Source organism: Mercenaria mercenaria, chromosome 10 (genome assembly GCF_021730395.1).
Source record: "Mercenaria mercenaria strain notata chromosome 10, MADL_Memer_1, whole genome shotgun sequence".
Classification (NCBI taxonomy): domain Eukaryota; kingdom Metazoa; phylum Mollusca; class Bivalvia; order Venerida; family Veneridae; genus Mercenaria; species Mercenaria mercenaria.
In genome coordinates this window covers 17,279,380-17,341,428 of record NC_069370.1, presented here as the reverse complement: position 1 = coordinate 17,341,428, position 62,049 = coordinate 17,279,380, and the positions used below count along the sequence as shown (strand labels likewise).

At 36.2% G+C, this 62,049-nt stretch overlaps 2 protein-coding genes across 2 annotated transcripts; both read left to right on the top strand.

Annotated features, from left to right (window-relative positions):
• Positions 1-4,691: 4,691 nt before the first annotated feature.
• LOC123559752 (NK-tumor recognition protein-like) lies at positions 4,692-41,675 on the top strand. Its single transcript, XM_053516785.1, has 21 exons — positions 4,692-4,782; positions 6,395-6,502; positions 6,903-6,947; positions 12,244-12,331; positions 14,039-14,068; positions 15,919-16,064; positions 16,762-16,936; positions 17,384-17,512; positions 18,915-19,005; positions 20,029-20,420; positions 24,716-24,769; positions 26,757-27,629; positions 29,053-29,223; positions 29,613-29,711; positions 32,579-32,691; positions 33,135-33,397; positions 36,520-36,603; positions 37,485-37,582; positions 39,167-39,282; positions 39,610-40,432; positions 41,568-41,675. Exons 1-21 carry the CDS (start codon positions 4,692-4,694, stop codon positions 41,626-41,628), a joined length of 4,050 nt encoding a protein of 1,349 aa, XP_053372760.1. The 3' UTR covers positions 41,629-41,675.
• Positions 41,676-47,383: 5,708 nt separating this feature from the next.
• LOC123560485 (uncharacterized) lies at positions 47,384-52,040 on the top strand. Its single transcript, XM_045352674.2, has 4 exons — positions 47,384-48,170; positions 48,702-48,913; positions 50,672-50,821; positions 51,663-52,040. The coding sequence occupies exons 1-4, from the start codon at positions 47,830-47,832 to the stop codon at positions 52,037-52,039; spliced, it is 1,080 nt and encodes a 359-aa protein (XP_045208609.1). The 5' UTR covers positions 47,384-47,829; the 3' UTR covers position 52,040.
• The last annotated feature ends 10,009 nt before the right edge of the window (positions 52,041-62,049 follow it).

The following is a 62,049-nucleotide window of genomic DNA, read 5'->3' as shown; positions in this document are numbered from 1 at the left end:
GATAAAAACTGTGAAAAACATTAAAGATTAAATAAAAACAATAAATGGAGGTCTACAAATGTAGGCTTTGTTGGTAGCTTGTTAAAGTTATTTAGTAATTATGCACCTGTCAATATTTTGCCCGCCCAGGGGGGGCGGCGGGCCGACCCGGGGGAATTTGACATTTCAAAAATTTTGTTGTCTAAATCCCCACCCTAGGGACAACCTTTTTTGTCTAAATCCCACCCTAGAGCCTGGTTGGTACATCAAATGTTTGTCAAATTCCCGCCTGTCGGGAATGGTCTTCTGTCTAAAGTCCCGTGTATGCCCGCCGCTCCCCCGGGCGGGCAGAATATTGACAGGTGCATTAGCTTGGGCGTGTTTGTCTTTTGTATCGGCAGCTATGATCACGAGATAGTGAATCTAAAATTAAGTTCGGATTTCAATTTTGATGTATCCAGATACAGACAATAACTAATCTTAAATGGACATAAATATACTAGTATGCTATTTATGAAAATTAAAAAATAATTATTTCTTTCAATGAAACTCATTCTGTCATAACTGAACGTTCTTCTTAAGAATAATTCCGCCATAATAAACTTTCTATTAATAGACCAGTTCTGATAGCGGGCACAATGTTTTTAATCGTGTATATCGGTAATTAAAAGGTTAATGTCAAGGTTTATTTAAATTAGAACATCTTACTTCATTTTTTTAATAATGATCATACATATAACTGGTGACAATAAGTTATAATTCAAAGAAAAGTTTTTATATATAACAAAAATAGCTGTATTTTATATTAACAAAATGACGGTGCACTAGACCTCAGTCTGCGCACCGGTGACGGTGCACTAGACCTCGGGTCTGCTGCACCGGTGACGGTTCACTAGCCACTGCCAAATTTTTATTATTATCATGTGTACTAAGAAACAATACAGGGTTGTTTGAAATGACCTTTACTAGCACAAATTTTTCCTATGTTCAAGGAATGTGCGTTATATTTTTCAGTGTGTGTTATGAAATCAATGGTCCATTTAATGGATCTTGACAGGAACAGCATAAACTTACAAAGACGATTGAAGGAAGAATAAAGATAGGAAAAGTGTTACCTCGTTGCTAATTCATATCATCCTTAATGATAAACATTCAAAGAATCTGCTACACAGCCAATCTCAACAAGTGAATGAAATATTGCCATGCAATGCAAAGTCCCCTACGGGAAAGGGCACCTAATTTTCTCTACTGCAGTATAACGAAATGAACTGATATCTGTCAATGATGTATGACAATATTGTACTATATATACAATATAAAAACAAAGCACTTGGATTAAAATTTGCAAATTAAAACTACAGTTGTTTTCATGCATATTTGGTGCTCATCTAATAATAGAGCAAGATGACAATGACACAATCATTCGCTTCTATTTATTCATCATTATTGATTTTTTCAAACTTCCGTTTTAATCGGGTAAAAGGCAGTAAATTTCTCGAGAGATTAAAATACACTTTGGTTGTATTCCAACAAATTTCGTTTGCAGATAGGTATTGATATCTTAAATAAATAACAGGTAAAATTAAACCAAACCTGCTTTTCACTGAGAAACCCATTCCCGGGGCGACTAAAAATCCCCGGGGAAAATTAGTCGTCCGGTTACCTGACACTAGACCTTCCATAAAAAAAAGTTGCCCTCATTCAGGGACAAATTTAAAATTTTTTCCACTAAAAACTTTTGCTAGTGCCATTTTTTCACTAGCAAAAGAGGGGGTTCCACAGCAATTATTTAAAAGCGTTTACGTGCTTTTAAATTAATTTTTTGTTATTTTTTGGTTTCATATAAAAGTTCACGGTCCGGACGGCGGGGACTTTTTTTTTTTTTGCTTGTATGATAAAAACCCAAAAAGTTGCAATAATTCTTTGGACTTTTGGTGGACTAAAGTTTTAATTTTTTCTCGGGGTCTTTCCCCCTTGTGCGCATTTTCGGTTTCTGGGGGCATTTTTGCACCAAGAAAAGTTTTTTTCCTCCCACCCCAAGTTCGATAACTAGCTAAATCGGTCCTGGCATTTTGGGAGTTACGGCCCTTGAATTAAAAAAAAAATCAGTTTTTTTACTCTTGTCCGCTCTCAAGTCGAACATTTCTCTCCGCTTCCCCCCAAACTTGAACAGAATGTTTTTGACCATAGACCCACCCAAAATTGATAACTACCAAATCCCCCAGGCACTTCTAAATATGCCCTTGTTTTACTGTTTGGGATCATCGTCAAGACCATCAAATTTGGACCCACTCGTCAAACCACCTAGAAAAACTAACTTTTTTCATAGGGGCTTTGTGGGAGAATCCCCTTTTTAAAAAAGCTCTTAGTTTTATTACTTTTTTGATTCCAAACAAACTTTTTTACTTGCAAATGGGAAAGTATAATTAAAGATATGAATTCTTTTTGGGTAATTTTGCTTTAAGCGGGGACATTTTAATAATTTGTTAAAAAAAATGAGGTGGTCAAAAAGATTCTACGACTGCAAATAGTCAGAGAAAAATTGCAGATATCCATTCTCTTTATAAATTTGATTTAAAAATCAAATTAAGTTTTAAAAAATTTTTTTTAAATGTTACAGCACAGGGAATTTACATATGTAACTGCAATTTCTCTTTTGTTAAGAGGTTTAAAAAGGGGTAAAATTTTTTAAATTTTCATTTCAGGCAATGGCAGTAACCCCAGCACAGCCCACGATTTTTTCTTTGAGGGAAATTGGGGGCCAAAAGGTAATTTACAGATTTTTGAGTCATACTTTTAAAAAAAAATTGTGTTTCAATTTTTTTTTTGCTTAGTTTTAGTTTTGGTGGGAGAGGGTTATTGGGGGTTGAACGAAACCTTTCACAAACAATACAATTATACAAATCAACAATACAGTACTTTCATAGCATCAAATTGAGCATTGGGGTTCCAAAAAAAAAAGGAAAAAACAAAGTTCTACCTTTAAAAAGTACTTGAAATTTTTTTTTTAAAAAGTTAAAGAACTGTTAAAAATGAACTTTGTTTAGTACTATTTTTTAACTAGCCCCCCCGCTAAAAAACCCTGCAGATTAAGTTTTACCCCAAAAAATAAAATAGTGCGTTGAAAAAAAAAAAAAAAAGGGAAAAATTAAACAATTTTTTTTTACAAAATTTTATATTTTTAAAAAAGGAAAAAAATTTTATTTTTTCAATGCAATAAAAACCATTTTTTACTTTTAACTGCTTCTTGCTCTGATGGGTATGTAAAAATGCTAAAAAAATCTGTGATAAAAAGGTTTTAACAATTGGTCAATTTTTTTAAACCCCTTTGTCCCTTTTTCGACAAAAAATAAAATAAAATTGTGCCTGTTAATGGTTTGTTTATCTCTTTTTGGCAGTAGTTTTGTGAATTTGACTGAAAAAAGAAACAAAAGCACATAGATTTTCTGCAGCATTTCCAAATTTTATCAGATTTCCAAAAAACAAAAAAGTTGTGGCATTTTTCTGAAGGTAGCGGTTAAATCGTAAAAACCGGGGGTCGCGAACCTGCTTTAAAAAACAAATATAAAACCAAAAATTCTGAAATAAAAACCCCTATTTTAAGATTTTAAAATCCAAAATTTTTTATTTTTTTACTATTTTAAAAAGAAAAAATTTTTTGAAAAACCTCTTTGAACCCCTAATAAATTTTTTTTTCATAAAAGAACTAGTTTTTAAAAATGAGTTGGGGTTCACTTTAAAAACCGATTTTTATAAAATTTTTTTTTTTTTTTTTCTTTTGACTGTTTTATTTTGCAAAGTGAAATAGGTCTATGATACGATATCCCCCTCACCAGACTAAATTAACCGATACAGGCTTGCAATTTAAATTTTTCACCCCCTTTGGGTTTGTTTTATCTCAATTTAAAAAAAGGGCTGTTTTTATATGATAAGATTTTAAAAATGGCATTATTGAAAAAATAAAGCCAAGTTCAGTATAGAAGTAACATTTTTTTCAAACCTAACCCCTTTTCCTGCTTTTTCTATAATTAACTTTTCTCTTCGATTTGATTTGGGCGTGCCCTTATCGTCAAAAGGGGGTGTTACCAAAATAATGCGACTGAAAGGCGAACATGCAGATCTTACAACTGCACGTGTGCAGCTGATCATGATCTAAACTGGTCGCAAAGGGAGAATCACAAACCAGCATGAAAGGGTAAAATCATTTTTTAGTCCTTTTTTTTGCCCCCCGCATTACGTGCGGGAGGCATATAGGATTTTCCTTTTTTTCGTTCGTCCGTCCTTCGAGGTTTAACCCAAAGGGGGCCATTTTGTCTAGCATCAATACCCAAACAAATGACTTGAACTAAGCAGAGTAACCTTGACCATTCCCCCTTTCAGACATCACCGACCTCATTTTACCTTGAACTTGCCCCTTGTTTTGGACTTAGGTTGCTTGGAAATCCAAAAGGGGACCCCAGGGGGGCACAAGATTTTTTGAACACATCCCCTTTGTTTTGTTTTTTTTTTTTCATAAACTTAAAATTAGAGTTTTTTTTTTTTCACGGGAATTTTATTTAAAATTGTTTCAACATCACACCAAAACCTGTGAGAATTCGACTTAGTACGGGTGAGTCTTTCAAGACAATTTCAGTAATTTGTTTGCCAACCATTACTCGTATGACAGTGCATATTTCAACGGGATTTCGGGGTGATGAGAGATTTTTCCCCATATGATTGAAAACAGATCGTATCTAAAAAAACCATTCTCTCCCCTCAATTCTCGGGAGAAATTGGCGGTTATAGGGGAAGAATCCAGCGCGGGTTAGGTTAAAGCCTGCAGTTATAAACTGTACTACTGTTAAAAAACGGCATAAACCAAACAAAGAAGTAAATTTTCAATATTATTTTCTTTCATTAAATTTTTTTTAATTTGATCTTTTTGGTTTTATTTTTAAGATAAATGATGGGGGCATTTTTCCCCTTAAATATAACCAATTTAAAAAAAGTGGACATTGACAGTTACTATCTCACTTGTGGCAAAAAATGGGAAATTTGTGGGCGGGAAAATGTAACAAATTTTACCGATAAGGGGTTTTCAAAAATGTCCTATTTCATTTTTAATTAATAACCAGTTAATTATGTTGTGGGTAAATACCCCTTTGGCCCGCCATATATTTTAAAATTTCGCAAAATTTAAAATCAGGTTTTTTATTTTTTAAAACATGATATTCGCAGATATTACATACAGTGTTTTATTTTATTAAGTACATTTAAAAAACAGCAATGTGGTTAATATCTCAGATTATTAGTTGATATAATTTGAGTCGTGCCATGAGAAAACCAACATAGTGGGTTTGCGACCAGCATGGATCCAGACCAGCCTGCACATCTGCGCAGTCTGGTCAGGATCCATGCTGTTCCCTAACAGTTTCTCTATTTCCAATAGGCTTTGAAAGCGAACAGCATGGATACTGACCAGACTGCGCGGATGCGCAGGCTGGTCTGGACCCATGCTGGTCGCAAACCCACTTTGTTGGTTTTCTCATGGCATGGCTCAATTTTGTTTTATCTCTTGATGAAAGCTTCAAGCTTATTGTAAGCACTCTTGAGTCCACTTCCTGGAAAAATGAGTACTAGACTAGTGTCATATGAGAAGTCATGGGCATGAGTCTCATGACCCTATTGGGACTTGAACGCACGACCCCTGGATTGAGTGGCCAACACATTATCTGTATAATCCACTAGGCTACCGCTCCCCTTATTCATAATAGAGTCAGTGCACAATATTTTTGGAAATGTAACGAGGCTGCTGATTGGATTACACATTTATTGAAACCAGATATGACTTGCTGTGTTTGACAGATGTATACTTTTTATAGTGCATATATCACATAGAATTTGTTTTGACAAATAGTTGCTCTTTCAGATTTGTTTTAAAAAATTAGTTAATTTTTGTGGAGAATCTCACTCTTTAATTTATGCACCTCCATGTGACCAGTTATTAATAAGCAGTATATTTATAGGTTATTAGCTTTGTATCAGGAAATATGCATGAGTTCTTCAGCGGAAATATTGCGCGGCTTTAGGAGAGCAATATTCTTCCGCTGAAGAACAAGTGCATATTTTCTGATGCAAAGATAATAACCTTTTTATTACATACGCATCTCCATATATAAGCATTATGTAAATATCATAAATATGTTCAATAGCCTGAATAGGATTGACAGTACTGAACTAAATAGAAAAAACAGTGCAACAACACACTGAATTACGTCACGCACCCGATATGAAATTCAGGTGTCAGTGTATGGAAAAATATTGACGTTTCCGGTACCAGTGTAACATAACTGGGAATAGAAACGAGTATGTTATAAAACTAGATATTTCACAGTTCACATGCAAAGATTATATCAATATGAAATATCTTTTGCAGGTGAAAAAGGTGTGAGTGAAAAGAGTGACCTGCCCCTCCACTACCGTGGTGCCCCCTTTCACCGTATAGTGAAGGACTTCATGATACAAGGTGGAGACTTCACCAAAGGTAATGGCGGCTTTATAGTTCCTTTATCGTCTTTTTGCAATTTATTATCCACTGTGTATATAAAGGTGTTATCATCTCCTAAGTGAAAGATAATCCAGTGTGTAAAACTTAATGTGCTGAACTAAATTTTTGATGAAGGTTCATAGAAAACCAGAACTAGTTGATCTATAAATACAGTAAAAACCTATCTGGTGTTCAGGCGTGTTGTACCTCTATTTTATTTATTTTTAGTTGAACTAAATTTTTTGAATAACATGTAATGTTCTGGATATTGACATCTCATGGTGTTTCAGAACAAACTCGTGCATGGAATTATACTGGTACAAGCATGAATCTTTTTTTAATGTCTTATGTAAATATGATAATTCAGGCTTCTGTTATGTAGTATCTATTTTTGCAGGTGATGGTACAGGGGGCGAGTCAATATATGGAGGGCAGTTCCCAGGTTTGTACTATCATAAAATTGATTGGGTGTCGTCTTGCATACAAAGTACATTTAGGGACAATGTGTATACCAGTGTCAGAGCTTCAGATAAGCTTTTGGTGCAAATGGGTATTTACCCATCACTTTTTGTGTGAATTGGATATTTGAAATTTGAATTGGATAAAAATAATATCATTACCCAGCCTTTTCAGAAGTAATTGGGTATTTGCTAAAACCTATTGGGTATTTTACCAATCTCGCACTAACAATTGAGTATTTTTTAGCTCACCTGTCACAAAGTGACAAGGTGAGCTTTTGTGATCGCGCGGTGTCCGTCGTCCGTCCGTCCGTGCGTCCGTCCGTCCGTAAACTTTTGCTTGTGACCACTCTAGAGGTCACATTTTTCATGGGATCTTTATGAAAGTTGGTCAGAATGTTCATCTTGATGATATCTAGGTCAAGTTCGAAACTGGGTCACGTGCCATCAAAAACTAGGTCAGTAGGTCTAAAAATAGAAAAACCTTGTGACCTCTCTAGAGGCCATATATTTCACAAGATCTTCATGAAAATTGGTCAGAATGTTCACCTTGATGATATCTAGGTCAAGTTCGAAACTGGGTCACGTGCCATCAAAAACTAGGTCAGTAGGTCTAAAAATAGAAAAACCTTGTGACCTCTCTAGAGGCCATATATTTCATAAGATCTTCATGAAAATTGGTCAGAACGTTCACCTTGATGATATCTAGGTCAAGTTCGAAACTGGGTCACATGCCATCAAAAACTAGGTCAGTAGGTCAAATAATAGAAAAACCATGTGACCTCTCTAAAGGCCATATTTTTCATGGGATCTGTATGAAAGTTGGTCTGAACGTTCATCTTGATGATATCTAGGTCAAGTTTGAAACTGGGTCACGTGCGGTCAAAAACTAGGTCAGTAGGTCTAAAAATAGAAAAACCTTGTGACCTCTCTAGAGGCCATATATTTCATGAGATCTTCATGAAAATTGGTCAGAATGTTCACCTTGATGATATCTAGGTCAAGTTCGAAACTGGGTCACATGCCTTCAAAAACTAGGTCAGTAGGTCAAATAATAGAAAAACCTTGTGACCTCTCTAGAGGCCATATTTTTCATGGGATCTGTATGAAAGTTGGTCTGAATGTTCATCTTTATGATATCTAGGTCAAGTTCGAAAGTGGGTCACGTGCCTTCAAAAACTAGGTCAGTAGGTCAAATAATAGAAAAACCTTGTGACCTCTCTAAAGGTCATATTTTTCATGGGATCTGTATGAAAATTGGTCTGAATGTTCATCTTGATGATATCTAGGTCAAGTTTGAAACAGGGTCATGTGCGGTCAAAAACTAGGTCAGTAGGTCTAAAAATAGAAAAACCTTGTGACCTCTCTAGAGGCCATACTTGTGAATGGATCTCCATAAAAATTGGTCAGAATGTTCACCTTGATGATATCTAGGTCAAGTTCGAAACTGGGTCACGTGCCATAAAAAACTAGGTCAGTAGGTCAAATAATAAAAAAACCTTGTGACCTCTCTTGAGGCCATAGTTTTCATGGGATCTGTATGAAAGTTGGTCTGAATGTTCGTCTTGATGATATCTAGGTCAAGTTCGAAACTGGGTCAACTGCGGTCAAAAACTAGGTCAGTAGGTCTAAAATTATTAAAATCTTTTGACCTCTCTAGAGGCCATATTTTTCAATGGATCTTCATGAAAATTGATCTAAATGTTCACTTGATGATATCTAGGTCAGTTTCGAAACTGGGTCACGTGCGGTCAAAAACTAGGCCAGTAGCTATAAAAATAGAAAAACCTTGTGACCTCTCTAGAGGCCATATTTTTCATGAGATCTTCATGAAAATTAGTGAGAATGTTCACCTTGATGATATCTAGGTAAAGTTCAAAACAGGGTGACGTACCTTCGAAAACTAGGTCAATAGGTCAAATAGTAGAAAAACCTTGTGACCTCTCTAGAGACCATATTTTTCAATGGATTTTCATGAAAATTGGTCAGAATTTTTATCTTGATAATATCTAGGTCAGGTTCAAAACTGGGTCACATGAGCTCAAAAACTAGGTCACTATGTCAAATAATAGAAAAAACGACGTCATACTCAAAACTGGGTCATGTGGGAAGAGGTGAGCGATTCAGGACCATCATGGTCCTCTTGTTGCTTACAGTATACATGGTATATATCATTGAACAGGATTGACTAAGTAGCTAAGTACTTTAATGGTGCCCTTCAGTGTTTAATACAAAAATGTATTTAAAATTGTAATGAATGTTCCATACTGTTGTTTTCTTTTTCACTTTAATGAAGTCGGAGATCAGTTCATCCCGAACGATGTGGTCACCACAATATGCATTCTCCCAAAAGATATCATCCAGTATTAGTGACACTACATTGTCACAAACAGATAACTGTCATTGTTGAACAACAAAATATCCCACTAATTCGTTTGTGCTGAAACAATGTTTATTCTTCAACTCTTTTACATTTTATCGGCGTAAAATTGTTTACAAAGTATCCAAATAACACCGAACAGGCGACTGAATGGTCCTGTGATTTTTCCGATAAATTGCAACCTGTTCTGCTGTAACGTATAACCAGTCAGTCAAATCTAGCGTTTAAAGTCTCGTACCTGTTGTAGTTATAAGGAAAATGCGATACGCAAGCAATTTTTTATGAATTAGGTATTAGGAATTTTACTTGCGTTTCATTACGCACACTGTATGAATTCAGTTGGGTTTTCTGCAATTTTAATTGCGTAAATACGCAGCTTATCTGGAGCTCTGAGTGTTATGATATAGTTCACTTGCTCTGCTGAAACTGTTCGCTAGAAACCATCCAAGGACCTAGTGAACTATTGCTCGAGTAAGCGTTTCAACTACTGCCATGTGTTAATTACAGAAGAACCTTTTTTTAAGCTCAATTGTGTTGCCTGCCTCAGAGGTAGAGAACATGACCATAAATGGAAAGAGTGCAAGTTTAATCTTTAGCCTGCTGGTGGCAAGTTGTTTTGCCTTTGTGACCAGTGCAGACCAAGATAAGCCTGCACATCCTGAGAACTTGTGCAAATGTGTTTGACCATAAGACCTCGGCCAAGTTCAATAACTAGCAAAATCGGTCCATGCATATTGGAGTTATCGGCCTTTTTACTCTTGTTCGCACTCTTAAGTCGAATATTTCTCATCCAATCTTCACCAAACTGGAACAAAATGTGTTTGACCATGAGATCTCGGCTAATTTCGATAACTAGCCAAATTGGTCCAGGCATTTTGGATTCATGGCCCTTGAATTACCCAAAATTCGGCCTTTTTACTCTTGTCCACACTCTTTTAAGTCGAATACTTCTCATCCGATCTTCACCAAACTTAAACAAAATGTGTTTGACCATGAGACCTCGGCTAAGTTCGATAACTAGCCAAATCTGCCCAGGAACTTTTGAATTATGGCCCTTGAATTACTGATTGGATCCACTTGTCCAGACCATCTAATTGGATCCACTCGTCTAAACCATCTAGAGAAAGTAGACATTTTTCATAGGGGCAGTTGTGGGGGACATGCCCTTTTCTCAAAAGCATCTCTAGTTTTCAATTGATTTTCATGAAATTTGGTCAGAATGATCTAGAATGAGTTCGAATATGGGTTATCTGGGGTCAAAAGGTAGGTCACTAGTTCCAATCATAGAAAAACCTTGTGTATGTGATAGAGACTGTATTTTTCAATTTATCTTATGAAATTTGGTCAGAATGATTGCCTTGATCAAATCTAGGTCAAGTTTGAATGTAAGTCATCTTCAGACTTGGCTAGGTCAGTTTGAAGAAAATACTTGTTTACACTTAAGATGCCACATTTTTTGGTCCATTCTTAATGAAAATTGGTCAGAATATTTGTTTCCATGAAATCACTAGGTCAAACATGTTTACACTGTTATGGTGTGTTTCTCAGGTGAGCGACCAAGGGCCATCTTGGCCCTCTTGTTAAAATTTTTCTAAACAGCACATGGCTTTCTGTAGGAGAAAATACAGCACTTTGAACCCCCTAAAGGGGAAAGTCCAGTATATGAAAGCCTAATTATTAAATATGCATATTATGGAATGTTTTCTTTAAATTCCAGGGGAAAACATTACCTTCTTCAAGGGAATATAGCTATTTTTAGCTAGGGGAAACTGTATTCAGATTTAAATATATCAAAGAAAATCACTGATATCTTTATGATTTGATAGAAAACAGTGCGCAGGCCTTCCGGTGTTCCTACTTTTTCCTACATTTTCCTACTTTTTCCTTCTTTTTTAAATGCCTCCTACTTTTTGATGAAAACCTACCTCTCCTACTTTTTTGCTTGACAAAAAAAAAGAAAAAAACAGCCCTTTCAGTAGTTGTATTTGCAGATGATGGATTCTTGATGTGTTGCTGGCAGTTTCTAGAGCCATTTCAAGATGAAATACTCTGTATAGATACACTCCAACAAGAACCTCAAAAAATTATTTGTATGGCTCTGAAATTACTAGAATTTCACAGTTTCTAAGGGCCTCCAGCCCCCTGGACCCCTTGTTAGGGATTTGCCGTGGATCCACCAGGGGCCCTTGCAGGCCCAGGCCCCCAGCAATATTTTCAGGTTTTTCAAAATTTTCTACATGCACCCATGCATGCAATGCATTTGCTCGTATCAACGTACCTAGTATAATCCTACCAAACCATATCTTAACCTTTGAAAACTCCATAAGCATATTTGTTTTACGCTTTGATGCTCTGCTAAGGGTGCTTGGTTGCATTTGATTGCTAAAATAGCACATTTTATTTGTGTTTGGGATACATTTTATGTTAATAGCCGCCTACTTTTCCTACTTCCAGCTAACTTACAGGTCAGTGGTTCTACACAGGTGCCTGCCCATGATGAAATAATGCTGGTAGTGGCTTCTAGGGTCTTTCTCTGCACTGCACAGCTGGAAATACACCATATGACCTAATAATGTGTCCTTGTGGCGATAAATCAAAATAACGTAATTGAAAAAAAAAGGTTTACTGGTACTTGTATAGCAGTATTCCTGGGTTGGTCTGTTGATTATAACTTTTAGCAAATATATTATTTAAATAAACCTATATTTTTACACGATCATCATAATAAAAAGTGCATGCTTTTGTTTTTCCAGCTATATTGCAAGCTTCAATATTTTGCATGTCAGTATTCAGTTGAACATTGATCACTTTATATGAAACATACGTTTTTCCAACTATACTGCAACCTCCAATTCAATATTTGTTATGGCAATAATAATATTGAACATGGATCATTTCAGATGAGAACTTTATAGAGAAACATGGTAGGGAGTTTTTGCTATCTATGGCAAACAGGGGTAAGGATACTAATGGATCACAGTTTTTCATGTAAGTAAAACCTACATTTCTGTTGTTACTTTATTTGGTGTGTGTTTCTTGCTAGTATTCCACAGTGCTGATGGATTTGGAAAGCAACAAGTAGATTGATTGCTGAATTTCAGACTCCTTACTAGATATGGTGAGGGCTAGTGGAAAAATGAAGCTTTCTTGGTTTTCGTGCCATGGTTTCCACACTTATTTAATTATATATCTGCCCGCCCGCTTAGCTCAGTAGGTAAGAGCGTTGGTCTATGGACCTCTGGGTCGCGAGTTCGATCCTCGGGCGGGGCGTATGTTCTCCGTGACTATTTGATAAACGACATTGTGTCTGAAATCATTAGTCCTCCACCTCTGATAATTCATGTGGGGAAGTTGGCAGTTACTTGCGGAGAACAGGTTTGTACTGGTACAGAATCCAGGAACACTGGTTAGGTTAACTGCCCGCCGTTACATGACTGAAATACTGTTGAAAAATGGCGTTAAACCCAAAACAAACAAACAAATAATTATATATCTGTTTGAAAAAGGTGACACATGTTATGGTGATGTCTGTCGATCAGTCTTTTGCCCTTGAGTTATTGCCCTTGCAGTAAGCTTTTGCTGTGGCGGCTTAGTTTATGAGTGTATTATAATTTATGCTACGTTGACATTGGTCTTGTGACCAATTGTTGTAGTACTAAATAGGTAAAGTGATTGTTTTGTTGGGGAATCTGTGTCCACATTTCTGGCTAACATAAATTGGTAAGTGATTGTTCTGTTACGGTGTCCATGTCCACAGGTCACAGGTCTAGTTTAATGTCAAAACTTATTGCTAGGATATAAGAGAAGTGTATCTTAGGATACACAGGTAAGTCTAATATTAACCTTTACCCTGCTGAATTTCAAGAATGGACTGGTCCATCTTTCAATTTGGGCAATACCACTAATTATTCAAAAGGGTGTTCACTGAAAATTTACTGACTGAATAGGGTACAGTGCAGACCATGATCAGCCTGCACGGATGTGCAGGCTGATCTTGGTCTGCACTGGTCGCAAAGGCTTAATCAATTGCCGCCAGCAGGCTAAAGGTTGAAATGAACATCTCAGTGTTTTTGTTCACTTTTCCCAATAAAACTGAAGGTAAGTGCTAGCATATTGTAAACCAAACCTTTTACAACTATTTCTGAAAGCTTTTATAAAACACAACACTGCATTTCAGATTACATCATTTTTAAAGTTTTTATTATGCATTATAGAACATTTTTCCTTCAATGTCGACATTTTTTTCTTCGTCACTAATTTTTTAAAAAAATGAAAGAACAGGTGTTTTCACATTGTTATTTTATACTTACATATAGAGAGGTGTAACAGCAGGATTTCGCCGACAGGTAACATTTTCAGGGCACAACCAGGATATATTTAAATCTTTCGTTGTTTCATATAATTTCTTTTTCTACAGTTACGAATGATGAACAAGTTACACTGTACCTTATTATATATATTTTATTATACCTTTTTAAAGATACTTAGTTTTATGATTATACTAAAATTTCAGCTTTGAGATAAAATTTTGATTATTATATAAATTGTGTTGAAGGTACTTCATTTTTCTTCGTTTGACATTAAAGAATTTTTCTCCTGACGTTGTATAATTTACCTGTTATGTTTATTATGGTAAAGCACTAAATGATGGCAGAATTCCTGTTTTGTATATTTCATATTGTTGCTGTACAATAGAACTACAAAGCCAGCTCCACATTTAGATGGGTAAGTATCATGTATAGCATGTGAAGTTGTGCATCTAGGGTTTGTTTGGGATTTCACTCAGTCAGGCCAGAGTTATAGTCCATGGCTAAGTAAAAAAAATATGCATGAAGAGCTGAAAGTTGTGTCATATGCATTTCAAACAGTATTTGGCCTAGAGTCAGAGCAATTTTTAGCTCACCTGAGCAATGCTCAAAATGCTCAGGTGAGTTTTTATGATCGCTCTATGTCCGGCGTCTGTCTGTCTGTCAACATTTAGCTTGTGTATGCGATAGAGGCTGTATTTTTCAAACGATCTTCATGAAATTTTGTCAGAATGATTACCTTGATAAAATCTAGGCCAAATTCGAAAATGGATTACCTGGGATCAAAAACTAGGTCAAATCAAAGAAAAACCTTGTGCATGCGATAGAAGCTGTATTTTTCAATTAATCTTCATGAATTTTGGTCAGAATGATTCCCTTGATGAAATCTAGGTCAAGTTTGAAAATGGGTCATCTTGGGTTAAAAACTAGGTCACTAGGTCATATCAAAGAAAAAGCTTGTGTATGCAATAGGGACTGCATTTTACACCGGATCTTCATGATTTGATCAGAATGTTTGTCTTTATGAAATCTAGGTCAAGTTTGAATGTGTGTCATCCTGTGTCAAAAACTAGGTCACCTGATCAAATTAAAGAAAAATTCTTGTGTACGCAATAGGGGCTGCGTTTTACACTGGATATTCATAAATTTTGGTCAGAATGATAGCCTTGATGAAATCTAGGTCGAGTTCGAATACGGGTCATCTGGGGTCAAAAACTAGGTCACTAGTTCAAATCAAAGAAAAACCTTGTGTATGTGATAGAGGCTGTATTTTTCAACTGATCTTCATGAAATTTTGTCAGAATGACAGCCTTGATGAAATCTAGGTCAGTTTTGAAAATGGGTCATCTGGGGTGAAAAACTAGGTCACTAGGTCAAAGCAAAGAAAATACTTGTTTACACTCAAGATTTTTGCTCCAATTTTAATGAAAATTGGTCAGAATATTTGTTTCCATGAAATCACTAGATCAAACATGTTTACACTGTTACAGTATGTTTCTCAGGTGAGCGACCTAGGGCCATCTTGGTCCTCTTGTTTGGAATTGCTGCTCATCATTTGAAGTTACACACCTGGTATTTTGTTTGGGATTTCACTTGGCCAGACTGTTATGGCCCGCAACTTGTCAAAAATGTGCATGAAAGGGCATAAAAGTTTTGTTATACATGTCATACTAAGTTGACTTACAGTCATGAAATGTTACATGATTGTTATATAGCATATGAATGTTTGCATCTAGTCTTCTGTTTGGGATTTCTCTTAGCCAGATCACGGCTAATGCATTTGTGACCAGCATGTATCTAGACCAGCCTGCGCATCCGTACAGTCTGGTCCGGATCCATGCTGTTCACTAAGGGTTTCTCTAATTGCAACAGGCTTTGAAAGCCAACAGCATGGATCCTGACTAAACTGCTCGGATGCGCAAGCTGGTCTCAAACATACTATGTTGGTTTTCTCATGGCGCGGCTCACTTGTGCAAGAGTCACAAAACTGCAAATGTATATTGGAATGTTACTCAGCATGTGAATTTGTGCACCGGGGGTTTTGTTTGCTGTCAGATTCCACTGAGAAGCTATCACTGAGGCATTTGTATTGTACAAACAGCTCTTCTTTACATTTCATTCACATTAAGTAACAAATTAAACGTGCTTATATGGTCATTGTACTGCATTTTAATTGCAATGCCTCATACAAATGAAATTTTGACAATACTACATGACAAAGGAAATGAAAGGACATTTTGCTGATTTTTAATTTTGTTCTTATTGCAGTAAACATGCAGTATTTGGTCAGGTGGTGAGTGGCCAGGAGTTGGTCAAACAGATCGAGAACCTGGACACAGACAAGAAAAATCGTCCCTTGCAACCTGTCACAATAGCTAACAGTGGGGAGCTAGTGCTGCAGCTAAAAGCAAAAGGTGAATGGTAGTATAGTAATTACAGAAATTAAATAAAACATTGTTGTCTCTTATACATTACAATGGACTGCAATGTAGAATTGCACCAGTGTGTCAGTATGTTCTGAAAATCTTGAGACAATCTCTTCTAGCATCATTAGATGGCACAGGATTAGACTGTTAAACTGTTTATGAAACAGGAGTTAGGTGTTTGTGAATGAGGCAGTTTTGAAGGGGTCATAATATAGTAGGCACCTAGAGTCTTCCCCCCCACCAGAAAAAGCTGGAAAACACAAAATGACCTATAATTATGTTGGGGGGACTTTAAACGCAGCAAAACGAAACAATGTATATTTTTAGTAATAGGCTCAAACCGTGCCATCAAGTCAGCCTACATTTGAGGGCTATAAACTAGTACAACCATGTTTTATCTACTATTCTTATATACGACATGTAAGAATCAAAATACCAATATTCATAGACAGATGCATATTTTAATTGATTTGAAGATTTTGCATCAGTTAAATTCCACACACAGTCATTTATGACTGTGATAAATTACTCAGCTGAATGTACATTATGTTTCTGTTATTTATGGTTTCTTAAGTCTTGTGTGTCAATATTTAATGTGCATTATCAGGTAGACTTTGTTTAAATGTTCAACAAGTGTACATATTTCTAGTTTCTTGTTATTGTCACAGTCTGATTATTTCAACAGGCAAAAAGAAGAAAAATGTTGAAGAGTCGGAAAAGGAATCAGATTCTGCTGAGTCAAGTTCAGAATCAGACTCTAGTGGTTCTGAACAAGAAAAGAAGAAAAAGAAAAAGAAGAAAAAAGAAAAGAAAAAGGCAAAGAAGAAGAAAAAGAAAAAGAAGAAGGCTAAACAGTCGAGGTTTGTATACACTGTAGCTTGGAACACATTTATGACACAAGAGTTCTTTATTTTGATTTATTATTCTGTTTAAAATTGTTTTTATTATTCACTCGCGAAAGTTAATTTGATGACTGGATGTTAAATTTTCTACACGATTTTCAGTTATTTTTTTCCCTCCTACAGCATTGACAAAATAGTTGTTTCCCCAAGATTTTAGGCTCAATTCAGGGATTGGCATTTTACACTAGTATTTACAGTATTTTGACATCTTTAATGCCAGTAAAAATTCTTATTCTGTAGATTGCCTAACAGTGTATTATTATATTACATTTCTATAAATAAAGTAGTTACGGCAGTATTGCACTCTATCCTTGTATCTTTTTTTTCCACATGCTAATCAATCAGTATCTTGTATTTTATTAAAAGCATTAATATTTAACTTTAGTTGCCATATTTTTATTACAGCTCTGAAGATGAGGGTGAGATAAAGAAAGAGGAGGAATCTAGTACAGTGTATGGAAATATTCGTCCTGAAGAAATACCTGATGTTCCTACGAACAAGTTCCTTTCTAGAGACAGGCAGGATATGGATGAGTGAGTACTTAATTTTATGTCTAGTACAGTTTATGGAAATATTCATGCTCAATATTTGATGTTCTAAGTTCTTTTTAATCCCCCGCCCTGAGTGGTGGGGGGGTTATAGGAATGGTCTTCATCCATCTGTCCTTCTGTCTGTCCATCCGTAACACTTTCGTGCCCGCTCCATATCTCCTTAACCACTTGAAGGATTTTCATGAAATGATCACCCCATCAAGACAATGTGCAGAACTCATTAGTCAACCATGTTGGCTCAAGGTCAAGGTCACAACTCAAGGTCAAAGGTTTTAGCCTTTCATTTCATGTCCGCTCTGTATCACCTAAACCCCTTGAAGGAATTTTATAAAACTTGGGTCAAATGATCTTCTCATCAAGACAATGTGCAGAACTCATGAGTCAGTCATGCCGGCTCAAGGTCAAGGTCACAATTAGGGTTAAAGGTTTGAGCCTTCCATTTTGTGTCCGCTCTGTATCTCGTAAACCCCTTGAAGGATTTTCATGAAACCTTGGTCAAATGGTCACCTCATCAAGACGATGTGCAGAACTCATGAGTCGGCCATGTTGGCTCAAGATCAAGGTCACAACTAAGGGTCAAAGGTTTGAGCCTTCCATTTTGTGTCCACTCTGTATCTCCTAATCCCCTGAAAGGATTCATATGAAACCTGGGTCAGATGATCACCTCATCAAGACGATGTGCAGAACTCATGAGTCAGCCATGCTGGCTCAAGGTCAAGGTCACAAAGGTTTGAGTATTCCATTTTGTGTCCACTCTGTATCTCCTAAACCCTTCAAAGGATTTTGGTCAAATGATCATCTCATCAAGAACTCATGATTCAGCTATGTCAACTCAAGGTCAAGGTCACAACTCAAGGTCAAGGTTTGAGCTCTGTATCTCCTAAATCCCTTGAAGGATTTTCATGAAACTTGGGTCAAATGATCACCTCGTCAGGATGATGTGTAGAATTCATGAGTCAGTCATGTCAGTTCAAGGTCAAGGTCACAGCTCAAGGTCAAAGATTTACCCTTTCACTATCCTTAAAATCCAGGGGATTTAGCTGTCTTTCAGACTGCCTTGTTAAGGACTTGCAGAATATAGATGATGGAGCATTAGTCTTTCTTCTCCCTGTATAGTAATTGGTAACATTCGATAATTTAGCATTATTGTCATGCAGTGGGAGCGAAAAGTCAAAACCAGTTCTTCATAGTTACTCAGTCTGTCAAGGAAAACATGACTAGTTGAAAAAGAAGTACAAAAGCTAAAGTCCCTAAGCTGCAATGATTATATCATGTATACTTCGTTGTGCAGAATGGAAGAGTTAGTTCAGTATGTAGATATTTACTTGTCTTAGCTTTATACTTTAAAATATATTTATGTAAGAAGGATGTTATTTCTTTTCAGACCAGGTAAGGAACCTTCAAGACAAGCTGCTTCCAGGTCAAGGATACGATACACATCGAGTGGAGGTAAAATAAAAGGAAGAGGCACTATTGTAAGTATAGAGATTCTATATTGCTACTCAAATTAAACATACACTCAAACCGATCTGTAATGACTACCCTTGAGAAATCACTTGAAGAAATTATCTGAATATGTTTAGCTGATCTTTAATCACAGGTTAAAATGCATGGAAAGTGCTTAAATAAAAAAAGAAAGTAGTGGCCTTGAGAGCAGGATGTTTACGAATGATGGTCTTTATCACATGTTTGCCTTTACTTTAAACTACTTATTTCACTGATTTACTAGGAGAATTTTATTGAAACTTTATCCAGGATTTAAAATCAGCACATGCACTTAATTAAGGATCGGGTAGATTGGATGGTCAAAGGGCTTCGTTTCATGGGGAAAAAATAGCTTGATGTTTTAGCAAAAGGTGGGAATTAAGATCATAACATAAAGTCAGTTTTCAGTGAAAATTGCATATTTTGAAATAATATTGAAAAGTCCTTGAATTTGATTATAATTCTTGAAAACTCCTTGAATATGACTAAAACTCTTAGAAAATCTGAAGAAGTACTTGAATTTAAAAAATGCTTAACTTTTTCTCAAAATTGAAAAACGTTCTACCAGCAGTTTGTTATATGGAAAGAAAAATGTTAAAAGAAAAGTATGAAGATAATTTGAAAGAAAATGGGTAATTTTAACTATTGATCAGGTATGCACCAATAGCAGTCATAAGTAGACAGGTTACTACTATAACACTATCTTGATAATATAGTCTTGATAATATAGTTAGTAAAAGTTGTTGGGACTTACATGTCAAGACACGTTTTAGAACAAAAATAGGCCTCGAAATTTTAAAAATAAAATGAACATGGGAAGTCCTTGAAAAGTACTTGTTTTGTTTGGGATATTCTATATGGACCATATGTTAATATTGTTCGTTTGATATGATGTACTGTCTGATATAGGTAAAATCAGTCAAACAACCAATATAATTTTGCTGTCTGTGAAATGACCATGTTAGAAGTCAGAGGTGTCAATAAATAGATAAATAATGTAACTTGTTATTCAGCGTTTTCACAGAAGTTGGAGCCGTGAAAGAAGTGCAACCCCACCTCATTGGCGTAAAGAACAACAGCGTATTAAACCAAAGGTTCAAGATGAGAGAGAGACTCAGGGTCGCTGGACTCGAGGAGAGCGTATGGAGCGTGACCAAACAGACCGTAGAGGGGAACGAATGGAGAGATCTCAGCAGGACCGTAGAGGGGAACGAATAGAGAGAGACCAAGTAGACCGTAGAGGGGAACGATTTGAGCGGGTCCAGCCCGAGCGTAGATTCAGGGAGGAGAGAAGAGACAGAGTGGAGATGAGAGAGAGGTTAGGGAAGAGGGAAAGAGAAGGGAGAGTTCAATCTGACCTTAAAGAGCGGTTCCAGAGAGGTCGACAGAGGAGTGACAGTGAGAGGTAAACAGTATTTGAAATAATTAAAGTTAAGGAAGCCTATGGGGTTTTTATTATTCTCCCCCCACTGGGGGAGACATATTGTTTTTGCTCTGTCAAGTTGTCCGTCCGTCACACTTCATTTCTAATCAATAACTGGAGAACCATTTGACCTAGTATCTTCAAACTTCAGAGGGAAGCGGGGCTTATGGAGTAGACCACACCTAATATTTTTGGGGTCACTCCATCAAAGGTCAAAGTCACAGGGGCCTGAACATGGAAGACCATTTCCAATCTATAACTTGAGAACCCACTAGACCCATGATGTTGAAACTTCATAGGATGATTGTACATGTAGAGTAGATGACCCTTATTGATTTTGGGGTCACTCTATTAAAGGTCATGGTCACAGGGGCCATCCATCCATCAAACTTTGTTTTCGATCAATATGGAGAACCATTTAACCTAGAACATTCAACTTCATAGGATTAAAGGGCTTTCAGAGTAGATGATCTCTATTAATTTTAGGATTATTTGATCAAAGGTCAAGGTCACAGGGGCTTGAACATGGAAAACCATTTCTGATCAATAACTTAAAACCATTTGACACAATCCCTTCAAACTTCATGGGATGTTAGGACTTGCAGAGTAGATGACCCTTCTTGTTTTTGGGTTCACTTGAGCTAAGGTCAAGGTCACGGCCTGAATATGGAAAAAATTTTATCAATAACTTGAGAACTACTTGACCCAGAATGTTGAAACTTCATAGGATGAGCCAACATGCAGAGTAGATGACCCCTATTGATTTTGGGGTCTCTCGACAAAAGGTCAAGGTCATGGGCCTGAACACAGAAAACCGTTTCCAATTCATAATTTGAGACCACTGGGCTCAGAATGTTGAAGCTTCGAGGGATGATTTGAGATGCCTAGTAGATGATCCCTATTTCAGCCATCCATCAGTGTCTCTTTGACTTTTGCTCCTGTCCCCTATTGACTTCTTGCCTATTACGACTATGCATTTGGGGAGACATGTCCTTTTCTACAAAAGCATCTTCTTGTTCCCAGTATCTTTAGTTACAGAAATTCTAAATCTTGAATAAATAGATTATGTGTACATGGTTTTATTTGGAAATGTATGAAAAATGATATGTTTTATTGCATTATAAAGCACTTTAATCAGCGTGTTGCAATTACTGTAAATGTTTTACTAATCAGCAAGTTTTGATTAAACTATTCCTTGGTCAGAAGACCACTGATGATACTCAAGAAAATAGCTGTTGTCATAGAAACCATGAAGTTTAATGCTGCTGAATACAACTGTGCTTAACTATGCAAAACTTGTACGTAGAAAGAGCAGGAATGAAGGTTCGCACATGCGTTTTTGTTCGAGTATTGGTTTGAACAGTATTTATTGATTACTTTTGTTACAGTTTTACAAATATACAAACATAGAGGATTGAGTAGGAAGTTATAAGCATTTTTAGCTCACCTGAGCACTTCCACCTGAGCACGAAGTGCTCAAGGTGAGCTTTTGTGATCGCCCTGTGTCCGTCGTCAACAGTTTGACTGTTAATACTCTAGAGGTCACAATTTTGGCCCAATCTTAATGAAACTTGGTCAGAATGTTACCCTTAATAAAATCTTAGACGTGTTCGATATTGGGTCATCTGAGATAAAAAACTAGGTCACCAGGTCAAATTAAAGGAAAGCTTGTTAACACTCTAGAGGTCACAGTTTTGGCCCAATCTTAATTAAACTTGGTCAGAATGTTGCCCTCAATAAAATCTTGGACGAGTTTGATATCAGGTCATCTGGGTTCAAAAACTAGGTCACCAGGTCAAACCAAAGTCAAAACTTGTTAACACTCTATAGGTCATAGTTTTGGCCCAATCTTAATGAGACTTGGTCAAAATGCCTCAATAAAATTTTGGACGAGTTTGATATTGGGTCATCAGGGGTCAAAAACTAGGTCACCAGGTCAAATCAAAGGAAACGTTTGTTAGCACTGTAGAGGCCACATTTATGACCATATCTTAATGAAACTTGGACAGAATATTAATCTTGATGATCTTTAGGTCTATAGGTCAGGTGAGGGATACAGGGCCTTCATGGCCCTCTTGTTTTATGTACTCTCTGCCAAGTATTGACCATGATTTGTTTTTTAGCTCACCTGTCACAAAGTGACAAGGTGAGCTTTTGTGATCGCGCGGTGTCCGTCGTCCGTGCGTGCGTGCGTGCGTGCGTCAGTCCGTAAACTTTTGCTTGTGACCACTCTAGAGGTCACATTTTTCACGGGATCTTTATGAAAGTTGGTCAGAATGTTCACCTTGATGATATCTAGGTCAAGTTCGAAACTGGGTCACGTGCCGATAAAAACTAGGTCAGTAGGTCTAAAAATAGAAAAACCTTGTGACCTCTCTAGAGGCCATATATTTCACAAGATCTTCATGAAAATTGGTCAGAATGTTCAACTTAATGATATCTAGGTCAAGTTCGAAACTGGGTCACGTGCCGTCAAAAACTAGGTCAGTAGGTCTAAAAATAGAAAAACCTTGTGACCTCTCTAGAGGCCATATATTTCACAAGATCTTCATGAAAATTGGTCAGAACGTTCACCTTGATGATATCTAAGTCAAGTTCGAAACTGGGTCACGTGCCTTCAAAAACTAGGTCAGTAGGTCAAATAATAGAAAAACCTTGTGACCTCTCTAAAGGCCATATTTTTTATGGGATCTGTATGAAAGTTGGTCTGAATGTTCATCTTGATGATATCTAGGTCAAGTTCGAAACTGGGTCACGTGCGGTCAAAAACTAGGTCAGTAGGTCTAAAAATAGAAAAACCTTGTGACCTCTCTAGAGGCCATATATTTCATGAGATCTTCATGAAAATTGGTCAGAATGTTCACCTTGATGATATCTAGGTCAAGTTCGAAAGTGGGTCACGTGCTTTCAAAAACTAGGTCAGTAGGTCAAATAATAGAAAAACCTTGTGACCTCTCTAGAGGCCATATTTTTCATGGGATCTGTATGAAAGTTGGTCTGAATGTTCATCTTGATTATATCTAGGTCATGTTCGAAACTGGGTCATGTGCCTTCAAAAACTAGGTCAGTAGGTCAAATAATAGAAAAACCTTGTGACCTCTCTAAAGGCTATATTTTTCATAGGATCTGTATGAAAGTTGGTCTGAATGTTCATCTTGATGATATCTAGGTCAGGTTCGAACCAGGGTCATGTGCGGTCAAAAAATAGGTCAGTAGGTCTAAAAATAGAAAAACCTTGTGACCTCTCTAGAGGCCATACTTGTGAATGGATCTCCATAAAAATTGGTCAGAATGTTCATCTTGATGATATCTAGGTCAAGTTCGAAAGTGGGTCACGTGCCATCAAAAAGTAGGTCAAATAATGAAAAAACGTTGTGACCTCTCTAGAGGCCATATTTTTCATGGGATCTGTATAAAAGTTGGTCTGAATGTTTATCTTGATGATATATAGGTCAAGTTTGAAACTGGGTCAACTGCGATCAAAAACTAGGTCAGTAGGTCTTGAAATAGAAAAACCTTGTGACCTCTCTAGAGGCCATACCCTTGAATGGATCTTCATGAAAATTGGTCAGAATGTTCACCTTGATGATATCTAGGTCAAGTTTGAAACTGGGTCACGTGCCTTAAAAAACTAGGTCAGTAGGTCAAATAATAAAAAAAACCTTGTGACCTCTCTAGAGGCCATACTTTTCATGGGATCTGTATGAAAGTTGGTCTGAATGTTCATCTTGATGATATCTAGGTCAGGTTTGAAACTGGGTCAACTGCGGTCAAAAACTAGGTCAGTAGGTCTAAAATTAGAAAAATCTTTTGACCTCTCTAGAGGCCATATTTTTCAATGGATCTTCATGAAAATTGATCTGAGGTCAAGTTCGAAACAGGGTCATGTGCGATCAAAAACTAGGTCAGTAGGTCTAAAAATAGAAAAACGTTGTGACCTCTCTAGAGGCCATATTTTTCATGTGATCTTCATGAAAATTAGTGAGAATGTTCACCTTGATGATATCTAGGTAAAGTTCAAAACAGGGTCACGTACCTTTGAAAACTAGGTCAATAGGTCAGATAATAGAAAAACCTTGTGACCTCTCAAGAGACCATATTTTTCAATGGATCTTCATGAAAATTGGTCAGAATTTTTATCTTGATATGGGTCACATGAGCTCAAAAACTAGGACACTATGTCAAATAATAGAAAAAACAATGTCATACTCAAAACTGGGTCATGTAGGAAGAGGTGAGCTATTCAGGACCATCATGGTCCTCTTGTATGATTACAGTGAAGATGAGGAAGACAGGAGAAAAGAAAAGAAGAGACAGAAGAAAGATAAAAAGTAAGATTTTACATTGAATTTTGTCACAGCTACCACAGTGCACAGCCCCCTCTGTGGCCAAGTAGTTAATGGCCACTGGCACCATACGGCAGTGGGTTCTAAACCTTGTTTGTGGTGTAGTATTCTTTCATGCAGATGAGCATCCAGCTGGCTTAACAGGGGTCTAGCTAGGTCCAAATTTTTGGGAGAAGTCACTTCTCCCTCAAGCTGTTTTAGGGAGAAGTGGGGAGACTTTAGGGAGAAGTGGGAAGACTTTCTACTGCAATGATGTTGAGTGATTCGAAAGGTGGCTGTAATTTTCTTGTTTCTTGATAAAAAACATTGATGTGACCGTTCATTTTCTTAGTTAGATCATTTCCCATACAGTGGTTATCGTTTTCTTACAAAATTCTGAAAAAAGTCGTTTTCAAAATTCAAGCCGATGCTATAAATGTAACACGCCGAATTTTGGTTATATCTTGTACATGTATGAAGTGTTTATTATTAACACCGAGCAAAGAAGTAGAAGTGTATTTATTTTTTATAGCTCTTTGCACCGAGTCATTCACCGAAGAATGTCAGTATCTCACTCGAAATATAAAACTGAAAGTAAAATGTGTACAGTAATCTAGAAATACATATTCAAATAAATTCATCGATTGGAGTCAATTTAACGTAGTTAATACATTACATGTCGTTCTTTTATCATAGATAACAAATAATTGTGAACCATATTCCAATTAATCGCATAGTTAATCAGCAGTTTCTTTAATAAAACATTGGTTTTTTTTGCACTCGAACATGTTGACAATTAACGCGAAGTGTCAAAGACGTAAACGCGGCGCTGATTGGCTTAACACAATAGACTCTGGTGTATCGGATAATTTGATTCGCTTTCACACTTCTCGGCATAATCTCGCAAGTACCTGAGGTAGGCGGAGCTTAAATTATGCTGCCGGCGTGTGTTTGTGTATTCGACACTCATTATGACACGGTGCAAATTGTCAACAGTCTGGGTAGCAATAAGTAGCGAGTGCGGAAATCAGTACTTAGCGAGTGCGGAAATCAAAGAAAATCGGGCGACTTGCATTTCGCTTTGAGGTTAGATTTGAGCGAAGTTTGAATTTCTAGAGCGCCTATTTCGCTCAAGTCGCCCAGTCGCGAGAGCCCTGCTTAAGGGTCATGGTTTTACCCAGTTGCCTGCCCTTGACTGAAACAATACCTTTAAAGAGGAGCGGGAGAGTTGCCATATAACCTGTAATTGTGTCTGTGTTTTGTCAAATCCAAGTTGAGGCATTCAGACTTGAACATCTTTTTGTAGTCTTTTCATTTATATTGTTGATTAATGATACTGAAGTAGATGGCTTGGGTCAAAGAGTATAAAAAATACAAATATGAATCGTATTTACATACATTAGGAATGTTTTCCGCATTTTATTCCTGGAGAATCAAAAAGCCTGCTGGCTTAGCTCAATAGGGAGAGTGCAGATCTACGGATCACGGGTCAAGGTAGGCGAATGTTCTCTGTGACCATTTGATAAAAGACATTGTGTCTCAAATCATTCGTCCTTCACCACTGATTCATGTGGAGAAGTTGGCAGTTACTTGCATAGAACAGGTTTGTACTGGTACAGAATTCAGGAACATTGGTTAGGTGAACTGCCCACCTTTTCATAACTGAAATACTGTTGAAAAACGGCATTAAACCGAAAACAAGAAAGAAACAGAAGAGATTCAAAAGTAGCTTTCATTCTGGTTGAAGGACAGTGCGTTTTACTTTGTACTTATAATTTTGTTAATTTGATATTTAAACCCTATAGAAGTAAGACAAATGAAACAAAAAAAAATCTTCCAAAGTGGTATATTGCATACCTCACAAATACAAATTATGCTGTCTTTGTAAGCTTTTAAACATCCTAAATGAGATTTGCTGGTGGTAGTTGTACAATTGAGAATGCTGTTAGATTACTTATATAGAAAAACTGCACAAGGATGTTTTCATTTCCAGGAGTAAGAGGTCTAGAAGAGGCAGTAGCGCTGAAAGTTCTGATGTGGACGTTTCACAAAGAAATGGCGTTGATGTTGGTCAGGCTAACAATCGTGAATCAGAAAAGATTGATCTGAGAGATAGGATCCGGAAACGACAGTCTGAGGAGGAAAGGTTGCCGAGCAGACGTCGCCAAGAAACAGATTCTTCTTCCGAGGAAGGTGAAATACATGATCAGCAGAGTGGTGCGAAACGAGATGTTGATGAGAACGATTCTGAATCGGAGACAGAGAAGTTACGTAGAGAAGCGCTAGCATCACGATCTAAAAGACAGATGCAGATGAGGAAAGAGTCTCCACCTCGTAAAACTCAGCAGGCTCGACGGTCTGAGTCATCTGAATCAGAATCTGAAGAGGAAGCTCCCAAAAGAAAGAAACATGCAAGATCTAGTTCATCTGAAAGTGAACCAAGACGTAAAATCACTGTATCAAGTAAACGTGATGAAATTAAAAAGGCAGATTCGAAAAAAGCACCTGTAGTGAAGCAGAGGCGCCGGCAGTCGCATTCGTCTTCGTCGTCACCTGAACTGCCTCAGCGGAGTAAAGGTAAAAGGTCAAAATCTCCAGGTAGACGTAGAAGATCATCTTCTGTTTCTCCAGTAAGGGCAAAACGAGCTTGGTCAAAGTCACCAGTGAGAAAACGTCATTCACCTTCACCTGTCAGGTCAAAGAAATCACCTTCAAGGTCACCTGTGAGGTTAAAGAGATCAAGGTCACCTGCTAGGAAACCAACCAGAAAATCAAGATCAAGCTCCAGGGAAGGAAGACGTAAAAGATCATCAAGTAGTTCTAGAAGTAGGTCAAGGTCCAGAGATATCAAACCTAGGAGAATAAGGTAACATTGCACTAACTTTTAACTATCTGAATTTGTATAATAGGGCTTGACATTAACAGTGTTTCGGGATCCCGAGGATCTCAAATTCCAGCAAGTAACACCCGTTATTCAAAGCTAGGTGTTCCTCCAGGATACCTATTTTCAATGACAGTGTAACAGCCACATTGAATACCGAATCGCATTCACAGATTTCTTAATTCTAACAGAATATTCAACCAAAAAATATGAAACCTATGTTGTTTTCATGTTGCAATAACTGCTAAATGTTAGGTTGTATTAGTTGCTTTTCTGTCTTCAATTTAAATTCAGCAGCCACCTATATCAGTTTATTAAAAATAAAGCATATAGACTGTTGCTGAATTAAATTTGAAGCAAGAATGGAGGATGAATATTTTAATATGAGTTTTGATTGTGTGCATTTTCATTCTTTCAAACTGGAGGAATCCCTTGTATTGTAATTCTACAGGTAGGGGACCCTCTGGGACACCACTGAAAAAAGTTAGTGTCAAGGCCTGTTAATAAGTTTGTTTTTATACACTGTATGTTTTATTTGAATGTCAGTCCATTGATCTTTGTAAAAAGATTGCAAAATCTTTTTGCAGTAGATGCAGCTGTCAGTATTTAATTTAATTCCTGTTGAATGATACTGTTTAAATATGTTCCTTACACACTTTAGTGTTATTTTCCACACAGTTTTGAGATGCATACATAGATTTAACTAACTTTTGGTTTGAAGGTGTATGTTGAGGATCTAAGATCAAGCTTAAAGTTGGTTCTGATCTGATGATTTTCCACCATGCCCTTTTAAATAGATTTTTTTTTGGCCCTGATTCATCTGTCTGTCCAGCCGACAAAGCATGTGTCACATCATATTCCCAAAAGTATTTTACCTATTCATGAAATTCTTAGGAATATTATTCCACATGAGAAGATGTGCATCAGGGTTTATTTCAGATTTCGGTCAGTACCAAGCTTATGTCGCTTAGATTAGTAAAGATTATAATGAAAGCTGCTAATGCAGCTTCTAGAAATCATACGTGCTGCGCCATGAGAAAACCAACATAGTGCATTTGCGACCAGCATGGATCCAAACCAGCCTGGGATCGGCGCAGTCTGGTCAGGATCCATGCTGTTCACTAACAGTTTCTCTAATTGCAATAGGGTTGGAAAGCGAACAGCATTGATCCTGACCAGACTGCGCAGATGCGCAGGCTGGTCTGGATCCATGTGGCCGCAAACACACTATGTTGGTTTTCTCATGGTGCAGCTCAATTATTATCTGATGGCTGTTCACTGTCTTACAATAGGCAGGCACTGATAAGTAACAGTGGGCACCTGTGTGCTACATGTATGAAATACAGATTTAAGTTTTAATTTATTTAGACTAATTCCGTAATTAATAGCTGACAGTTATATCTTACAGAGACCAACCATCTGCAAAGTATGGCTTTAAACGTAGATCTTCAAGTCATTCCTCACGGTCAAGATCAAGGGATCGGTACAGGTCAAGGTCAACTTCTCGGGATAGAAGGCGGCGTAATGAGCCACGTAGAGATAGAGGAATTGACAGGAAAAAGCTGGAAGAAGCTGCAAGGTAAAGGGTTATTTCAAATTGCATCATTATTCTCACATTTGCCTTGATTATGTATAATAGTTTCTACCGTAAAGATTATATAAGCTCATCTTTCAGTCTTTGCTGGAGAAAATGGCTGACGCAGTTAAGCCTCCGTAGGACAACACCAGTATGGAGTATTTTCTCTTCAGAGGTGTCTCCAGTAGAAGTTAGCACAGATCATACAAGTCTTTTGGATGAATGTTTTCAGTGGGAGTTACTGGCCTTTGAAAAGTTATATTTCACTATGTTTACAGTCATGCACCATTATTTCTTCACCATTGTCCATTCATCACACAATTTCAATGAAGTGGTAAAGGATACATATGCTTTTACTAACAGCGTCTCTACATTATTTTTTAATTGCACAGAATGGCTCGTATTAAGTCTGAAAGTCCTCCACCAACTCACTGGAAACCTGGACAGAAACCTTGGAAACCAAAAGGTCCAGAGGCTGACCAACAAAAACAGTAGGTTTATTGTTTTTAGCGTTATTACTGTATGTAAAATATCACTCTTAAAATAGTTGCCCCTTAGACAAGGTACATAAGTCCTGCACAGATACTTCATGAATAATGCTCCCTTTTAGAATTTCAGGTCAATGCTTTGATTCACTTTCACACTATCTTTGTTATTATGGAATGGATTTGATTCAGACTTAAAATGATTGTACTCGGGGCGTTGAATTCTTCATGTGAGGAAGCCATCCAGCTGGCTTACGGAAGGTCAGTGGTTCTACTCAGGTGCCCGTTCGTGATGAAATAATGCACGGAGGAGCACCTGGGGTCTTCCTCCACCATTAAAGCTGGAAAGTCGCCATATGACCTATCATGTGTCGGTGCGACGTTTAATCAAAAAAAATAAATAAATAAATAAAAAAAAAAAAAAAAAAAAAATGATTGTTCCTCATCATCACCCACATTGTATGATGTAAGGGCCATAACATCTGGCACCAATATTTCATGAAAAAATGTCTCTAAGAGTTTCTGTTAAGTTTTGGTGCACTTTCACTCTGCCTTTGTTTTATTTCTGACTGGATTTGATTTAAATTTAAAATAATTGTTTCACATCATTGCTCTGATCATATAACACAAGGTCTGTTACCCTGGCTAATTTTGATGCATTCTCCTTATATCTCTGTTATTACAGATGGGATTTGATTCAGACTTTAAATCATTGTTCCATGTCATCAACCACATCATATGACTCAAGTGCTATGACTCTTGAACTAATATTTCATGAATTATGTCCCCATTTTACTTAAAATTTAAGGTTGAAGTTTTGATGCAGTTTCACTCTATCTGTATTATTTCTGAATGGATTTGATTCAGATGTATAATTGTTGTTCCATATCGTCACCTACAATGAATAACAAAATGGCCATAACTCTTGCACAAATGCTTAATGAAATGCCCTCTTTACTTAGAATTATGTCTCCCGCCACACAGTGGTGTGGGAAACATATTGATTTACTCCGCTATGTATGTGTGTGTGTGTGTGTGTGTATGTGTCTGTCACAGATCTTGTCTGCACTCTAAGTTGAACATTTCTCATCCGATCTTCACCAAACTTGAACAAAATGTGTTTTCCAATAAGTCCTCGGCCAAGTTCAATAACTAGCAAAATTGGCCCAGGCACTTCAGAATAATGGTTCTTTAATAACCGAAAATTGCTTTGTACACACTTTTTCGCACTCCAGGTCAAACATTTCTCATCCGCTCTTACCAAACTTGTTCTGTTCACACTTGTCCACACTCTTAAGTCAAACATTTCTCATCCAATCTTAATAAATAACAAAATGGCCATAACTCTTTCACTAATGCTTAATGAAATGCCCTCTTGACGGTGGTTTGGGAGACATATTGATTTACTCCTGTATGTATGTTTGTGTGTGTGTGTCTGTCACAAATCTTGTCCTCGCTCAAAGTCGAACATTTCTTATCAGACCTTCACCAAACTTAAACAAAATGTGTTTTCCAATAAGTCCTCGGCCAAGTTCTGTAACCAGCCAAACTGGTCAGGCACTTCAGAATTATGGCCCTTGAATTACCGAAAATCACTCTGTACACAGAAGCCAGTGATACATGTATTGGTGCTGTGACTCGGATACATAACTATTCATGTGATAAGGCAGTTGTGGGAGACATGTGCTTTTCTCAAAAGAAGCTTGAGTTTAAAGTGCATTTGATAAACATGCTCTGAATCTTTGTTACTGCTTAATGTATTGGTTTCAAACTTGCAATAGTTCTTCATCCTCATCCACATCATATGATGCAAGGTTTATAACTTATGGTGTAAATATTTAATGAAATATGATCTCTATCTATAGAATTTCACTTTAGTAGTTTTTGCTTTTTCACCATATCTCTGATGACAAAGATATAATTCAGACTGAAAACAGTTGTTCAACATTATCACCCACATCATATGAAACCAGATCCATAATTCCGACACCAATTCCCCATTTTTGCTTTGAACTTTAGGTTACAGATGTTCGCACATCTGCTTTATTTCACTGAACTACTAAATGGATTTGATTCAGACTTTAGTTATGGCACATAATGCATTACTCTTCCAGAAATATTTGTTGAATTATGTCCTTTATATGGTAAGTAAAATTTATGTTAATGGTACACTCATTATGGTACACTTTCATTATGGTACACTTTCAGCCTATCTCTATTATTACTTAATATATTTTACTCAGACTTAAACTATTGTCCAATATAGTTATCTGCACTGGAGTTATTAAACACACCAGTGGTAGCTCCAGCTTCCTTAGAAGTGCCTCATTTCATATCCAGGATCGAAAAAGTTGCGCTCGCTGTCTCCTGTGACAGCTGTTGTTTCAATAATGGTCAGATTCTAAAAATTCATTCAGTGTTATGAAAAGCTTGACCATGACGTTCATATGAAATAAACTTACTATAAGGCGTTCCTTGCCCTAGAACGGAATATGTCAAGTACTGTGCATACTGCTACGTTAATTTAATAAAACCTTTAGATAGTAAACCCCCTGCCCCCAATTTTGGCCTTTTAAATGTTGCAGTGAATTTATTTTGCAGATTATTTATAATAATCATCATTTGAACACAAAAGAATACCGATATTATGTAGTGGGTCTTTGAAAAAAGTTTGGTAGTGTATTTCTTCAGTTTTTCAGTGCAAATCATGTATAATTAGCTTAAAGGAGACTCAAAAGAATACAGATATTCTGTAGCGGGTCTTTAAAAATAAAATCAGTAATGCTGTTGTATGCTCTTGTTATTGTAAAATTTTGCGATTAACAGCTTTAAGTTTTGTTTCTTTATCAATGAGATGTGTTTTCTTCTTACAGTGATAAGACAGTTATCCCCCCTGTTGCTCCCTATGTAGGTGGTAGTATTACTGGCCCATCAGGAGACATGGACGTCCATCAGATGTTAAGGTCACCTGTTTCTGAGGTCAAAGGTAACTTGCACTTTAAAGTATTACTTCTGTTGTATGCTTCTAGGTATGATGCACAACAGTGTTTAGAAAATTTACAATGGTATACTGCAACAACACAGAGGATAAATGTATTGAGTGTTAATTTTTTTTTTAAATGCCATTTATGGACTTTGAACACTGCAAATGTATCAGAACATCATGAAACCAACTCTTCTTTCAATTTCCATCCCACTAAAATGAAACCTCGTATACAATATTAACATGAAGTGGATATGCACATATTATTTGGACTTCCATAATCCATGTCCGATTAATTTCCCTGGAGTTCTGGCATTGTTGTGGACTTAGTTCATCTTTCTTTATATCATAAATGTACAGGCAGAACTTCAGATAAAAGGACATGATTGGGAACTGTGCCTGTTGAAGTTTTCACCATTGATCAAATTGTTTTCATCTGTTTATAGATCTAGTCGCGGGTTCTCCTCCAAAACAGGAAAATAAATCTGATGTACTTCCTGTGAAGATACAGTATCACCTTGATGACCCTAACGTCACGGCTCGACCAATCAAAGTCACTGAAAAAAGGAAACCAAAGAGGTCAAGGTCATTGAGCAGTGAGAGTTCAAAGTCAAGTTCAGTTTCTTCAAGGTCACGATCAAGGTCACTGGATAACAGTGATTCAGAAACTGAAGAACAAAGAAAAGAGAAAGAGAAGAAAAAAGTTGAGGTAGATATAAAATTGTGTATTATTTATATATACATGCAGAATGCAAAAGGCTCTATTTTGCCTGTTTACATTTCATAAGATTGAAATAAACAAGATGTGTCACTATGCAGGATGAGGTTTGTTTATAGTGTGCAGAAGTGATTAGTTCATACTTATATACTGTATAGTCATTAAATTTTATGGTTATAAAGTTTCATGGTTTAAGCAAACATGGCTATTTCATGTTGTTGTGAATTTGTGATGTCAAATAAAATGAATGGGAATTTTATATCTTCAATCTTCTGGATTGGTTTGACAGTGACATCTGCAAAAGTTAGTTCCCTACGAATATTAATGGTTTCACAGTAGCATGATTCTTAATGAAAGCGTGAATCTTATTTAACAACTAATCTGGAGATATCAGTACTGGTGTCATATTTATGTCTCCCACCACACAGTGGTGTGGGAGACATATTGATTTACTCCAGTCTGTGTGTGTGTGTGTGTGTGTCTGTCTGTCACAAAGCTTGTCCGCACTCTGAGTCGAACATTTCTCATCCGATTTTCACCAAACTTGAACAAAATGTGTTTGACCATAAGACCTCGGCCAAGTTCGATAACTAGCCAAATCGGTCCAGGCATTTTGGAGTTATGGCCCTTGAATTACCAAAAATCGGTCTTTTTACTCTTGTCCGCACTCTAATTCGAATATTCTCATCCAATCTTCACCAAACTTAAAGAAAATGTGTTTGACAATGAGACCTCGGCCAAGTTCGTTAACTAGCCAAATCGGTCCAGGCATTTTGGAGTTATGGCCCTTGAATAATCAAAAAATTGGCCTTTTTAGCTCGACTATTCATAGAATAGTAGAGCTATTGGACTCGCCCATGCGTCCGCGTCCGCGTCTGCGTCCGCGTCCCGATTTGGTTAAGTTTTTGTATGTAAGCTGGTATCTCAGCAACCACTTGTGGGAATGGATTGAAACTTCACACACTTATTCACTGTGATAAACGGACTTACATTGCACAGGTTCCATAACTCTATTTTGCTTTTTTACAAAATTATGCCCCTTTTTTGACTTAGAAATTTTTGGTTAAGGTTTTGTATGTAAGCTGGTATCTCAGTAACCACTTGTGGGAATGGATTGAAACTTCACACACTTATTTACTGTGATAAACTGACTTACATTGCACAGGTTCCATAACTCTATTTTGTTTTTTCACAAAATTATGCCCCTTTTTTCGACTTAGAATTTTTTGGTTAAGGTTTTGTATGTAAGCTGGTATCTCAGTACTCACTAATGGGAATGGATTGAAACTTCACACACTTGTTCACTGTCATGATCTGACATGCACAAAGCAGGTCCCATAACTTTATTTTGCTTTTTTACAAAATTATGCCCCTTTTTCAACATAGAAATTTTTGGTTAAGTTTTTGTATGTAAGCTGGTATCTCAGTATCCACTAATGGGAAAGGATTGAAACTTCACACACTTGTTCACTGTCATGATATGACATGCAGTGCAAAGGGTCAATAACTCATTTTACAAAATTATGCCCCTTTTTCAACTTAGGAGTTTTTGGGTTAAATTCTTATATGTAAGCTGGTATCTCAGTACCCACTAATGGGAATGGATTGAAACTTCATACACTTGTCCACTGTCATGAGCTGATAAGCACTATGCAGGTTCCATAACCCTATTTTACTTTTTTACTAAATTATGCCCCTTTTTCGACTTTCTTATTCATTCAAGCGACAAGGCTGTTAAATAGTCGAGCGTTGCTGTCCTCCGACAGCTCTTGTTTCTCATGTCTGCATTCTTAATCAAACATTTCTCATCCGATCTTCACCAAACTTGAACAAAATATGTTTGACCATGAGACTTCGGCCAAAATCGATAACTAGCCAAATCGGTCCAGGCATTTTAGAGTTACGGCCCTTGAATTACCGAAAAAATCCGTCTGTTTACTCTTGTCCGCTCTCTAAGTCGAACATTTCTCATCCGATCTTCACCAAACTTGAACAAAATGTGTTTGGCCATAAGACCTTACCCATGTTCAATAACTAGCCAAATCGCCCAGGCACTTTTGATTTATGGCCCTTGAATTACTGATTGGATCCACTCATCCAGACCATCTAATTGGATCCACTCGTCTAAAACATCTAGAGAAACTGTTTTTCAGAGGGGCAGTTGTGGGAGACATGCGCTTTTCTCAAAAGCATCTCTAGTTGGTGTTGATATGACACCAAGATATTTCTAGGTTGAGCAAACAACATTATTAAAATAGAATGTGAACTATGGCCATCAAACTTAATAGGATGATTGCATGTGGTCAGTAGAGAACTCTTATAGGGGCCTCCTTGGCCAAGTGGTTAAGGTCGTTAACTTCAAATCCTTTGCCCCTCAACAATGTTGGTTCAAGCCTAGTTCAGGGCATTGAATTCTTTAGAGGAGGAAGCCATCCAGCTAGCTTACGGAAGGTTGGAAGTTCTACCCGAGTCCCTGCTCTTCAAGAAATATTCATGCAAGGGCAAACCTATAATTTTGTTGGTTTAACCCTTAGCCTGCTGGCGGCAAGTGATTCTGCCTTTGCGACCAGTGCAGACCAAGATCAGCCTGCACATCCGTGCAGTCTGATCATGGTCTGCACTGTTCGCTATTCAGTCAGTAAATTTTTAGTAAACACCCCTTCAAATGATAAATGGGACTGCCCAAATTGGAAGATGGACCAGTCCATAATAGAAATTTAGCATGGTAAGGGTTAAGGTTAAAACTAAAGAAAAAAGAAAACCCCTATTATTTTAATGTCAGAAGAGAAAGTACGAGGACACCATACCTCAAAATTATTTCTGTTAAGTTGCTGGAGAATGCTTGAGCTTAAGACTGTCAGACCCTAATAGAATGATTGCATGTGGTCAGTAGAAGACCCATTTAGTAATAGGGATGAGCAGGTCAAAGGTCAAGTTCACAGTGACCTCAGTTATCAGTGCTCATGTTCTCATGAGGGTGTGTTAAATTTTCCTCATTCTTCCATATTGGGTATCACATATTGGCCTTTGGCTATACAACATACTTCACACCTATTTTAAAGCCATTGTGAAAAGAAGTTTATATTTTATGATCGAGAACACATATTTTTCAGGAGCGTATAAAGTGGCAACCACCTCCAGATCCTGATGATATTGACAAAGATGACCACAGTCCCGTTTCACCTACAAAAATAAGCGTATGTATACTCCCCAATTAATAGCCGTATTGTGTTTGTGTAAAGGAATTTATTTTTAGATGTTTATCTAAAGATAATATGTAAGAATCATATTCTAAAGAGGGGAACTTTTGGACAGTTATTGTTTAATATCCCCATTATCAAACAAACAGTTCTTTGATACAATACGAACATAGTATTTCTATCATTACATAACTGAAATACTGTTGAAAAAGGTGTTAAACCCAAAACAAACTGTATTGGACATTATATTTATAATATGAAAGATACAGCAGGTTAAAGTTTCTGCTCTTGCATGGCGTATTAAAAGTTGTTGGTTCTACCCATATTCTTGATCAAACCTGAACTGGGTTAAAACTAGGAAGTTGCTAAATGACCTTTATTTTGACGAACTGACTTAAACTTCAGCGAAACATATTAAATTAGTTTATTTAGAGAAGCTAACATAAGCACATATTTTATTGTGATAAACTACAATAACTGAATGATACGGGCTACACATAGGACCGTCATGGTTTCACCCCATAGATTAGTAAGGGAGACAGTGTGATAATAAGATGTGAGGTCAAGTAGGCGATGTTGTGATACTACGATTTGATAACTATTTTCAAAAGTGCAATATTGATACTGTGTCATTGCATGGTGTTTTTACATTGTATTATTGTGCCATCATTTGCGTTTGCATGTATTACAACACTTTCCCCATGACAAGGGAGAATGGGTGAAACAATGATGGGCCTGATTGAATTTTGTTGAATGCACTTATGATTATGATTCAAGCTGATTTTTTTCAAAACAAATGGTGTTAGAAAAAATTGACCTACAATTCTTAATGTACTATTGTTATAATTGATTACTGATTCCAAGTATATTTTTATAAGGTGGCTGTTGATATGGATGAAGCAAGCAGATCATCACTGAAAACACCACCGTTACCAAAGATTGCAGAAGTTGCTGAAGCTGCTTCAGAATTAGCAAGGTAAAATTAGGGTTGATTATTGTTCCTAACTAGCTAAACTCTTACCATGCTGGACACGATTGGTTCTGCCTCTGCGATCAGTGTAGGTCATGATCAGTCTGCACATCCGTGCAGTCTGACTATGCTCTGCACTGTTTGCTATTCAGTCTGGGTCAGTATCTTTTTGGTAAGCACCCCTTTTAACAGTTAATGGTACTGTCAAAATTTGAAAATGGACAAGTTCAGTATAGAAATTTAGCGTGGTATGGGTTAATTTAGCTTTTGCCTATATTATCATCAACAAGCTTATCTATTAACCTTAAGCCTACTGGCAGCATGTTATTCTGCCTGTGCGACCAGTGCAAACCAAGATGCGTCTGCACATCCGTGCAGGCTCATCTTGGTCTGAACAGTTAGCTAACCAATTAGTAAATTTTCAATGAATACCCCTTTAAATAATAAATGGTACTGCCCACATCGAAAGATAGACCAGTCCATTTTAGAAATTAGGCAGGTTAAGCTGACCCAATAAGTTTGTATTATGTGATGGATTGGAAACACAATCAGTCCTGCTTGCTTGTTTGAAGACTGTTCCTGAAAAATGTCTGGAAGGCACCATGAATTTTCTCCACATATTAAGTGTAGAAAGTTCACATATATATACTGTAAATTGTGCTGGTGTTACTAATATTATACAGATAGACCCTAAAATGTTCAGGGATAGAAATACGTTAAATAAAATCTAGAAATTGATTTCTTAGTCTTAGAAATTACAAAAAATGATTTTACAAATGTGAACTTTATGATAGTTGTTAATATAGATAACATAAGTTTTGATATTTAAAGTTGTGATTGCAAAGAATGACAACTCTTGCCTTAGACCAGTACATACTGTATGCAGAGATACCTATTTAGTTTACTTCCCTTGCAATTACACAATAGATTGGAAAATGAAAATGGTTTAAGACACAATATCATACCTCTTTGCACAAAAAAACATTTAGGATTTATTCATATGTGTTTGATATAACCTTCAAAACTCGCTTTGTATGATTTTGTCAGCTTACTTAAGGTAAAAAATTAATTTTTAATAAACTGATGATAAAATGAATTACCAGTATATATTTTACTGTGCAAATTATAAAGTTTTGCTTGTATCAAAATGTCTCAGTAGAAGCACTTTTGTAATACATAACAGGTAGGATTAGTAAAGGTGCAATGGCATGCCCACATAGCTCAGTAGGTAAGAGCATTGGTCTACGGATCGCGGGGTCGTGAGTTTGATCCTCAGGTGGGGCGTATGTTCTCCATGACTATTTGATAAACGACAGTGTGTCTGAAATCATTAGTCCTCCACCTCTGATTCATGTGGGGAAGTTGGCAGTTACTTGCAGAGAACAGATTTGTACTGGTATAGAATCCAGGAACACTGGTAAGGATAACTGCCCGCCTTTACATGACTGAAATACTGTTGAAAAACGGCGTTAAACCAAAACAAACAAAGGTGCAATGATATTGATCGGTATTTCCTATGCCAACAGTTTGTATGCAGGTTACATTTTACATTGATTAAATCAGCATTATTATGTTTATTTGCCTTTATAGGAAAAAACGAGGTAGGTGGGACAGTGCAGAGCCTCTAAAAAAGACAGATGCTAAACCTGAACCGCCTGTCGCTGAGGTGGACAGGTATAATCCAGACTCGCCAACAAGGCCGGATGGTAAGTACATGTTTTTTATTGATCATTTTTTAGGTAAACTGAAAAAAAATCTGTCTTTGGGGTTATTTCAACTTGTCAGATTAATTTCAAAAGTAAAATATACTAAAAAGAAATACATTACTTTTGGGTTTTACAAAAAAGCTGTAGATTTTGTATTTTGCTTCCATCATGCCACCAGTATAGGTTAAGGAAATTTCATAAACCATGAAGTTACACTGTTTATATGGCTTTAAGTAGATTAGATCTAAAGAAATTTAAGTGGAAGTACTTAAAAGCGGTTTGAAAGTCTTTGAATAAAAATATTTGAAATACGTTTACTTTTTCCAGAAGGGTCTACCAGACTGCCCCCAATGCCCTCGGAACCAGAGCCTGCCCCACCACCTCCCCCGCCACTTCCTAAAGAATCTCTGCCACCACCTCCACCCCACGATGAGGAACCTACAATAGGAGGAAAAGAAACACACTCTCAGCAGTCTAGAGATGTTCCAAAATCTGTGCCATCTGTGGGAGACAAAGCCATTTCATCAGTATTTGAGACCAGTGGGCCAACCAAAGGTCAAATTGGAGTTGTGAAGCCAATGTCAATGTCAATATTGCCGAAAGTAATTAATGCAGATATTCCAATGCCTGTTGATCAAAAGCCAGCGGAAGACGAAGCTTCAAAAGAAAAGCAAACAAAGGAAACTAAAAATGAATCTGGACCGTCGACTTCCAAAGAGTCGAAAGAGAAAGAAAGAAAAAGTTCTAAGGCCTCAAGGCAAAGGTCAAGGTCAAGGTCAAAATCTAGAGACGGAAGTACTTCAACACGAAAGAGGTCACCTGTACCAAGAAGAAGGAGAAGCTCTCCTTCACCAAAAAGAACAAGAAAGAGGTCACCTTCACCCTCGCCAAAGAAAAGCAGGCGTTCCAGGTCACCCAGAAGAAGGAGGTCAGTGTCCTCCAGGTCAACAAGAAGGAGTTCAAGGTCTCCTAAAAGGTCAAGAAAAAGGTCATCATCAGATTCTGTGTCTCCAAGGAGATACTCTCCTATTCCACCAAGAAGGCGATCCAGGTCACCAAGACGTAGGAGGTCAAGGACTCCAAGACGTAGGTCACGGACACCTCGTAGATCAAGGTCACCACGCAGAAGATACAGCAGATCTAGATCAAGGTTTGTTGCCTTTTAAGACTTCTTTGAACTGTTGGCTTTTTCTAGCTTTTGCTCAGTACTTCCTAGGGCTGAATTTTGTGGTATATTTATCCAATTATTATCCCCTATAAAGAAGCAGCATGTACTTATTCAAAATATTGGTCGGTCTGTCTGTCACCTCAGGGTTGTATTTGAATAGCTGAAAAATACATCAGGGTAGGAATGTCAAACTTTAAAGGAAGGTTGATCATAAAGGCAGATGAGCTGTATACATGTTGAGTTTGATTGCTCAAAGGTCAAGGACCTTGAGCTGAAAATTGGTTTGAGATGGATAACTGAAGAAACTCTTTGGCCAGAAGTAATTAAATCCTTTCATGGGATGATTGCCTGTGGCAATAAGTTGACCCCTATTGTTTTGGGATCAAAGGTCAAGGTCACAATTACCTTGAGACTGAAAACAGTTTTCACTCTATAACTGAAGAATCCTTTGGCCAACAGTCTTCAAACTTAATAGGATGATTGCTAATGGTCTGTTGGTCTCCGGTATTGATTTTGGGGGACAGTAAGTGAAAGGTCAAGATCACTGTGACTTGAGACTTAAAATGTTTTCGTCTCAGTAACTGAGGAATACTCGGGTCTACAGTTGTGGAACTCCATAGGATGAAAATTTGCTGTCTAGCAGTTTTATCCAGTGTTCAACAAACTTGATCACAATATTTAAGGCCAAAATGTCTTTGCTCAGCACAATTATCATCAAGATACTCACATTCACTTTTAAGTTATGGTTCTTGAATTACTTGTGAAAGTTGACAGTGCACAGTTGTTATACATTGTTCTCCAAACTTTGTCAAAATGTTTTTAGGCACATTACCATGTAATAACCAGACAGGTAGTTGTTGTCACTCAGAGTTATGGCCCATGAATTAGTGAAAACTCAGAAATTGACAACTAATAAGGTTTATAAGTAAAATATTTTAAGAGTCGAAAGTAATTTGCTGTCAGGCATACATTTTGACAGTTTAGCACACTTGTGATACCTATTGTTTAAATGATTCGCACATTTCACTATTTGCAATCTTGAAGAATTTTCACTGCTGGATTTAAACCAGATTTTTAGTGACCGTCAGAACTGAAAAAAAATTACCTTTACTTTCAGAAGTCGTGGAAGGCATGCAAAGAAAAGAAGTCGATCACCAGTAAAACGTAAAAGAAGGTAAATAATAAAACCATTAATATTGTGATGGTCTCGTATTCTTTTTTTCATGTCTTAAATTGAAAATTCAGATAAACTGTTGAATTAAAATTTCAGTTGCATTTTAGGTAAAATGTTTTATAGAATTTTTAAATAATTTTTTTTTGCTGGTAACCTTTATCTTCTGAGAAAGTTGTTAACAAATACATTTGTACAAGATAGAGAATGTAATATAGTTATTTCACAAGAAATGAGTTCTTTGCTTTTGTACCCATAACCATACTCAAGATATCATGTGTTGCACCCATAATTCATGTTCTCATGTTTTTTACCCTGTTCGTACTAAAGATCTCATTGTCTTCCCATAACTCCGTCGTCTCATGTGTTGATCCATAACCCCCTGAGATTCCATTTTGAACCTAGCACCTTAAATTTATAGGTTGTAGCTCGATAACTCCACCAAGATTTTTTGTGTTCCATCTTCTAATGGCAAGTTCCATGTTGTGCCCTAACATTAAAATCTCATGTTTACCGATATTACTAGAGATTCCAATTGACCCATAGTATGTGAAATTCATCGATGGTCATGAAAGGAAGTATAATGGAACCCCTTAATATTGATTTTGGGGTTCATCTAATGGTCAGCACAGGTGCTCGACATCTGAATAACCGTTTCCGTCAACGAACTAAGACCACTTGCACCTAGAAGTGGTCTAACCCTGCATAGGAATGAAATGGTCAGTAAAGAAGTAGATGACCCTTTTTGATGGGTTAGTTACATTCTTAATTGGTTGGTCTAAGTGGTTGAACAGGAAAAACATTTAACCTATCATTATCTAATGTGTGACCATCTTGACTGATTTGGTTAACGTTTCTTAAATTATTGCATTAAAATGTAATTTCCTACGTATTTTTGGTCAATCAATTTAAAGTCAATGTTAAGTAAGCAACTGAAAATTGAAAAATTATCTGTATAACTTAAAGAAGAACTTGACCGGTATGATTAGAAATTCGATACAATGTTTTATTTGTAGCTATTAGTTTTGATAAAATTATGTTTTGTGGTCACTTGTTTTTTTAGTTTAATTGGCCTCAAAGCCTAGACATAGGAAAACAGTTCCAGTTCAATAATGAGACTAGGCCCAGAAGTTAAACTCTACTTGATTGTTCATGAGAATTAAAGACTATTGTTTTCGTGTGGTCACTTCGTTTAAATCAATAACAGCATGAAACATTGATCACCATTCCAAATCATAACTTGGATACCAATTAGCCTTCATTTTTGAAAAAGATAGGATTGATTCATTATGCGCGAATTAGATGAACACTATGTATTTTGGGTCATCAATAGGTCAAGTCAAGAGGCCTTTCTTTAAATATTTTTTGAGACATTAAACTTAGAAACCACTTGTTGTTGGTAATATTAAAGGAAGTTGGGCGTAAGGAAAAGTACCCATATTTTGTATGAGTCACATTAATTACAGGTCAAGGTCCAGCCATGAAACAACAGTGGCTTTGCGAGAAACCAACAGCGCGATGTTGAAACTTATGCAAGATAGATGGAACCATTGCGACAATGATATACCCATTGCTGGCGACCACAGTTGTCTCTTTGGTATTTTTCCCCTGACCCCTATTAATTTTGAATGATTTCATTTTTGTATTTGGTATGTAGTAATGAAGTCTTATTTTACAAAACATTTTCTGTCTTTAATAGATTTCTCATGTTTAAGTAACCATATTCTTAAAAGATTAATCATTTGTATTTGACTATACAACTAGTAGCAAGATTTCATTTGTTTTACAATTAACACTACCGAGAATCCATGATGTTGTAACCAGTAAACTCACTTTAATAAATCATAATGTTGTTATCAAAGTATTAGTTCTGCTACAAATAAAACTGCAAATTTCTGTGTTGTTTATTTCTAACTAGATTCATGTTTGTGCCTAACTACTCAAGGATTTCAGTGTATGAACAAAATGAGTTACATCGAATTCCATTTTATCGCAAACTCATGTAAGAATGAGCATGTCCTATCAATATAATGAAATGCTTTTGTATAAATTTTAAATGCAAAAATGATCACATGCTTCTGGTAAACATAAATGATGACTTTAGAACTAAAACAGTTGCAATTGAATATTGTTGATTTTTTGACTACAGCAGTAATGTCATTGCAAGTAGTTTGTTGTGGTCACCAGAGCGATAAGTTTCAAAGGTACAGTGACTTGAGACTAAGGATGCAGGCGAAGAAAAGCTTAGTAAAGATGTGCAAACAGAAGTCTTATGTAAAATACTGTATACTTTCTGTGTGTGTTAGTTTTACAGATTCTTTATTAATACTGTTTTGAGTCTATGTTTAATGAAAGTTTAAAAAATTTATACTTATAGTTAGTCGTAATGTGTGACATTTTGTACTGATTTGGTCTGTTTGTTTTAAATTTTGCATTAAAATTGGTCATTTTCCTAAGCAAGTCATTTTTCATCATAATTTTGAAGTCAGTACATTTTATTATGTTACAGAAATAGAAATTGAGTGTGACAAATTATCTGTTATACCTTACAAAAGGAAGAATTTCAAGGTAATGATATAGAAATTTCGATACAAATGTTTTATTTTAGCTCATCTAGTTTTTATAAGAAATTATTGTTGTCTGTTTTAGTATCAAATTGTTTTTTGTTTTTTTTTTGTTAGGTTGGCTTTTCTCAAACGCTTTAAGAGCTATATTTTTGAAACAGTGCACAGTTTATCTTTATTAGATGAGTAGGTAGGCCAAAAGTTACAACTCTTACTTTCGTTTTATGAGAATTAAAGCTAAAAATTGAAATTTCGTGTTAGGTCATTTTTCTTTATTATTATAACAGCGATGAAACTTTGCACACCTTTTTCATTATCACTACATAACTTGTGCATTTATCTCAATTATAGCCCTTTCATTTCTCTTGAAAAAGATAGTATTTTCTTGTTATTTCATTTTTTAATGTCTGCTTGAATACTAAGGTCATGAAACTTTTTACATGTCTTTTGTCATCAATAGGTAAGTAAGAAGGTAAAGAACTCTTACTCTTTTCTAGCATATTTTACTATGTCAGACACTTTCAGACAAGCATCAGCAACAGCATGCTCCTGTTGGTGCCTGGTTATTATCTAAAAGGTACAAGTTGTGGGCGGTTAAGGACAAAAAGTTCCATATGGTTGTAAAACAAATGATTCACATTCAAGTATTTTACAGGTGAGCCATGCCATGAGAAAACCAACATAGTGGCTTTGCGACCAGCATGAATCCAGACCAGCCTGCGCATCCGTGCAAAGCTTATTGCAAGTAGAGAAACCATTAGCGAACAGCATGGATCCTGACCAGACTGTGCGGATGCGCAGGCTGGTCTGGATCCATTCTGGTCGCAAAGCCACTATGTTGGTTTTCTCATGACGTGGCTCATTTAAAATTTTGAATGTTCTAAAACAGTTTTTGTTATATTGAAAGTATTATGTTAGTAATGAAGTTACTTAATTATGATGAAATCTTGTGGTAAATGTAGTCATTTTTCTGTGTCTTTAGATATACTTTGTCATGTTAAATAAGAGTAAATATTCTTGAAATAAGTTGGTAAGTCAAAATTTTATGTCATATGGACTTGTATGACAAGTATTTAGAATAGAGAAATTTCATTTGTTTTTAAATTAAGCACTTACGAAAATGCATGAGTTTAAACACAGTTTAAACACTTTAAAATGAAATAATGAATGTTGTGTAATAAAGTTATTGTTCTGCTATTCAGAAATTAAATTGAAAATTTAACTGTAGTTTGTTAGCTAACTAACTATGTTCGATTTTCGCTGCTTAATACTACAGCGATAGTTCAGTAAGCAACAAAATGAGGTTGACATCTGTTTAATTTCCATTTTATGCAAACTTCTTTAAGAGATGGAGCATGTATTCCTATCAATAGCTAATGAATGCTTTAGCCTATAGATGTCACATTTTATAGGATGGTGGTCAGTAGATGATCACTATTGCGTTACGGTCAGTAGGTCAAAAGTCAAGTCACAATGATCTCATAGACTAAAAAAAACAGTTTGCAATTGCAATATGGAGATTGCTTTGACCTACAGCAGTCAAAGTTTGAAGGATGATTTGTTGTGGTCACCAGATGGATAGTATGTCAAAGGTCAAAGTGACCTTGAGACTAAAATGCAGGTCTGGTAACTTGAGAATGTTTGGCTAAAGACTGTCAAACATTGTAGCATGGTTCTGTATGGTCAGAAATACTGTAGTGGGTCAAAAGGTAAAAGGTCGTGCTCACAGTGATATTACTGTGGCTGTCTTACTTTGTAGCAGGATTGGCTGTGGTCATTGGATGACTACTGTTTTTGAGGTTAATGTCAAGATCATAGTAACTTTAAGACTAAAATATTTATAGGGTGTATAGCTGTAGAATAGCAGACCTTTGGACAAACTTCGTAGCCGGCTTAACCTGTAGTCAATAGGTTGCGTCATTAGGTGAAAGATGAAGGCATTGCCTCCAGAAGGCTATTGCAAGAGGCATGTGTTTTGCAAACAACTGTTGGAAAAGGTTTTAAGAGGCACATATAAATTGTCACAGTGGACTGAATTTTATATTATAAAGCTAGAACAAAAAATATAAATATTTTAACACGTAGTGAATAGAGGACATAGAACACTGAAAATCCTTCCTAGTAGTGGGTTGCTTTCTGTGGCTCATTAATGGACATGGAATACAGTCTGTATCATTCAGCTAACAGTTGATAGTCCCCTACTGGTTGAGTTGGGTTCTGTGTCACTTGTACACAATCCACGTGAATTGCTTACGGTTTACATGACTTTGCCATTTTATGTAGGATAACTATATCTTGTTAAGTTTATATCATATACCTACACATCACGTCTCATTTAAGTATCTCGTATACAAGAATGACAACCAGTAAATTGATTGTAGGGATAACGCATGTTTTTTCGTGTTATAACATCTGCAGAATCCCGAGGGATTACCAACGATTCCCGAGGGATTCTGAAGATGTTACAAGACGAAAAGAACATGCGCTAACGCTGTTCTAGCATTAAACGCGTAAAAACTAAGTAAATGAATATATTGTCACTCAACGTCATTAAATTTCCATGCATTGCGCGGTAAAATCTACGTTGTTTTTTCACGTTGTGAATTATCCGTTATGGGGCCGTAATACGTTTACGCTTTGCCATGGAACGCGCATATATACAAAGGTGTTATAACAGCACGCGAGCGCGAGAATCTCTGTTAACACACGTTTTCTCTCTAGTTAAAACACCCCGAAAAATGAAAATAACAGCAGTTTTATGCTAGAAAATGCGTTTGGGACGAAAAAATAACTAAACGCGGATATTACTACTTCTCAAGAAATCAAAAATTTGCTAATGAATTTTATATAGAAAATAGAATAATTTCACCCAGATCACAAAAAAATCAGTCCAATTTCTTATTTTTATTATTTGTTTTATTCAAATGAAATTCTCCTTATCGACCCTGTTAAAAGGGTAAAGCTTGAAACTTCTGAGATTCCTTCTGTATTTTTATAGGAATGGTTTGCAGCATCAGCATTTCTAGTTTTTCTCGTTCTTTTCTAAAATCGTACTTGTATATTTTTCGCCAAGGTTTCCTTTTTATACATAACATGGCTTTGGGTGATTGGTGTTCGCAGTACTTAAAATAAATACTTAAGAGAAACTTATCCGAGTTGGTTAAAGCATATAAATACAAAAAAAGAATTATTACAGTATATTTAAATGCCCGCAATGCACAAGTGTCTGACGTTTTGAACTTGTGCCCCATTCGAATATATGCATTATTTCAAGACATACATAATCCATATAGATTAAAGATTTTCAGCAATGGTCATTTGGATTTAATTTAATCCTCGTGGATGTAATAACTTTGGATCATTTTAATCCTATACGATTAATAGGGTTAAAACTTAAACTCATGATTTTAAACCTACAACGCGGCTACACAATCGATTGATTCTATACAAATATAATAGAGTTAACTTTAAAACACCCTTTAGTTGCTATAGCAGTGGGAATTTCAAAAAAAGAAAAGATGTTAGTGGATATTTTGATATAAATACAGGGATATGTCGTTGATATTCAATGGATAGACAGTAGAAAACAATTGTTTCCCGTTCCTTTGGCAACTACACACTAACTGGTCGGAAATAGAAAAGAAATGTGGTTCCAGACTGATCATCGTCCGCCAAGCACGCACAATACACCGCGGTTAGATCGCCGGCTGCCAAAACTAACCGACAAAGGAAGCACTATCAGCCGAAAGTCGGACAAACCAGTACTTCCGCCGGCGGCACAAGGAACCGCCGGACCCAAACCATTCTTTGTGGAAGATGATCGCCGGTCAAAAATAACCGTGGTGTCACTGAAATCGGATCGAACCTCTAGGACCGTCCAGACGGTGCAGTCGGCACTCTCGCCTCGGACTCCGGTAGCACCCCCACCGAAAGGAGCAAAGGCGGTGTTAATAAAAGCTAAGACGAAAGTGAAGGACGGTTTCAGGTAAGTATTCATAAATTTATATTTCAGGCCGCCGCCGTTGTTTTTTATTCGACAAAGAAAGTATACAACTAGTGCACTATGCACAATATAAACAACAAATATAACGTTTTGTTCAAACCTGGCAAATGGTTACTTATACACGGAGATATCTGTTGTATACCTGGTCCAGGTCCGTCTAAATTAAACTGAGCGCAATTATTTTCAGTGCTACCAAGGATACAACATATTTTAAAGTTTTAATCACCCAGTTATTTGAAATTGCTGTAAATACATTAAATGTTTTAATACAAACGAAATAAATTTGTGGCGATTCGCTTCAGGTATCAACAGATTAATAAATGAATAGTCAGAAACTAGAGGAGTTTGTTGAAATGGTAAAATCTATTAAAGTCTGGGTATAGCCATAGCTTTGCAAATAGTGATTCATGGAAACAAGAGCAACCTTTTTCTAATTGTACATTTGTTTTCTATGTAACTTTTCTGTTCTATTACTTACAATGGCGATTTTTGCCATTTAATGTTTCATTCCAGACAATCGTCAATAAAAAGAATTATAGCATCAGGATTGTGTGTGGCAACGACACTTCTGTTTTTGTTTGGCGTCTTCCTGCCGTTTTGGAACGTGTATACATACTCTGTGAGCGGAGTGACCACTGGGTATTACGGGGGACTGTGGAACTACTGTCAGAGGGTCACTGGTGGAGACACAACATGTACTGGATATTCGGAGTCCAGTCTCGAACGTATGTAATTCTATACTACGTTGATTTGTGAGAATCACAAAATTTTGAAAACAGAAAGCTGTTAAAGCCGATTCAAACATGTTTATGTTCACATTTATATACATTTGAGCAGATAAAATAACAATAATAAAAAAAACAAAAATATTTCACCCCATCGCCTTGTAGGCCAATAAGCGCAGAAGTACGATAATAGCATGCGAAGAAACGATGCACAGGCGGGTATTCCGATGCAAAAATTCCGAGATGCGATAGTAACATCATTCGCATAGTGATTTAGCGTTTTTGCATTGTTGCATCGCACTTTCATCCTTCGACTTAAGGACCAAATTACAAGTACGACAGTTCGATGTTAATATACAGTGATGAAACACCATTACGTGTTCGCATCGTATTATTTGACGTTTATCGTTCCTTCGACCTAAGTGTGATATAACCGCAAGTACGATTGTGCGATGTAAATATAACACTGTCGTCCTTTAGACTACTTAGATCGAGGGAAGATATTGCGATAATACAAAAATTGCAGAAGTGCGATATGTATATTGCGTCTTTGGATTTTCGCATCCTATAATGGCCCCATGGCATTGTAACTTCGAAGTTGATAAAATGCAATTAAGACATCACCTATTAACAATTTTCTCTACGACTCTATGTCACAACCAACGAATTAAACAACTGTAGCAGAGAAATATAGCCATACTACTGTTTTAGGCCGGGACCGGATATCTAGCTAGCTCTAGAGATGGTGGGAGGCCGTGTAAGAGGCTGGGTAGTTTTAGAATACACCCCCTTTTGACCACATCTATAGTGTTTTCGGCCTGTTTCGTGTCCTACGACCGGAATATACACCCATACTATATACGGACATTGAAGTATATGCGTCTTGTCTACAGTATGGAATCTGGAGTAGCTCTAGAGGCTAGTATAGGCCGGACATGTATGCAAGGTATGGTAACATTAAGTATGTGCAGACACTATATATATGTTATGTTTCGACCCTTGCACATGTCCCTGCACGATGGGTACATACAAGTACCACATATGGATATGTGTGCAGATATATCTACTATCTAAGAGTCAATAATATGTCTCCCCAGCTCGTTTTTAGGAGAAGTAGCCATGTAAAACTTTTTCATTATCAGTTTTGTCATACGGACGGATAAAGAGGCAAGATACTAAGTCCAAATCTGAGTTAGTACTAATTCAATATTTCGAGTAGGAATGCTGAAAATTCGAGTTAATAAATAGCACGCACCATACAGTAATGCTCTTCCGTACCACATTCACTAATTGTTTCCTATTCTTGTTTTAATTATCTAAATTTTCGGCATACAATATAAAAGTCTATTTACTATGTACCACAGGCAAAATAGGAAAAAGTTGTTTGCCACCAATTACCTTGCGAGCTCGTCATTCTTTCTTAACTGTTTCATTGTCGTTTGCACATCCGCTTCAGACTGGTACCAGATCATTTCTTTCTTACACATAAATCTTTTCCAGAATGTTTCCCGGCCGTTTGTTTTCTTCGACATCACTCTTTCTAGTCTAATGGTTTCTTAAACATATTATGGTTTCTTTTTTGAGGCTGGGCATCCAGTTTCTCAAACCTACTGTATGTCTCTTTTCCCCGGAGTGTGGATATATACTTTCCGCCTGCCTCCCAGTTGATCTGTTTTTCACGTGAGCTAATTTTTTGACCGATTCCAGCATTTCTTTCATCTTCTGTAATCAATTTCCTGAACTTATTTCTTATTTCAGACTGGTTCCGAGCTGTACGGTTTCTCGAACTAATGGCATTCATGGGAATGTTAGGGCTGATGGGTCTAGTGATAGCTTACATGTTCTTTCTACGAGAGGTGAAATATATTTTCCTGCAGTGGATCATCATCGGACTTTGCTTCGGTATAGGTAAGGTCAATGATTGTAAGATCAGTCTAAAAATTTGACTTTGCCTTGGTCAAATTCAAAAATGCGACCGGAAGCAAGCAGTTATGTAACAAGTCTCGAAACCTGTAAGGTCGCAACTGGTTTGTCTAAAAATAGAATTTTACGTTGCAAAATCAAGCATACCGGTATATGGCGGCTGTATTACATTTCTAGAAATTCTATTATCAGTCCTGACATATTTTAAGATTCGAGAAAAAAATCTTATTCGGCATAAATGACATTTTAAGAGCCTTATAGATCTACCATACATGTATGTTCTCAAATATCTACACACATGTTTCTACATTGTCAGTTCCACAAGTTGTTACGCCTTATAGATCTACCATATATTGTTCCCCAAGTTGTTATTACGCGTTATAGATCTACCATATATTCTCAAATATCTACACACATGTTTCTACATTGTCAGTTCCACAAGTTGTTACGCCTTATAGATCTACCATATATTGTTCCCCAAGTTGTTATTACGCGTTATAGATCTACCATATATTCTCAAATATCTACACACATGTTTCTACATTGTCAGTTCCTCAAGTTGTTATTACGCGTTATAGATCTACCATATATTCTCAAATATCTACACTCATGTTTCTACATTGTCAGTTCCTCAAGTTGTTATTACGCGTTATAGATCTACCATATATTCTCAAATATCTACACACATGTTTCTTCATTGTCAGTTCCCCAAGTTGTTATTACGCGTTATAGATCTACCATATATTTTCAAATATCTATACACATGTTTCTACATTGTTAGTTCCCCAAGTTGTTATTACGCTGTTTATGTCTGTCTATTCCACAGCTTTATTCGCTCTGCTGGGATTAATTGTATTCGCTTCGAGTTATTCCAATTCAAGCCATATAAGTAGTGCCTATGGACTCACATTTTGCGCCTTTTTTGGCTCGTGCGCTGCTGGTGCTCTGTTTCTATGGGACAAAATTGAAATGAAAAAGGAAGGTACAGACGGAAATATGACTTTCAGAGGTCTGTCGGGATACCAAAGTTCAAGGTCGACCAAAGTGCGAAGCCGGCTGTCTCATGCTAAAAGCACGAGGTCTCAGGCTGCACCTAGCCAAAGGTCAACGGTGATCAGTCACTCATCAAGTGTGCCTAGAAGCACGAGATTAGGTGCAAATCAAAGCACTGTCTCACAGCTACCGCCAACTAAAGAAGTGTAAAGAAGATGTGAAGTATTAAAGGTGGTTAATCACGTTTGAGCAATATTTTCTGACATTTTTCAGTTTTCGTATGTTCTGTTAGAGAACAAAAAGACGCATTATATAGAGTTAGATTTCTATTGGAAATGTATGATTTAATACTTTCTGTAACATTTAGTAATTATCTCCTGTTAAAACAAAAGTGTTGAAAAAGTGGATTATTGTTGTTAATTTCAATATAATTTCTCGTTTTACATTTGCATTTGATGTAAATTGGAATATTTCAAGCACCTGAATCAAAGGGCACGTTTTGAAACAACGTGTAGCTTCAAAATTAAATCTTTTTCAATCTGTCTAGCCAAAGGGAGGTAATAATAATTTTATAAACTTGCAATTCTAATGAATTTTGGCAAAACCTGCTCTTGTCAATGAAAATCTTTGACAACGCTAATACAGTAGTGCTTATATTCATTACATTCCTTAGGCAAATTATGTTTATTGAATTTATTATACTTGTGCTAAAATAATGCTATCTTTGTTGGGCAACCGGGATAGGAAAATCAAAGTTTAAAAATACTTCCAGTGAAAATCTGACGTATAGTAAGAACTCGGTGAACACAAATAAGTGTAAATGATCAGTTAGTAAGGTTTAAAAAAATCCATTAGTTGACCAAAATCTGATTAACCACCTTTAACACTACCTTTTATACTACTAGACATGGATCTATTATTGAAACTTTATATTTTTTACACACTGATTGCTTTTCATGTATGAATGATATATAGAACGAAAGATTTCTTACTTCTGTAAAATTGTAATTTACATAGTTTATTTGAATAAATGTGATGTGTAATACGTGTGCGTTTTGGCGCTAGTCTGTTCCACAGATCTGACTAGCAATACAGTTACTAGTTAATATGTAGTATAAGCGTGTGGAAGAGACTATTTTGGCACATTCCTGTTCCGTCGCAAATATATTTTTCTTAATTAACACCTTTCAGTAGGAAATATTAAAATGGACGCTCTAGTAGGGCAATATTTGTAGAAAATTTGCCCATGCTCTTTCACAACGATATGAACTTAAAATTTATAAACATTTATTACATGCATTAAAAGCTTTTTCACTGGATCTGAGAATGTATTAAAGCGAGAAAAATCCTGTTTTACAAGGCAGACACAAGCTTTCATGTCAGACCATTCTTATCCATCAAAGATTCGTCAAAATCCCGACTAGAGGGATTCAAGAGTAAACTTCATGTATGCAATGGTGTGTCAGGCGCCGAATTCTTATTCTTGTGGGCGGCTCGCTTACTCCCCTAGCTTGTTTATTCTCTTTCTAGGTGGGTGTTGGGAAAATAACTGCAAATTCGAATTTCTTTTTAGGAATCGTATCAACGATTTCGGGAAGTATGAATCGATATGTTTTTATTTTTCATGGGAGCATGTCAACATGTTCGTGCTCAAAATAACTCGTATGTGAAACAATTTCTTGAAATTGTGTTCCTGTATACAGAATTTTTAATTGAGATGCAAAAATATTATCAATGTCATGTTTGTAATAACGAGAAATAAAAACAATCGTTTAAAACCCTTGAATACATTCTTTTCACAGATCATACAGAAAATATATACACATTGACATTCAAATATGATGCATATTTTGTGCATGGTTTTAAAAAATAATCCTGAGTAATAAAATATCAAGCATTGATTCGTAACAAATATGTAACCTATCATCTATTTAAAACTGAAAATCATTCCGTAGGCATAGTACTAGAGATAAGAAATAGCACAAAAGATGTGCTAGCATGTCACCAGATCAAAGCAATGACGATCTCACTGTATTATTGAATACTAATGAGAAACACAAAAATTGTTCTGAAAAGATTAGCGCTGCACCGTAAACGTGTTTATTCGTCTGTTTGAAACAAGCCGTAACCTTACCAGTGGTTCTTTTACCTGTACTGGTTGAAGCATTTTATATGATTTTTGTTTTGTTTGTTTCTTCAAAAGAAATATTACCATATGATTGGCCAGGAAGAAAATACGACAAAACACTTTTTTTTCATTCTGATGGCCATCTTTTTTTTCATTTGATCTGAAATACAAATTATAAGTACAGGTGCATTCAAACTTGAAGGTTTCAATTTGACGCCGACGAACTGTACACTTTCAAGTTTTCAATGTAGAAATGTCCCCAAACAGACTTTACACTAGTTTTATACGTGACTTTGTGAGCTAATTCGCCATACGCTCACGTTATATATGCCTACACAAGTTTATAAAGTGGCATTTTCATGTTTTATGTCGACCGATTTCAGTGTTCTTATTTCATTGTGTACTGGCCTGTACTTGGCATTTTGGTAGCATTTTAGGAGATTGTTTTTTGCATTTATAGAAATGTAAATAAACCTTATTTCGCATGTGTTCAAACCCATATTTTAGCTATCAGTTTGGAAGATATTCCATAGCGTTGAGCTGTCAGGCTAAAAATCTCTTAGAAGATACATGACCCTTTCTATTCTGTTGTTTATAGGTCATTTAAGAACATAAAGCTAGTGAGCCTTTTTTAAAAATGGGCCTGACTATGTGTTACAGCTGTCAGAAGATTTTTAATTTTATATAGAACATAGAGAAAATTTAATTACTACTACATAACCTAAACGGGCGTAAAATATACTTCTTCAATATAACAAGAGAAAAGAATGATCAATCCAGTACAGGTACAGTACAGAATGTTTAGAGACGTTTTAACATTTCCATTTAAACATAATCAAATGACTAGGTTTGTGCAATAAAGGAATAGCAGATGTTCACATCGGTGAAATGCAATACCATTAGTTTAAAATGAAAAGTTTTAATTGAATAAAGACGCTTTCGTTAAAGACACTTTTTACATATTTCAAAATATCGAATCAATAGAAATCACATCATTTCGTGTTACAAAGGAATAAAATAAATTCCATTGATGTAGGTACATCCAAAAGCCGGATTAAAGATTCCTTTAGGGTGAAGTTATATCTTAAATAGCGTGAAAACATAGGAATAGAATATCAAAGTAATCAACAATTGCACGCGCGGATATTGAAACTGAAAATGATAGTTTTTATTAATCTAATCAACCAGTTACAATTGGAACCACTCTCCTATTATAGCAGTCATATTCATAGAAAATGGAATGGTCTGACATAAAATCTCGCCCGTTATCAAACACTCGTGTTTAAGTTTGTGGTAGCAAGGTTAATTGAAAAGACATAGCAAATATTTATAAAGGAGAGGCAGGTACATTTTTCAGTCAACCAAAGACAAATATTGTTATATTGACACTATAAGGTATAGCGTAAATGGAGGCGTACACCTAAGTTTCAAGTTGACCACGCCTCCAACTTTCACTTTGTTTACAAACATCAGCAGCTTCTGTTACTAAGGAAGGTAACCGCAAAGCCACTCTGCTGGTTAGTACTATATATATATATGGCAAAATAATCCGCCCTATTTATATGGTATTGATTCTGGCAACATAAATAACTCCGGATAATTCAATTAACCGATGCTAGGCACCGAGATGCGTTCATTCCAAGGTCTAGTTTACTATAAATGTGACGTATGTTACATCCATGTGTGATATCTAAACAAATTAATCGTCGAGTAAGACAGTTACGCTACATTTCATTGCATGCATTATTTGAAAATGGAATAATTGCCCTGTTTGTGCTCTCGTGAAATATCAATTTCTACAATGCTGAAAATGCGCTGTTGCGTTTCGGGTAGCGCAAACTGTAACATAACCTCAGTAAAATTTATATAACTATGCATTTGGTTGTGCTTTTGGTGATATGGTTTGGTATATTATGGTTGGGTAGGGATTTGATCAAATATTTGAGATGATATTGCCAATACCTAGTCCCTTGGGAATCAACTTGATATAATTCGTAAGTATTAAGATAACCATATAATAATTCATCTTCGTTATTTGGCAGAAAATTGGAAGAAAGTCCTACAATACCAAAAGTACAGTTCAACTCTGTATCTAATTTTAGGCATAAATAGTTACCTTTGATTGTGGAGAGTCTCCAACGCATTTGAACCACCCGCCATCTTACTATATAGAACATATAGACATGCTTCTTTCCCACAATTCTGTTTATGGAAACATTTGTTTGCTTGTTAAGTTTATATCTATTTGCACATTTTGTATCGTGTTCTTCGGCTAAAGAATTTTTAGAAGATAATAATGTGCTACCTGCATTCCAGCACATCGATTATAATTCGCATTGTATACGGTAACAGCGAAGATGAACATACCTGTCGTTAATTCAATAAAAGAACTGTTATAGACACTTGAAATGGAAGGCGAATGATTAATTGTAATGTTTACATTCGATATAAATAGAAACCGTGATATATTATTCATGTTGCAGCTTAGATTTATAGTAAATAGTGACGTGTTCCTAATATTTTGTAAAGAAATAAGGTGAATGTACGTAGATTTCTATTTAAAGATAAAAATCAATTGTCTATATTGTCAAAGTGTTCTAAATTCTGATTTAGAGTAAAAGAGCGGATGTACGTAATACTTTCTTTACATAATAGGTTATAATAAAGTATCATATTCGCTTTCTTTGGATTGCATTGTATCCTTATACAAACAACAAAATCAAAGCTATAGAAAATTTGTGCACTTGTCTAAAAGCACGTAGTCATCAATAGTTGCATACTAGGTATTCCCACAAATGTGACATAAAATACGTTGTAGTTGTTGCGATGTTTACGTCGCTGTGTTATACCGTCATAAACGTTCACGTAGTTTGGGTTTTCCAGATAAACAACTGGCAAGTTTTAGGACGAAATGTATTTTTAATTTGACGAACGTAAAATGTTTAGTAGTTTTCTTTCAAAAAAAAAAAAAAAATAATACATCAAATATGTTTAAACATGGAATGTTAGCGAAACGCCTGGTCAAATTTAATTTCAACATGACATATGGAAATATGCACAACCAATCCACCAAGCGACCTTTTAGGTATACTAAATATCGTTTCCGTGTTCATGGTAATTAATGTGAAATAGAAAACAAAAAGAGGTGTTTCTAATAAATACATTTGGACTTTGTAAATAGTATGAGATCTTTCCGTTCTAACATAACATTAGTTTATCCAGTCCGGATAAAGAAAATTATAACACCAAAAAAACGTGTTTCAAATTTAACAATTACATGTAATGCGTTTAGTTTCATCGTCAGTTAATACACATAACTGGTCAAAGTTATATCTCTCCAGTTTGAGTTAACCCTTTTTTTTTCAGTAAAGCTCACGTCCAGACGCGTTTCTTCTCAATGGTAACTTAATGCAACATGGATTACTTTCAAATAGCGAAATGTATGGGATCATACACTTCATTGATCGCAAATGTTTCAACGCGGCTTCCTGTCATATACCTAGCGTAAGGATCTCCCTCGGCAATCTAAAGAAAATGAGAAAAACGCATTATAATTAAGGAAACAAGGACTAACAACCGATAGGATGACGTCCATTAAAAATGCAACCTCTTAAATTGAAATCCTATAACCCCCTTACTTCATGAAAATATGCACATACGTATAAACATATACAGACAAAGTAAACATATTAAGAACAATAAGGACCAAACAAATGAAAGAAGTAACTGGGGCACCGCCTTAATTAGAACAGTCAATGGCAAAACTCCACTGGTGATTTTAAAGTGGTTAGTGCACCAGACCTCAATCACACTTAATCCTCGCCATGATACAGGAAAGTGTAAATAAAAATGAATAGTAAAAGTAACAAAGGGTATGCTATATGTAAAACACAAAAATGCTCGTGTTAATTTAATGTCAAAAAGCAAAATTATCTTGGAGAATTAGATAGTGTAGCAATCATAATATGTATGTGTTGTGATATGGTACACTGAAATATCTAACGTTTCTTTAAAGCGATGACAAGTACATAGTAGAGAGTGATTTGATAATTATAATTATCTGAATGATTACATGAATGCCAAAATGACGACTAGGTGACACGATCGAACCAAAATGTATTGGAGGAGGCCTTTTAATATACCTCACTAAACCAAAAGATATGTAATTTTAACATTCTCAGTATGACATTGAAAGATCAAGCACAAAACAACATACTATTGTGTTCTAAAATAATTTAAAAAAAAACAATTTACACGTGTAAATCATATATAGTATCTCGACGCCTTTCCAGCATTTGAAAACAGGTTTTGGCACTGCAATTTACAATGGACTCCTCTGTTAAAAGTATATTTATCTGATCTAAATCATCAAATCTAACAAACTGTTGACAAGCTTTATGCATCATTTGCTGTCTTATATCAATATACAATGGACAATGCGTTAACACGTGCATTTCATCCTCAACAACATTAATTCTAATATTATGACAATATGTACACTTTCTATTCTCTAGCATAACATTAGTATATCTCCCAGTTTCAATATTAACTGGTGCGGTATCACTACGGAACTTAGCAATTGCACCTCTGTGAGATCTATTCAACACGGACTTGCAATATGGCTAAACTTGAAAAGATGTTTTAAATGATCTGTAAAAGCTTAACTTATTTCTGCTGTTTCCTCTTTGAGCATTTATCCGGTTAACTTCTGCATGCCATGAACTAACATGGTCTTCACACAGCCTTCACATGAAAATTGTACATGTTCATTTAAGTTATATTTTAAAAACAATTTTACAACTTTAAGACTCCAATTTTTACAGTTTCTTTTACTAGCACTATTAGACCAAACAAATACTTTTCTGTTCATTCGATCACTTGACATATTTACTAATCTTGACCATAACTGAACAACTGTTTTCTTAACCTTACAAGTCGTTGCTTGCCCACCAATATCACCATTTACTGCAGCATTCGGTGTATATTTGCCTACATTCAGAAAATACCTAGCTGCTCTATGTTGGATAGCATTAATACAGCTGAAACCTTCAACAGCCCATATACCAGAACCATAAGTGATAATCGGTACAATGCTTAGAAAACGCCTGCTACGGAAATCCTACAACTGAATGTGCCTTCGCTATAAGTAAACCAAGGACTCTCCCAGCAGACTTCGAAACACATTTTGCTGTGATTGAGAAACCCAAGTGCTCAGTCAAAACAAGACCAAAGTACTTATACTTAGTACGAACGTGAACTCCTGCCTATGGGTTATAATTACTGTTGGTAAATGTATTCAGATCTTTGCGAGTTGTTTCCCCTGTAATGAGAGAAAAAGAATATTTGAGCCGCAGCTTGAGAAAACCAACATAGTGCATTTGCGCAGTCTGGTCAGGATCCATGCTGTTCGCTTTCAAAGCCTATTTCAATTAGAGAAACCGGTAGCGAACAGCAAGGATCCTGACCAGACTGCGCGGATGCGCAGGCTGGTCTGGATCCATGCTGGTCGCAAATGCACCATGTCGGTTTTCTCATGGTACGACTCATATGTCCATTAGATCAGTCACATTTAAAACCGTTTTTCTTAATGATGGGAATATCAAGCTAAGAGGGTAAATGTTTAGGCGGTGGAGAGACTTTATCGAGTTACCACATAAACAGTTACACCAAAGCCGGATATTCCCATCTGCACCTAAAGCCAATGATAGTCTTTTTTCTTGCATGCTATATTCAACAAAATATTGTAAAAATAGAATTCAAAAATGACTTTATGTAGCATTTGTTTCTTATAGTAGCGTATTCAAACAAAACGCGGGAAATTTACTGTAAAATTATTAATTTTGATATGTAAGAAGATCCTTTGGAAGCTTGGGATGCAACCTTTCAAACTAATGGCAGACTCGATTCGAGTCTGTTCTTGAGAGGTAACTGAATGTGCAACAACCCATATGTCCCACCCCGACCCCTTGAACCAGCTTAAGTGGAATTGTGTTCATTACACAGAAACACTGAATGACTCCATGATCACAAAGGACAAGTAAATATAACATCATTTAGAAAAATTACATATGAATGTTTTGTGGCCGACACACGGCATATAATATGTGTAATATAAGACTATTTGGAAGAAGAGAATTTATAACAGACCTAATTTGTTTAGGTCTGTTCGTGACAGGTACATCCACCACGTCCCCTAACACATTCTATCATACAGAACACGATAACACATTGAATTGAATCCGTGATTCCAAAGGACCAGCAAATACAATAACACCAAGTCCAAGTAGGGAGGGACTTTCTGATGTAATTTCAATGAAATCCCCAACAATAATTATACATATAGAATTCTTTGCGTTAAAAGAGACAGTCCAGAGATTTTATAACAGTTTATATACTTGTCGAAGTTACTCTTCATTCCTTAATTTGCCATCAAAACTAGAAGAAACGTATTTGTTGCATGCAACAAAATTTTAGTTCCTTTCTTGCTGGATGACGATCAACTGAAAAATAGACAATATTCGTTCTGAATCCAGTGGTTATGAATTTTTCTGCAGATATATTCCAAACACCGTTTGCCCAATGGACTTCAAGCTAGTCTGTTTCTTTTTTCTTGTGAATTGATGGCAAAAAGTAAATGTCTTGGTTAGCTTTTACGAGAATATAAATGTTGCAACGGATGAGCACACCAATGTTGTGCAATATAACTACTTTAAAAAGACAAAGTTTGAATAGAACATGGAAGATTTCGTTTAAGGACCCTTTCAAGCATATTACATAATATCTAATTAAAGGAAAATTATAATTTTATGATGTTGTGTGACAGTGTGACAAGCGGATAATATAAATTCTATTAAAAAGCCGGATTTCGAATTTCTTTAATTTTATATATACCCAACAGAGTGAAACGCAGGATCAATTTGTAATAGAACATCGTTAACACAAATCAACAACTGCAAGCCTATTAACTGAAAATGAAAGAGATACCTCTCATTTATATTCAGCAATGTGAACATGTCTAATCAACCAGTAGCAATTTCAATCACCTTCTTAAATGATATCATATTATGGTATCCATATTCACTTAAATGGAATTTGCTGAGGGAATCTCGGCCGTGATCAAACACTTGTATATATAGGTTTGTAGTAGCAAGGTTAATTAAAAGGACTTAACATTTTGTACGACTGACACATAGCAAATACTTATAAAGGAGAGGCAGGCAAATTTTGTGAGTCAACCAAAGACAAATATAGCAATATTGACATTATAAATAGTATGTTGTAAGGAGGGGGCGTACACCTAAGCTTTAACTTGATCACGCCTCTAATTTTGACTTTGTTTACACACATCAGCAGCCTCTGTTACTAAGGAAGCTAAACAAATATATTTGCTCATTGCAGCACGTTCGCCTTTTCACTGGTTAGTTTGTGTGAGTATGAAAAGCGATTGGCCGTATCTATTTATGGTATTGATTCTGGCAAATATGTTACTCCGGATAATCCAATTGTTATGCAGTAATATTTTCGTATATATACCTGTACGATTATAGATTGGACTATAATAGAGACATATCTAAGCAATCAGTCCGATACCCACAAGTACAAAACGGTCCATTTTGTTAGTCGACATTTTCTGACTTTCTAATACCTTGCTACTGTAAAATGTACCGAAAAGGGAAAAGAAAAAAATATTGAAACTACCCTATGTACTTTTAAAATAATTTTACTCTAGGATCGAATATTAGACGATTCGCGCCATATCACTAGTCATAAAGATGCATTCATCCCACGGTCCAATTTAGAGACGTATATTACATCTATTTGTGTTTTTAAACAATTAAATCAATCGTTTCATTGATTTAGTCTGTAACACCTCATTTTATTGCATAAATATTTGAAAATAGATTTAATTGCTAAATTTATGTACTCATGAGACTTCTGCTGCTACAATAATGTGAAAGTGCACCGTAGCGGTACGGGTAAACATACTTTATGACCCTTGTAAGATTTATATAATTCTGTATTTGATAATATGTTTGGTTCTTTGGGATATATTTTTGATATACAGGTGTTTTATAATTGTTTTCTATTTTTA

What these genes read in the sequence shown, in the direction of transcription:
- LOC123559752 (XM_053516785.1), top strand. Translation starts at nt 4,692, where the DNA reads ATGATTGAAAACAGATCGTATCTAAAAAAACCATTCTCTCCCCTCAAT. An exon ending in TAAAAGGAAGAGGCACTATT is followed by an intron (nt 19,006 to 20,028) that starts GTAAGTATAGAG and finishes CTTGTTATTCAG; the next exon opens with CGTTTTCACAGAAGTTGGAG. An exon ending in TTTCACCTACAAAAATAAGC is followed by an intron (nt 36,604 to 37,484) that starts GTATGTATACTC and finishes TATTTTTATAAG; the next exon opens with GTGGCTGTTGATATGGATGA.
- LOC123560485 (XM_045352674.2), top strand. Translation starts at nt 47,830, where the DNA reads ATGTGGTTCCAGACTGATCATCGTCCGCCAAGCACGCACAATACACCG. An exon ending in AAAGTGAAGGACGGTTTCAG is followed by an intron (nt 48,171 to 48,701) that starts GTAAGTATTCAT and finishes GTTTCATTCCAG; the next exon opens with ACAATCGTCAATAAAAAGAA. An exon ending in CGGACTTTGCTTCGGTATAG is followed by an intron (nt 50,822 to 51,662) that starts GTAAGGTCAATG and finishes TCTATTCCACAG; the next exon opens with CTTTATTCGCTCTGCTGGGA.